This window comes from Myotis nattereri (genome assembly GCF_964212035.1).
Source record: "Myotis nattereri genome assembly, chromosome: X".
Lineage (NCBI taxonomy): Eukaryota > Metazoa > Chordata > Mammalia > Chiroptera > Vespertilionidae > Myotis > Myotis nattereri.
In genome coordinates, this window is record NC_138078.1 from 118,973,176 (window position 1) to 119,041,692 (window position 68,517).

General features: G+C 44.9%; 1 protein-coding gene and 1 pseudogene across 2 annotated transcripts; both read left to right on the plus strand.

The window, feature by feature from the left end:
- Nucleotides 1-628: 628 nt before the first annotated feature.
- On the plus strand, nucleotides 629-3,512 carry LOC308535982 (mitotic checkpoint protein BUB3-like; annotated as a pseudogene). Its single transcript has 2 exons — nucleotides 629-1,034; nucleotides 2,916-3,512. The product of its transcript is annotated as a mitotic checkpoint protein BUB3-like (transcript).
- A 28,899-nt stretch (nucleotides 3,513-32,411) lies between these two features.
- On the plus strand, nucleotides 32,412-60,594 carry XPNPEP2 (X-prolyl aminopeptidase 2; the record flags this gene model as incomplete). The annotated part of the gene is made up of 21 exons (XM_081115126.1): nucleotides 32,412-32,460; nucleotides 35,375-35,448; nucleotides 36,847-36,957; nucleotides 38,090-38,153; nucleotides 38,758-38,862; nucleotides 39,122-39,208; nucleotides 40,101-40,247; nucleotides 43,730-43,831; nucleotides 44,483-44,564; nucleotides 44,817-45,012; nucleotides 45,764-45,853; nucleotides 48,979-49,088; nucleotides 49,804-49,881; nucleotides 50,975-51,046; nucleotides 53,532-53,592; nucleotides 55,679-55,748; nucleotides 56,236-56,340; nucleotides 56,771-56,830; nucleotides 57,358-57,434; nucleotides 59,631-59,720; nucleotides 60,400-60,594. 21 exons carry the CDS (start codon nucleotides 32,412-32,414, stop codon nucleotides 60,592-60,594), a joined length of 2,025 nt encoding a protein of 674 aa, XP_080971252.1.
- Nucleotides 60,595-68,517: the final 7,923 nt, after the last annotated feature.

A 68,517-nucleotide genomic window follows, 5' to 3' on the forward strand; every position in this document is an offset into this window, starting at 1 on the left:
AGGAGGAATCTGAGGAGATATGATGACAAATTGAAATGTGATATCCTGGATGGGATCCTGGAACAGAAAAAGTCATTAATGGGAAAATCCAAATGAAGTCATTAGTGTAGTTAATTGTATTATACCAATGTGAATGTCTTAGTTTTGGTAAATATGTTACCATGTTTATGTAAGGTGTTAACATTAAAGGAAGTTGGATAAAAATGTCTGGGAACACTCTTACTATCTTTGCAACTCTTCTGTAAATCTCAAATTATTTCAAAGTAAAAAAAAATTAAATTAAATACTCAATGTAAGAAAGGGCAGAAAAAGGGAAAAGTTGGTGAAGTATAGCTGGAAATAATAAAAAACAATTAGAGAAATGATGACCTGAACCCAACCATATCAATAGCTATATTAAATATAAATTTACTCTACTAGTAAGCAATAAAATTAAATACCATTCCACTGTTAACAAAACAATATTGGCCTCAACTTTTTTGCTGTCTCTAAGATTGTTTTTAAATTTAAAGGCACAGATATGTTAAAACTAAAATGATGGATATGGCTATATTAATTTCAAAGTAAGGTTTAAGACACGAACTATTACCAAGTGTAAAGATATTTAGGATTCTGGGAGGAACTCAAGATGACCGGTTATAATGAGTTCAAGCTGAATGAGCCACCTGAGGATGGCATCTTCTCAGTGAAGTTCAACCCCAACACCTTCCAGTTCCTGCTGGTTTCCTCCTGAGATGCGTCAGTATGCCTCTATGATGTACCAGTCAACTCCATTTGGTTCAAGTACCAGCAGATCGGCACCATGCTGGACTGTGCCTTCTAGATTCCAACACATGCCTGGAGTGGAGGATTAGATCATCAATTGAAAATGTATGATTTGAACACTGACCAAGAAAATCTTGTTGGAACCCATGATACCCCTATCAAATGTGTTAAATCCTGTCCAGAAGTAAATGTGATGGTTACTAGGAGTTAGGATAAGACAGTTAAATTGTGGGATCGCAAATCAACAAACAACAAATGCTGGCGAGGATGTGGAGAAAAAGGAACCCTCATGAACTGCTGGTGGGAATGCAGACTGGTGCAGCCACTGTGGAAGACAGTATGGAGTTTCCTCAAAAAGTTAAAAATGGAACTCCCATTAGACCCAGTAATTCCACTTCTAGGAATATATCCCAAGAAACCAGAAACACCAATCAGAAAGGATATATGCACCCCTATGTTCATAGCAGCACAATTTACAGTAGCTAAGATTTGGAAACAACCTAAGTGCCCATCAGTAGATGAGTGGATTAAAAAACTATAGTACATCTATATATATATAAAGAGCCAGGGTCCGTAAGGACCAAAGGCTTGATGAAACACGGGAAGCCAGTGCTGGGTTGCCATGGTGACTCAGCACTGACTGTCGAGGGGGCTGCAGATCAGGCCTGGAGAGAGGCTGGCAGAGAGAGAGGCAGGGTCTGATCCGCAGCCTCTGTGGCAGCTGTTGATCAACTGTTGCCTCTCTCTTTCTCTCTAGGCTTCCCCATCAGCCTTGCCTCTCTTTCTCTCCAGGCTTCTGGGGGGCTGCTAATCAGCCCCGCCTCTTTGATCAGGCCCAGAGATAGGCTCGAAGACGCTGACTGGCATAGAACCTGACCAATCAGAACCTAATCTGGGTGAAGTGCCAGGAGCCAATGGCTGCCTAGGACGCGGAGCTTTTGACGCTGACTGGCATCAAAACCGACCAATCAGAACCTAATCTGGGTGAACTGGGAAGGCAGAGCCTAAGGTGGGGGCTGAGGAGGGGTTTTAAAGGCAACAGCTGTTTGGTGTAAGGTGTAAGAAAGCAGTTCAAATTTTTAATGACTGCTTTGGCAGTATAATGCATATGGCTGGCTATCAGTCCAGATATAGGGATTATGTGTTTTTGTCTGCCAAGAGCATCTCCTCCTGCTGAAAAAGGCTCCCCCCCATTTAAGCAATCCTATCCTATATCATCTATCTATACTAACAAAAGGGTAATATGCTAATTAGACCAGGTCGACCAGCCATCTTCCGCATGTCCGACTTCCTTCTGGACAAAGCCGTGGTGGGGACTGAGGCAGAGGCTGTTAGGGGTGATCAGGCAGACAGGGGAGGGCAGTTTGGGGCAAGATCAGGCCAGCAGGGGAGGGCCTTTGGGGGCAAGATCAGGCCGGCAGGGGAGGGCAGTTAGGGGCAATCAGACCAGCAGGGGAGCAGTTAGGTGTCGATCAGGCTAGCAAGGGAGTGGCTACGGGGTGATCAGGCAGGCAGGCAGAAGTGGTTAGGGGCAATCAGGCAGGCAGGCAGGTGAGTGTTTGGGAGCCAGCAGTCCCGGATTTTGAGAGGGATGTCTGACTGCCAGTTTAGGCCAGATCCCACAGGGCCATTGTGTAGATGTACCTGAGGGGTCCCAGATTGGAGAGGTTTCAGGCTGGGCTGAGGGACCCCCCCCCAGTGCACGAATTTTGTGCACCGGGCCTCTAGTGCCACTATAAAAAAGAAGGAACGTTTACCATTTGCAACAGCATGGATGGAACTGGAGAGCATTGTGCTAAGCAAAATAAGCCAGTCAGAGAAAGATAAATATCACATGATCTCACTAATATGTGGGATATAATGATCAACATAATTTGATGAACAAAAATAGATCCAGAGACAAATGGCAGGGGAGGTAGGGGGTTAGAGAGCAACCAAAGGACTTATACGCATGCATATTAGCATAACCAATGGACACAGACACTGGGGTAGTGGGGACTTGCCCAGGGTGGGAATGGTTAGGGCAGGTCAATTGGGGAAAAAGGAGACATATGTAAAACTTAAGATAATTAAATATATATATATATATATATATATATATATATATATATATACCACTTTAGACAATAAAAAAAATTATGAGATCACAGACCTTGCTGGGACCTTCTGTCAGCCTGAAAAGGTGTATACCCTCTCAGTGTCTGGAGACAGGCTAACTGTGGACACTGAAGGCCACAGAGCATTGGTGTGGGACCTACGGAACATAGGCTACACATAGTAGCACCGTGAGTCCAGCCTGAAGTACCAGACTCGCTACATGTGAGCATTTCCAAACAAGCAGGGTTATGTATTGAGCTCTACTGAAGGCCAAGTGGCAGTTGAGGATTTAGACCCAAGCCCTGGGGTATAGAAGAAAACATATGCCTTCAAGTGTCACAGACTAAAAGAAAATAATAGTGAGCAGATTTACCCAGTCAATGCTATTTCTTTTCACAACATCCACAATGCATTTGCAATAGGTGGTTCTGAAGGATTTGTAAATATTTGGGATCCACTTTTTTAAAAAGTGACTATGCCAGTTCCATCAGTATCCCACCAGTATTGCATCACTTGCCTTCAATAATGATGGGACTACACTTGTGATAGCATCATCATATATGTATGAAATGGATGACATGGACCATCCAGAAGATGGTATCTTCATTCACCAAGTGACAGATGCAGAAACAGAACTCAGGTCCACCTAATCATCTCATGAAAGTGGTTTCTCTATGGAAAGCTTTGTTTTCCATTCTACAAATACATGTTTATCCCCCCTAGGAATGCATTATAGTCATTGTGGACATGTTACTTAATATGCGGATTTCTCTCTTTTCTGTCTGACACAAAACCTGTCTGCACCCTTTCATGCTGACTTTGTGTAGTAGATGAGATATCTTAGTGTCCTTGTGCAGTACTGGGAAGAATTGTTTTGACACCAGCAAGCCCAGTTGATTTTTCTAAGCATCTTGAGCTCTTCTTGTAAAATAACCTGAACCTATTATTCCCTTTAAAAAAGGCATTTATAGTGATAAAAAGGTCACTCCCTCAAGACAATATAACAATCTTAAATGTGTAAGTACCTATTAACAAGCCCCAAAATACTTAAAGCCAAAACTGACAGAACTGAAACAAGAAATAAACAAAATTACAATTATAGTTGGAGAGTTTAACAGTTCTCTCTCAGTAACTGAAAAAACAAGTAAACAAAATTATTAAGGATGTAGAAGACTTGAACAGCCCTATCAATCAACTTGACCTAACTATCATGAATAGAACACTACACCCAACATCTGCAGAATAAACGTTCTTCTCAAGCACACATGGAACATTCTCCACGATAGACCATATGCTGGGCCATAAAACGAGTCTCAATAAATTTTAAAGGACTGAAATCATAGAAAGCATGTTTTCTGACCTCAACAGAATTAAATTAGAAAGCAATAACAAAAAGATGTCAGAAAATTCTTAAATATTTGGAAATTAAATGACACACTTTTACATAACCTATGGGTCAAAGAATAATCAAAAGGGAATTAAAACGTATTTTTAAATGGAAGAAAATGAAAACAGCATATAAAAATTTGTGAGATGCCGCTACAGCAGTACTTACGGGGATATTTATAGCCCTCAATACCTGTGTTAAGAAAGAAGAAAGGTCTCGGATCAATGACTTCAACTTCAAATTTAAGAAGCTAGAAAAAGAAGAGCAAATTGAGCCCAAAGTAAGTAAAAGGAAGGAAATAGTAGAAGAAAGAGCAGAAATAGGAGAGAGAGAGAGAGAGAGAGAGAGAGAGAGAGAGAGAGAGAGAGAGAAAGAAAATCAATGAAACCAAAAGCTGGTGTTTTCAAGCAAGTAGTAATATTGATAAACTTCTATGTAGGTAGTGCTCATTACATGGTTTTATTCATTTGTCAAAAATCTTTGAACACTTTGCACATTTTTTATGAGTACATTATACAGTCTGTGGCAAAAGTAGGTTTAGAGTTGTTTGTATGGAAAATAATATAATAATAAATAATAACATAAGAATAAACTCTGTTTTTTGTGTACTCACACTGCAAACCTACTTTTGCCCCACACTGTATAGTCTATAAATTATACCCAAAGAATGGACACTTCACAAAGAATGACATACAAATGACCAATAAACATATAAAAAGATGCTCAACATCATTAGTCATCAGTGAAATGCAAATTAAAGCCACCATGAGATATTAGTACACACCACTAGAATAGATTTTTTAAAAATGAAAATACCAAGTGGATGCAAAGCAGTGAGAACTCTCTTTGTTGATTGCAGTATAAAATGGTACAACCATTGTGGAAATCAGTCCAGTAGTTTCTCATAAAATTAAATATAAGCCAATACTTTGGGCTGGCAATTCCATTTTTAGGTATTTATCCAAGAGAAAGTATAACATGCACACAAAAAGCCTCGTACAAAAAATGTTCAAAGAAGACAAACCTTTAACCAGTCTCGTAAAAAAAGAGAAGGGACCCAAGTAAATAAAAGCAGAAATGAAAGAGGACAAGTAACAAATGACACCAAAGAAATGCAAAGGATTGTAAAAAACAAACAAACAAACATACTACAAACAACTATATGCCAACAAATTGGACAATCTGAATGAAATGAATAAATTCCTAGAAACGGACAATCTTCCAAAACTGAATCAGGAAGAATCAGAGAATCTGGACAGGTTACAACTAGTGAAATTAAAGCAGTAATAAAAATCTCACAACAAAAAAAGTCCTGAACTAGATGGCCTCACAGGTGAGTTTTACCAAATAGTCAAAGAACTAACAGCTATCCTTCCAAAATATTTCAAAAAGTAAAGAGGGAGGTCCCAAGCTCATTTTAGAAGGCCAGCATTATCCTAATTCCAAAACCAGATAAAAACACTAAAAAAAAAGAAAGAAAATTATAGGCCAATATCCCTGATGAACATAGATGCTAAAATCCTCAACAAAATATTAGAAAACCGGATCCAGCAATACATTAAAAATATCATACACCATGATCAAATGGAATTTATTCCAAGGATGCAAGGTTGCTACAATATCCACAAATCAATAAATGTGATACACCACATAAACAAAATGAAGGATAAAAACCACATGATCGTGATCATATCAATAGATGCAGAAAAACATTTTGTGAAATCCAGCACCCATTTATGATAAAAGCTGTCAGCAAAGTGGGAATAGAGGGAATATACCTCAATGTAATAAAGGCTATATATATATATATGACTACACCACAACCAACATCATACTCAACGGGCAAAAACTGCAAGTGTTTCCCTTAAGATCAGGAATAAGACAGGGAGACCGAGGTTCAAGGAGGTGGAGAATAATTACTAACAATGAAAAAACACACACATATATCTCAGATCCCCAGTGCCCACTCCAGAAAAAAAAACAAAAACAGGTGTGTGTTTTTCTGCTTGGACATTCTGGGAAACCCTTATCTGTTGGTTGTCAATTACCTGCAATATCATACCCCAGCCCTTTAGGTTGGCATTCAATGCACTTCCTAACTCAGTCCTGACCTATCCCTTCATCCTCAACTCCTGCCACTTCCTTCCTCACACTATGCTGCAGACACACTGGACTTTGAACCAATCCAAATCACTCCCCTTTGCAGTCTGGTGTCTCTACATGTTATGTTTCTCCTGCTTGAAATGTTCTTCTACAACTGCACCTTCTCCATCCAAGAAATTCCTACAGATCTTTCATGGTCCATCTTTGTCTGTGTAGCCTTCCCCAGCCTCTAGAGTTGGATGATCCCTCCTCAGTACCCCTATGAGTCTCTGGATATACTTTTTATGACTATGACACTTGTCAGCAGTGGACTGTTGGTACCTGTCCTGGGGTTTTCTACCTTACCAAATTGCAGATTCCTCCAGGACAGGGACCATACCTTCTTCAACCAGCACCTAACACAGTGCCTGGCACATAATAGGCTCTCAATGCAAGCTGTTGAATGTATGACTGGATCAATGAGTCAATAGGTTAATGTTTCCCTTTTGTGGCTCTTTAATGGGACCCTTCGTTGGTCAGTGGCTTCACCACAAAGCAAGAAATTTTAAGAGCTGTCCCAGACCAGAGAGGAGAGATATTTGGCCAAGGGTCTACTTTAGCTCCTCAGATTGTGTTGCTGATGCTGATGTATTTCAGTTTATCCAGGACCTGTGTTTGTGATATAGTCAAGGCTGGGCCTCAATCTGTGGCCAATGTTAGGTGTTAGATACCCACTGTCATCACCATCATCACCACTATCCTTTAGTAGGCACTTATTATGTGCCAGGTACTGGCATAATCACTTTTGTAGATTATCTAATTTAATCTGCACAATAATCCTACGAGGAAGGTGCTATTGGGTTGAACCAATATGAAAATGGCAATTTTTAACCTTACTTAACTAACAAAATAGCATTTTCATATGGTTCAACCTCATATTTCCATCACTTTTTTTTTGGAGCTGAGGAGTCTGAGGTTCAAGGAAGTGGAGTCCCTCGCATAAGACAGATCGTCTAGCTCTAGCCAGTTTGGCTCAGTGGATAGAGTGTCAGCCTGTGGACCAAAGGGTCCCAAGTTCGATCTGGTCAAGGGCACATATCTCAGTTGCAGGCTCCTCCCTCACCCAGGCCCTGGTCAGGGAACATGCAGGAGGCAACCAATCAATGTGTTTCTCTCACATTGATATTTCTCTCTGTCTTTCCCCCTTTCTCCCACTCTCTCTAAGAATCAATGGAAAAATATCCTCGGGTGAGGATTAAATTTTTTAAAAAAGATTAATCACCTAGTGAGTGGCTGAGCCCAGATTTGAATGTTTATCCATCCAACTCCAGAGCCCAAGCTATTTCCTTCACACTGTCCAGCTTCCATCAGCTGTGAAATTCCTGCTATAAACCACTCCACAGAGGCTAAGAGGTCGGACAGGGGTGGGCCTGGCTAGGGTTTCAAATGTCTTTGCAGGGGGGATGTGCTGGCTTGGTCTGTGAATGTTAGCCTTTTAGTGGTCATGTTTCCAAGGTCTCTTCATTCTCTCCTCCAGAATCCACCTCCCCCACCTCTCTCTCTCTCTCTCTCTCTCTCTCTCTCTCTCTCTCTCTCTCTCACACACACACACACACACACACACACACACACAAGAGAAGAGCCAGCTGACACACACCACATTGCAGTTACCTTGACTTTGTTCACATAGGCCCAGCAGCTCTAGATTTTGCCCTAGCCTCAGGCCTGTTCTTAATTGGCACCCAGAGGGGCCGCTACATTCTCTCTTGCACTGTGGGGATGGCTGACCTGAGGGCTCTTGCCCTGGGAAAAAGAGCCGTAAGTGGTTGGCAGAAGCTCAAGTCTGAAGTCAAAAGCAATGCCCGGCACCTGAAAGGGCACAGACAACAGTGGGGATGTCCTGCCAGCTAGGTCTTCGGGTCTTGGGGAGAACCAGCAGCAGGTAGTGCAGACCTCAGTGCCATCAACATCACTACCTATTTATCAAGCCCCACAAGCTACGTGCTGGGATAATAGGCCTGGCAATGTTGGCGGCTAGGAAGGGAGGAGACATGGTACAGAATGCAATGACTCCCTAGGAGAGACTCACAGTGACCCCAGTTCATAGTATGATGGCAATGATGAAGCATTGGATTGGGGTGGGCAAGGCAAAGAGGGCAGGAAAATTTAGCCTTGGGTAAAGCCTTAGACATCATGTGGGCTTGAGAGGACTGGCACGTGCTTGGAGGGAGAGGCTAGAAGTTCAGGCAGACCCTCCCATGATGTTCCACCTTGAGATGGGGGCTACAGGGGGAGAGTCCAGCTGGTTGGGAGGCAGTGTGGGGATATAGGCTCTGGGCCTCAGGAGAAGAGAGGAAACCAGAAGAGCCCCAGAAACCTCTGGCCTTTCCTGCCATAGCTAGAAAGAGAAGCAGGCAGCTCCCAGAATCTTAATAAAAGACAGCTCAAAGGCTCGTCTTCCTGTTTCCTCTTTATTGTGGGGGGGGTCACCTGAGAGGCCCCTGGGCTGAAAGTTAGGAGCTCGCTGCTAGTCCCATCCCTGCTTCCTGGAGCCTTTCCCTTTCGGAGCCTCGGTATCCCCATCTGTACAGAGGATGAGGTAGGACGGGTAGAGTGGAATCGTGGTTTTCAAACTTCTTCAGTTAGAAGCACTTTCTTTAAACAAAATCTGATGTAGCAGCTCAACATGTAAGACAGATGAAAATAGAGCAGCTCCAGCCCCATTCCTCTCCTTAGAAGTTCCCCGCAAATGCCTGGGGCAGCGTTGATCCCCCTTTAAAGAACACTAGGTTAGAGGGGTGGGTTGCAAGCTTGACTGTGCATCAGCATTCCCTGGAGGGCTTGTTTAAATACAGATTGTTGCCCTAACTGGTTTGGCTCAGTGGCTAGAGCTTCGGCCTGGAGACTGAAGGGTCCCAGGTTCGATTCTGGTCAAGGGCATGTACCTTGGTTGCGGGCACATCCCCAGTAGGGGGTGTGCAGGAGGCAGCTGATCGATGTTTCTCTCTCATCGATGTTTCTAACTCTCTATCCCTCTCCCTCCCTCTCTGTAAAAAATCAATAAAATATATTTAAAAAAAATAAAAAATAAATAAAATACAGATTGTTGAGCCACACCCCCAAATTTCTGAGTGGGTACATATAGGATAAGGCCCAGAATTTGCATTTCAAACAAGTCCCCAGGAAATGCTTGTCAGGGACCACACTTTGAGAATTACTGGCTTATGTTATACCTATGGACGTTTCTGTAATTCATGCCCAGTCACTCAATATTTCCATTAATCCACCTCAAATAGATTATCTAAGATATTCAAATAATGGGAGAGCAGCTGGCATTGTGCCTGGCACATAGTAGGCACTCAATCAAAGCTGGTAATATCTAATTATAAATGCCCTGACTGTAAGTCTGTTTAGGTGTAAAGCCCTGCTAGCGACTAGTCAAGGGATTGACAGAGGCATAAGCCTTTCTTTTAATGAGTTTACAATCTGCCGTGGCCCCTCCACCCCCCAGGAAATCACACCCCCACTAATTCCACCAATAAAGATTATTCCATGTTAAGCATTAATCCTTTCCAGACACTCTCCTTTTTCCTGGTCAATTCCTTTTGGTCCCTGACCACTCAGTGTTTCTCAGATGCTTTCCCCATGTGTAGGGAACACATCCCCATGTGTAGGCCATGACCTTACTTATATCATTCTCACCAGCATCTCTCACAGCTTCTAGCCCAGTGCCCGGCACAGAGTGAGCACTTGAGTACAAGTTTGCTGAATAGACTAAAGAAAGCATGATACTCCCAGTTCACCTAGCCCATGCAAGTCGCCAACCCATCTATCCTGGCTCAGAGACCCCAACCCCACCCTCTGGTCAAGACTGCTCCCTTGGGGACTTTGAAAGGGATTGTGGGGAGGGGAGGTTCCACCTATATTCACCTGAGACTGCTGCCGTGGGGGTCTTGTGAGCCGGCTTCAGGAATGTATGGAGCCTCCCATTGCCCACATCCTCCTTTTCGGCCTCGCCACTTTCTTAAATAAATTGGCACTGACCCTGGTGACAGACTTGATCATTTCCCTTTGCTTCGTGATTGTATTAAGTGACTGCCAAAGGCCTGTTCCTGAATAGTCAGCACATTCCTCAGGACTGTGAGTGGGAGCCCATCTGCTCTGGGAGTGCTTCCTTTCCTTTACTGTGCTATTTTGGTTTCAACTTCCTATTTGGACAGGAGCATCTTCCAGCCAGTGGGGAAAGGGAGAGGATGGAGAAGAGGGCCACAGTCTTTCTTCATTTCTCACTCATCTCTCTGGTCTCTCTGGAAATACAGCAACAATAATCAGATTATGTGCCATGCACCGCTCTAAGCTCTCTATACATGTTCATGCATTTAATCTTTATAACACTCCTCTGAGGAAGGTACACATACTACCTCCATTTTCCAGATGGCAAAATAGGTGCAGAGAGGTGAAATGACTTGCCCAAAGTCACACAAGTGTGATAGAACTGGGATTGAACCCAGGCAGGTCTGACTCTGGAAGCTAAGTTCTTCCCTACTGGCTCTACCACTTTTCAGGGACTGGATTCCTGAAGCTCTAGATCTGGACCCATTGGATATCTGAGGCCATGGCCTCTTCTGCCCTCCCTTCCCCCCTCTCACTGTCTATCAGCAGGACCTAAAGTCACTTGCATTAAAAATGAAAGGGGTGCTCTCTAACCCCCCCTCCCCTGCCATTTGTCTCTGGATCTATTCTTGTTCATCAAATTATGTATGCATGCATATTAGCATAATCAATGGACACAGACACTGGGGGGTGGGGGCTTGCTCAGGGTGGGAATGGCTGGGGGAGTGGGGGTCAATCGGGGAAAAAGGAGACATATGTAAAACTTTAGACAATAAATACATACATACATACATACATACATACATACATACATACATACATAAATAAATGAAGGGTGTTCCCCATCATTTACCAATCACCCACTCATTTAATATTTGAACTCCCAGATCCTAGGCCAGCAGGAGAATGTGGACTCTACCCTAGAGTTAGTTTCAAGGGGCTGATGTAATAATAATGCAAAACAGCTGTTGGGAATTGAGTACTCACTGTATGCTCTTCTCTTAATGCATTGCTTCATTTAATCACAGGAACTCTCAAGTACCTTGCAGGGAGAAAATGAGGCTCAAAGAGCTCTCAGCCAACCAAAGGCCTAGCAGTTGTGCACTTCATTGCTACACTAGATGTTAAATAGCTAGGTAGCCTTCATTGGATGTCAGGCACTGTCTGTCTCCTGTATTGATTCATTCAATCACACTAACCCCATGAAGTAGGTACTATTAATAGCCCTATTTCCTTATTTCACATATTAAGAAGCTGAGATATGGAGAGATCAAAGTAACTTGCCCAAGTTCACACAGCCAGGAAGCAGTAGATCTGGGATTTGAACACAGACTGTTGACTTAGACTGGTAGGTTCCCTAGTGTATGCTCTTAACCACTGTACTATTACCTCTTGGCATTGAGGCCACCTCAATACCCTTGAGGTGCCATGTTACCATAAACCCCTCTACCTTTTCTTCTCCATATCTCCCTGCTATTCCAAGTGGATTTCCCAATAACCATAACTGAAGCCTCTGGAGTCAGACAGTCCTGGGTTCAAATTATAACTCTGTAACACACTAGCCATGTGACCTCTGTTTGTCTCTGTGACTCAATTTCATGACCTATAAAGTGGGGATAGTAATGGAAATTATTGAGGGACAGAGAGAAACAGAGGGTGGCTGTGAGCATTTAGATCAAGCAGGACACATTCCACCATCACTACCACCACCTCCTCTTCTCTAAACCAACCTCAGCATCCTGCAGGGGGAAATGGTGCTTCACGCCCTTGCACTTAACAGCCTTGCCCTCCGTGTCTGTCTTTTCCTGTCCCAAATGAAAGGCAGTCTTCAGTTACGGACTCCCTAGGCTTTTCAAAACTTCGTGATTGCAATTCCTCCCAAGAGATCAGAGAAGCCCATTTCCCTAGCATTCTAAGCAGGAATTCTATTGTCATTTGGTAACTCAAACATGGCCAAGGTGGCCCAGCCCATCTCCTTTCCTCCCCACCCTTAGTATAAGCAGAGAAGATACAGCTTCACTGAAACATATTCTGGCAGCATCCCATTACCAGTCTCCCAGAGAGAAATTCACAGCAAAGAATCCATTTCAAATAGTATTTATTTGGAACCCAAGAATTCCTTGCTACATCGGTGACTGTGGAAGTGAACCTTTTCTTCTTGCCTCCTTTACAGAAAGTGTTTAAGTACTGGGAAGGAAATATACAGTATCTTTCCCTACCTTCCTAAATGTCTTTGTCAAATAATTCCAGTCTCTTCTAGTTGTTGTGTGACACAACAACTAGAAGAGACTGGAATTATGGGACAAAGCTCAGTAGGGAAGAGCATAGTGCTACTTATAAGCAGGCAGTCAGGATTAGAAAAGGAAGGCCCTTCACTTAGTTCTTCATCCACAGGTTGAGCCCTAACCCTGGCCACTGACTTCCCTTAATCTTGTTCATAGGCTGAGTATAAAAATGTAGAATGAGGTAACTCGAACTTAGAGAAGTAAAGTACTTAGACTGCATCACACAGAACCGATTTTTCATCACAGCCATCTACTGACCATAGACTTCAACCCATGTTGTTAGCCACAAAAGTTAAGACAACAAGCATGTGGATGCATCAGTGCAAAGGGGCCTCTATTGCTAGGGTCCCAGTTGAAGGACAGGAAAGCACATCTTTGTCTCTGAGGGAGAGTCCGCTGTTCCATTTTTCTGGAAGTGCTGCTGGGGCTGTTAAAAAGAATTCTTAGCATATATTCCTAGGAGTGGGATCACTGGATCAAATGGCAGTTCCATATTTAATTTTTTAAGGAAACTCTATACTGTTTTCCACAATGGCTGCAGTAGTCTGAAGCACCAGTCAGAAAGAATGTATACCCCTATGTTCATAGCAGCACAATTTATAATAGCTAAGATCTGGAAACAGTCCAAGTGCCCATCAGCAGATGAGTGGATAAAAATGCTGTGGTACATTTATACCATTGAATACTATGTGACAGTAAAAAAGAGAGGTCTCTTACACTTTGAGACAGCATGGAGGGACCTGGAGAGTATCATGCTAAGTGAAATAAGTCAGTCAGAAAAAAACAAGTATCACATGATCTCACTCAACTGTGGACTCTAAATAACAAAATAAACTGATGAACATAGTGAATCCAGAGACATGGAAGCATGGGATAAAGTGGAGAATCTCAGAGGGAAGGCAGGTGAGGGTGGGTGGGTGGGAGGTGATCAACCAAAGAACTTGTATGCATATATGTATAACCCATGGACACAGACAATAGGGTGGTGAAGGCTTGGGGTCAGGGCAGGGCAGGATGGTGGGGGTCAGTGGGGGAAATAGAGGGGCATAAGTAATACTTTCAACAATAAAGATTTTTTAAAGGAATTCTTGCCTAGGAAGAATGATTTGAATGATTAAAGGAGTCAATAAATTGCCATTGAATGCAGTCCAACCCCACTTAGTTAAACTAATTGGAGGTAGCCCTTCAAATTAGTGAACCATTTGTATTGAAAGTTACTTATAAAGAAATAAAGCTTTATTGCTTTGAATAATTCACAGTAACACCTAGTAGGCTAACAAATTGTAGCCTAATCGAGGGCTTAGGAGACTTGACTTAATGAAATGAAAAGAATCCCCAACATCAACCATTTGTTTACAAATGGTGAGGCCAGAGGAGTGACATTTGCTGCCTTAAAGTATGGACACTCAGCACATGGAGCCCATTTTTATTCAGAAGACTCTTTCTACCCAGAATGGGCAAAGTAAGGCCAGATAGGGCCTTCCATAGTCATTTGGTACTCATGGAGTGTCTTCTCATGAAGTTTTACTGTAAAAGGAAACAATTGAAGTGACCTGAGAAATAGCAGGTGCAATCCTTCCACTGATAGAATGAAGGATGGTTTTGGAATACTGTCATTTCCTTTTATTTATTTTTCCTAAGTAGACATTGGGGAAAAATGTAACTAACACAAGTCAAGTACCTCAGTGCTTTATCAAAACCCGGAACAAACATTAAGGAGAAAAAAATCTGAAGGTCGAGGAAGGGAAATAAACAAGAGTAAGTAAAGCATGAATCATTCATTACCACCTGATGACTCTTTAAAAATAAAAAATAAAATGTGGAAGGAAATAGAGTCCTTGCCACAGTTTGACATTTTTCTAGAAGACCTGGCACAGATTCTTTGTCCTTTTATTTCATAGAAGGAATTGACCTTTGGCTTCTGACTTGTATTGCCTTTTCCTCAAGCCTTCACAAAGTACAGGATCAGACGATGATGATAACCCTGCACCAGGTCCCACTTCTGTTCTGGACACTGGGAGTAGAGACAGGAGAAATGCATTTTATTTGCATGAATTTAACTACTTACATCTTGTTTCCCAAACACTTTGAGGTGGCTTACAACAATAACAATAAAATAATAATAAAATAGAAACAGAGAGCCGACCAGGGATGATATCAATAGAATTTTTAAAAACCCAGTGCAAAAAAAAAAATCCCCTCAAAGGTCATATGGAGTTAATTACAGGGGATTTAAAAGAGAAGAATTAAGATTCAAACAAGCTCAGACCAATGGATCAGCTCTTAAAAGAGGAAAGGCTTCCCAGATAGACCTCCTTAGAAGTGTGATCTTGAGCCCAATATCTAACTTCTCTGAGCCTCGGTTTCCTCATCTGGATGATGAGTCTGATAAATGTTATCTATTTTGTATAGAGTGTTATAAGGATTCAATGAGATGATTCTATGAACCACTGAGCCCTTCTGTCTCTCAGAAGACACATGTTCAATAAATGGTAGATATGAGAACCAATATGAAGACAGCCTCACATTATGCAATACAAAGCATTTTCCCATGATGGGTTCTCATTTGATTCTCACACCTGCCAGGACTTGTGCTCAGGGACACAGAGAAGGGAGAACAGAGAATGGAAGGGGTGGGGGTTCTTTAGGGAAAGTTTTCTGCAGGAAGTGGTACTCTTCTGAAGATTGGATCTTCTAAAGGCCATGTAGGATTTGCAGACATAGAACTGAAGTACAGATGAGGAATGAGATGGCAGTGTATAGAAGTAGTAAGAAGACCCTCCCTACTAGAGCAGAGGGACAGGTAGGAAATAAAAGAGGGAGGGAAGGGTAGAGCAGGATCAACTCATGGAATTGCTTGACTCTGGCCAGATTGGGAAGGAATTTGGACTCCATTTGACAGGAAATGGGGAGTCATTGAAGAATTTTGAGCAGGTTGAGCAAGGGAAGGATGTGACATGTTGAAAGGGATGTTTTCAAAGGTGGAGTCTGTCTGCTGCTGTCTGCTATGTGCAGGCTGGAATAGGGGTGGGGGATTAGGAGGAGGCATAGACTGGCAGGCCAGCTGCAGTGACCAAGGAAGAAACAGATGGTGAGAGTTCAAACTAAGGAAATGGGAATGGAGAAGATGGGGGGTTCCCAATTCCAGTTAGAGGCACCTGAGAGGGAATGATTTGCAATCAACATACTTCCCTTCTAGACTCAAAATCCCATGAGGGTGGGGACTGTGCATTCATCATTGTACCCCCAGGATCTGGCATAATGTTTGGCATGTAGTAGGTGCTTAGCAAGTGTTGAATGAGTGAATGAATGAATGAATGAATATCATGCATGCCTCCATGCAGAAAGACACTCAATAAGAGTAAGAATTGTTAACAATAAGCAATAGTAAAGGAAAACAAAATAGAGAATCATCCAAAAGATCCCATTATTTTAACTGATTTTCTTTTACTGACCCTGGACCCACTCTGACAATCTGTGTAAGATGGTAGCCCAGGAGACAGCTAGAGCAGGCTGGTAAAGAAGCCACCTAAAGCCCTGACTGGTTTGGCTCAGTGGACAGAGCATCGGCCCGTGGACTGAAAGGTCCCAGGTTTGATTCCGGTCAAGGGTACATGCCTGGCTTGTGGGCACATCCCCAGTGGAAGGTGTGCAGGAGGCAGCTGATTGATGTTTCTCATCGATGTTTCTAACTCTCTATCCCTCTCCCTTCCTCTCTGTAAAAAAATCAATAAAATATATATATATATATTTTTTAAAAAGAAGCCACCTAAAGCAGAACATATGAGTGCTCTGTAGGAAGCACACCAACCACACATTCCCCAGAGTTCACACAATATAGGAACATTACAAAGCAGGTAAATTATGGATGAGAGGAGATATTTTTAATGGGGTATTTACCTTCCAAAAGAATTAGCTGAGAATCCATATAAAGTAGCAAACTGCCTTGCTATTACACTTAATTCAAGACCAGGATATAACTTACTGGTGTTTCCATCCAAGACACTGTAGATTGATTATAATAGCCCTGACACGGGAGTCTAGAAACCCAACCCTCGGTCTGGGGGGAATAGCAGAATGTAGTGGTTAATAGAACAGGCACTGGAGTCAGGCTTCCTGGATTTACATCCTGGCTGCACCATGGGCAAATGGCTTAGCTTTTCGGAGCTACAGTTTCCTCATCTATAAATTTGTGATAATAAAGCATCTGATTCTTCCTGATAAAGTATTGTGAGGGTTATGTGAGGTAATGTATGCAATTTGTTCAACAGTGCCTATAGAGTCTCAGTCAGTGTTGACTTTTACTTTAAATCTTAACTATATGACCTTAAGCAAGTCATTTCCCTTCTCTTGGTTTCCTCATGAACCTGAGGCTTCTTCCAGCTATACCTTAGGGATGTGGTCTCTACCTGTACTCTGAATTCATCATTGAACACACACAATGGTATCTCTATCCTCCTCCTCTAGGGTCCCCAGTTGATAACTCTGCCCTGACAGGGATCATTGGGACTTTGGGAAATGTGAGAAGGCCCAAATACACACACGACTAGGATAAATGCATTTTCCTTAATATACTTCATAAACATCCCAACTCACACAGCTCCCACCATTAAGTTCTAGCCCTTTGGCCCCTCACAAGCTGCCCTACTTCCTCAACTATGTTCATCCCAGGCCCTAATGGAGAGCGATCCCAAGAACACTTCTCCCCTTTGGACAGCGTCCCCAGCCCAACCCGCATTTGGAATCAGAACCCCAAGTTCCTTAGGTTTCTTTTCCCCACCCTACTCCCACCCACGGAACTGCGATTGCACCAACCTCTGCTGCCCTCTGCTGTCTGGCTCCAGACATGCTGGCTCCAGTTGGGCAGGTTAAGTCAGCTTCCAAGCACCTTTCAGTTTCTCCAGTCCCTAGCTGTCAGCCTGACCTCAGAACACAACACAAGATGGGGGTTGGGAGTACTGGAAGAGAACAACCAAAGAACATATATGCATATATGCAAAGCCCATAGGCACAGACAATAATGTGGTGAAGGACTGGGCGGTGGTGGGGACAGGGGCTGGGTAGAGGCAAGCAAAGGGCGGGGGAGATATGGGAGAACTCTGTAATAGTGTCAACAATAAAAAAAATGAGGATATCTCCTGAAACATTCATGTTCATCCCTAGTCAACATAAATACATGCACAGTCTTTTCTACTTAGAACCAACATACCCAAGCCATAGCTGGTGTGGTCCATGAGTTTGGAGCTGTTGTCTTCAGCAAAGAAGACAAACTGCTAGAGTCACCCATGTTTTCATATAAGCCTCCTTCTTGAAAATTCAATAATCATTTATTGAGCACTCTCTGTGTGCAGGGCATTATGCCAAATATTGCATATGCATTATCTTATTATATCCGGACAACTACCTTACAAGTAGGTAAAATTATTATCCCCATTTAACAGATGAAGGAACTGAGACTCAGAGAAGTAGAAGTCTTGCCAATGGTCACAGAACCAGTGAGTGGCAGAGATGGGGCAACTGCCACACACCTTAACTGATTTGTCTGCCTCCACTCTCTTTCCTTCAAACTAGCCTCCATGCCATAGTCACTGGTTGAGAACACAGACTTTGGAGTTATATCTGGATGGGTATAGCAGCTCACCTTTTTTTGCTGAAGAAAATAGCTCTAAATTCATGGACCACACCAGCTGTGGCTTGGGTATGTCAGGTCTGAATATAGAAGACTGTGTGTGTGTGTTTGTGATAAGGGAGAGCACAAATGTTGCAGAAGATAATTATGATGACCGTTAGATGTATTTAGGAAGTGAATTTGACAAAATATGGTGACTGACTATGAAGGCAGTGAAGAGGGAAGAGTCTGAAATGATTCTAAGTATTCTGGCTTGGGCAACTGGGTGTAAAGGACTGCTAATCATTAAAATAGGAACATTGAACATTACTTGGATGAGGAATGTGAAGGAAATAAAGAGACTCATTTTGGACATGGTGAATATGGGATAGCCAGGTGGAGATGGTCAGTGAGCAGTTGGTTTTTTGAGTCCAGAGCTCAGGAAAGAGGCCTGGACTGGCATCAACTTATGGTTGAAATTTTTTCAAGGACAGTGGTATGCAAGAGAAAAGACAAGGACTGAAGCCAGAGCATCAATATTTAAGGGGAAGGTAGAATCAAAGGAGTGTAGGTAGATGACACGGATAGAGGAAGAAAACCAGACAAATTGTCAAGGAAATCAAAGAAAGGGAAAAGTTCTACTAGATCAGCTATCACAGAAAGGTCAGTGCCCTTTAAATTGGTCCTTTAGCCCGGCCAGTGTAGCTCAGTGGTTGAGCATCAACCTATGAACCAGGAGGTCGTGGTTCGATTCCCGGTCAGAGAACATGCCCTGGTTGCAGGCTTGATCCTCACTGTAGGGCATGCAGGAGGCAGCTGATCAATGATTCTCTCTCATCATTGATGTTTCTATCTCCCTCTCCCTTCCTCTCTGAAATCAATAAAAATATGTATGTTAAAAATAAATAAAATGGTCCTTTAGATTTTTACATTAGAAGGCTCTGTTATCTATTACTATGTTGTTTTTTGTTGTTGTTTTAATTATCTTTGTTGTTGAAAGTATTACAGATGTCCCCTTTCCCCCTTCCCCATTGACTCCCTTCACTCCACACCCTCCTCCCAGGCCTTCACCACACTATTGTCTATGTCCATGGGTTATACATATAAACATATAAATTATTTGGTTAATCTCTTCCCTCCCCACCTCCCCCCTTCCCTCTGTGATTCATCAAACTGCTATGTTTTTTTAAAAGTCACCCTAAAACTTAGTGGCTTAAAACAACGTAAACCATTGTATTATCTTATTATCTTTCATGATTTCTGTGAGTTGGGAATTTGGGGAGCTGAGTAGTCTGGCTCAAAGTCTCTCATAGGGTTTCAGTCAGAGAGTGGCTAGAGCTGGAGCACTGTAGGGAGGAGGTGGCTGGAGCATTTGAGGCTGGCCAGGCATCTCTCTCTCTCTCTCTTCATATGGTCTCAGGGCCTTGCCAAACCACCTCTCTGCATGGGATACTTTGAGCTTCCTCACAGCATGAGGTCTCAGGGTATTTTTATTGATTTCAGAGAGGAAGGGAGAGAGAGTGAGATAAAAACATCAATGAGAAAGAATCATTGATCAGCTGCTTCCTGCATGCCCCCCACCAGAGATGGAGTCTGTAACCCAGGCATGAGCCCTGACCAGGACTTGAACCTGTGACCTTCTAGTTCATAGGTTGACGCTCAACCACTGAGCCACACCAGCCTGGCTAGGTGAACTGTTTACATGGCAGGTGAGGATCTCATGCTTTTATACATAACAACAAACAATCCAAGAAGAACGTAAGAAAACAGTTTCATTAATAATAGCAAGCAAAAGAATAAAATATCTATCAATAAATATAACCAAAGAAGAGAAATACTTATATACTGAAAAGTGCATAACATTGCTTACACAAACTAAAGACCTAATAAATGGAAAAATCTGTGTTCATAGATTAGAAGACTTAATATTGTTAAGTGGCAATACTGCCTAAAGTAATCTAAAAATTGAATGCAATCCCTATCAAAATTCCAGTGGTATTTTTTTTTTTTTTTGCAAAAGTGGAAAAGCTGAGCATCAAACTCATGTGGAATTACAAAGGGACCTCGATAGTCAAAATAATCTTGAAGAAGAAGACTGTAGTTGAAAGACTCACGCTTCCAGTTTCAAAACTTACTACAAAGCAACAGTAACCAAAATAGTGTGGTACCAACATAAAGACAGATATATAAGCCAATTGAATAGCATGGAGACTCTAGAAAAAAAAACCCTTACATCTATGGCCTTGACCAGGGTGCCAAGATCATTATACAAAAATTAACTCAAAATGAATTACTGACCTAAATGTGAAACAAAAATTATAAAACCCTTAGAAGAAAACATAGAGGAAAATCTTTATGACCTTAGATTTGTCAATGCATTCTTAGATATGACACCAAAAACACAAGCAAAAAAAGAAAAATAAATAAATAATTTAATTTTATCAAAATTTGTTCATCAAAAGGCATTATCAAAAAAATGAAAAGAGCCCTAGAACATTGGCCTGCAGACTGAAAGATCCCCAGTTTGATTCCGGTCAAGTGCACATGCCCGGGTTGTGGGCTCAATCCCCAGTAGGGAGCGTGCAGGAGGCAGCCGACCAATGGTTCTCATCAGTGATGTTCCTATCTCTCTCCCTCTCCTTTCCTCTCTGAAATCAGTAAAAATATTTTTTAAAAAGGAAAGTAACAAGATAACCTACAAAATGGGAGAAAATATTTGCAAACCCTATATCTGATAAGGGCCTACTGTCCAGAATATATATTTTTTTAAAACTCTCACAACTCAACAACAAACCAATTTTAAAATGGGCAAGGGACTTGAATAGGCATGTCTCCAAAGAAGATATACAAGTGGCCAACAAGCACATGAAAGATGATTAGCATTACTAGTCATTAGGAAAACACAAATCAAAACCATGAGATACCTTTTCACAACCATTAGGTTGGCTATAATTTTTAATAATCAGAGAATAACGTGTTGGTGAGGCTATGAAGAAATTGAAACACTCATATATTGCTAGTAGTAATGTAAAATGATGTGAAAACAGTTTGCTGATTCCTTGAAAAGTCAAACAGAATTACCACATGACCCAGCAATTTCACTCTTAGGTATATACCCAAAAGAATTGAAAACAGGTGTTGAAACAAAAACTTGCACATAAATGTTGATAGCTGCAGTCTTCACAATGGCCAAAAGGTTGAAACAACCCAAATTTCTGTCAACAGATGAATGGATGAACAAATTGTAATACAGCCATACAATGGATTATTCAGCCATAAGAAGAATGAAGTACTGATATGTGTTACAACTTAAATGAGCCTTGAAGACATTACGCTAAGTGAAAGCAGCCATACACAAAAGGTCACATAGTAAATGAGTCTATTTATATGAAATGTCAAGAGTAGGCATATCTACAGAGACAGAAAGCAGATTAGTGGTTGCCAGAGGCAGAAAGACAAGAAGAAAGAATAGGGTGTAACTGTTTAATAGGTATGGAGTTTCATTTTGGAGTGGTGGAAATGTTTTGAAACTACTAGAAATGGTGGTTTCACAATGTTGTGATTGTACTAAATTCTATTGTTCTCTGTAAAATGATTACTTTTGTTATGTTAATTTCACCTCAATTTTAAAATAAGGAATGTTGCATCAAATAAAGCAGTATCACCTCTTCTGATCTAGCTGCAGAAACCACGTGGTATCATATTCAGCATATGCTATTGTCAAAACAGTCACAGAACCCTCCCAACTTCAAAGGGAGTAAATATAGCCCCTACTCTCAATGGGAGAACATCCCAATGGGAGAACACGAGCACAGTGGAGTGGTAGGGGCTAAAATCAGGCCACCCACAGTGGGTGATTGTGAGGATGGAAAATTGACCGAAGGGCACAAAATACCCGAATCAATGAAAAGATATGGTATGTTCCAGGATAAAAGGCTCAGTTTTATAAAGATAGATACTCTCACCAGATGAATACATACATTAAGCAATCTCAACTTGAATCATAACATATATTTTATAGGACTTGAAGAGCTGATCTTGAAATCATCTAGAGAAGAAAATATATAATTATGACAAAGAAGTTTTTGAAAAGGGGGGAGGAAAGGTATACTACAAGGCTATAGTAATCAAAACAGCATGTTACTAGCATAGAAACAGACACAGATCACTGGAACAGAATAGAAAGCCTAGAAATAAACCATGCCTATATGGTAAATTAATACATAACAAAAGAGGCAAAAACATACAATGGGGTAAAGACAGTTCAGTCAGTAAATGGTGTTGGGAAACTGGACAGATGCACGCAAAAAAATGAAACTAGACTACCTTCCATAAACCAAAAATATAGGAGAATAAACTCAAAATGGATTAAAGAGTTAAATGTAAAACCCAAAACCATAAAACTCTTAGAAGAAAACATAGGCAGTAAATTCTCTGACATTTCTCTTAGCAATATTTTTTCTGATATATCTCCTCAGGCAAGGACAACAAAAGAAAAATATAAACAAATGAAACTGCATCAAACAAAAGTTTTTGCACAGCAAAGAAAGTCATTAACAAAACAAAAAGGCAACCAGCTGAATGGAAGAACATATTTACCAATGATTCATCTGATAAGAGGTTAATATCCAAAATTTATAAAGAAATCATACAACTCAACACAAAAAAAAACCCCAAACAAACAAAAACAAACCACAATCCAATTAAAAAATGGGCAAAGGACCTGAATAGACACTTCTTGAAAGAGGACATACTGATGGCCAATAGACATGAAAAGATGCTAACTTGGCCATAAAAAAGAATGAAATCTTACCATTTGCGACAGCCTGGATGAACCTTGAGGGCATTATGTTAAGTGAAATAAGCCAGTCAAAGAAAGACAAATACCATGTGATTACACTTCTATGTGGAAATGTAAAGAATAATATATAACAAACAAACAAAACAGAAATAGACTCATAGATATAGAAAAATTGATGGTTGCCAGTGGGTAAGGAGGAAAAAGGTGAATAGATTAAGAAGTACAATTGGTAGTTACAAAATAGTCAGTGTGATGTAAAGTGGAGCACAGGGAATATAGTCAATAATATTATAACAACTATGTATGGTGCCAGGTGAGTACTTGAAATATCAGGGGGAACACTTTGTAAAGTATGATTGTCTATTCACTATGCTGTACACCTGAAACTAATATAAAATAATACTGAATGTCAACTGTAATTAAAAAGAAAATTATAAAAAGAAAATTGTAAATATTGGCTCTGAGGCTCACACCTAGGGACACTTCTGAAAAATATAAGTGAAACCAAGGAATACACTGTTATCATGAGTTTTCCATCCTTCTCAATGCAGGAATTGGAAACATTTAAGAAACAAGGCAATTGTCAATATCTAAAAACACATCCTTTTATTTAATTTTTATTTATTTATTTGTTTTTAAAAACACATCTTTTTATTTTATTACTTAAGGCCTGGTGCATGAAATTTCATGCACTTGGGGCGGGGGGGGGGGGGGCGGGGGGGAGCGAACCCTCAGCCCGACCTGCACCCTCTCGCAATCCGGGACCCCTTGCTCCTTACCACCCACCTGTGGGAGCACATTGACCACCAGGGGGCAGCTCCTGCATTGAGCGTCTGCCCCCTGGTGGTCAGTGCGCATTATAGTGACTGATCATTCTGCATTCGGTAGATTTGCATATTAGGGTTTTATTATATAGGATTATTATTTATTATTTTTTTAATCCTCACCTGAGGATATTTTTTCATTGATTTTTATAGTGGAAGAGAGAGGAAAAGTCAGAGAAATACCAATGTGAGAGAAATACATTGACCCCCACTGGGCATGGCTCAGTGGTTGAACATTGACCTATGAATCAGGAGGTCACAGTTTGATTCCCAATCAGGGCACATGCCCGGGTTTTAGGCTCGATCCCGAGTGTGGGCCGTGCAGGAGGTAGCCTATCAATGATCCTCTCTCATCATTGATGTTTCTATCTTCCTCTCCTCTCCCTCCCTCTCTGAAATCAATAAAAATATTTTTTTAAAAAAAATAATAATTCTTATCTTTAAAAAAAGAAAAAGAAATACATTGATTGGTTGCCTTCTGTATGGGCCAGGGAGAAACCTTCAACCAAGGTACATGCCCTTGACAGGAATCGAACCTGGGATACTTTGGTCCACAGGCCAACACTTCATCCACTGAGCCAAACTGGCTAGGGCTGAAAACACACCCTTTTAGATCCTGCAGAGTATCTTTGGAACCCTGTTTTCCAGGAATAGCCAGCAACATAGCCTTTGCACAGTACAGGGTGAGGGACTGAGTATATGGAGCCTCTGTGCTGATAAATGTTAGAAGGTATTAAAAAAACCTGGAGTGTTTAAACAAGGACGAAAATGAGAGCAAAGCACTACCCCTGCATTTTCCAGGCAAAGGACAGGTGATAAATATTCCCCAACTTTTGGAACTACAAAGCATCGCATGTTGGAGGAACATGTTTCAGTAGCACAAGATTCAGTAGCACATTGCCAGGACAGAAAACACTTCCAGCCATTGGTATGATTCCCCATCAATTAGGCCTACTTAGATAATTCATTACTCTTCCCTGAGGTTCTTTTCTTTTCTTTTCTTTTCTTTTCTTTTCTTTTCTTTTCTTTTCTTTTCTTTTCTTTTCTTTCCTTTCTTCCTTCCTTCCTTCCTTCCTTCCTTCCTTCCTTCCTTCCTTTCTTCTTTTTTTTATGTTGAAACTCTTTTTTTATATTAAAATTTTATTGTTCAGATTATTACAGTTGTTCCTCTTTTTCCCCCCATAGCTCTCCTCCACCCAGTTCCCACCCCACCCTCTGCCCTTACCCCTCCCACTGTCCTCATCCATAGGTGTATGATTTTTGTCCAGTCTCTTCCTGCACCCCCACACCCCTTTCCCCCCAAGAATTGTCACTCCACTCCCTTTCCATGTCCCTGATTCTATTATATTCACCAGTTTACTCTGTACATCAGATTTTTTATTCACTTGATTTTTAGATTCACTTGTTGATAGATATGTATTTGCTGTTCATAATTTTTATCTTTACCTTTTTCTTCTTCCTCTTCTTAAAGAATACCTTTTAGCATTTCATATAATGCTGATTTGGTGGTGGTGAACTCCTTTAGCTTTTTCTTATCTGTGAAGCTCTTTATCTGACCTTCAATTCTGAATGATAGCTTTGCTGGATAAAGTAATCTTGGTTGCAGGTTTTTGCTATTCATCACTTTGAATATTTCTTGCCACTCCCTCCTGGCCTGCATAGTTTCTGTTGAGAAATCAGCTGACAGTCGTATGGGTACTCCCTTGTAGGTAACTGACTGTATTTCTCTTGCTGCTTTTAAAATTCTCTTTTTGTCTTTTGCTCTTGGCATTTTAATTATGATGTGTCTTGGTGTGGTCCTCTTTGGATTCCTTTTGTTTGGGGTTCTCTGCACTTCCTGGACTTGTAAGTCTATTTCTTTTACCAGGTAGGGGAAGTTTTCTGTCATTATTTCTTCAAATAGGTTTTCAATATCTTGCCCTCTCTCTTCTTCTGGCACCCCTATAATTTGGATGTTGGTACGCTTGAAGTTGTCCCAGAGGCTCTATACACTATCTTCATATTTTTGGATTTTTTTTTCTTTTTGCTTTTCCGGTTTGGTGTTTTTTGCTTCTTTGTATTTCAAATCTTTGACTTGATTCTTGGGATCCTCTTGTCTGCTGTTGGATCTCTGTATATTATTCTTTATTTCAGTCAGTGTATGCTTAATTTCTAGTTGGTCTTTTTTCATATCCTCCAGGGCCTCACTAAATTTATTGGCAGTTTCCAGAAAATTCTTGAAAAACCTTATAACCGTGGTTTTGAACTCTATATCCAGTTGTTTGCTTTCCTCCATTTCTGTCATTTGTGACCTGTTTCTTTGTCTCCACATTTTTTATGCTTCCCTGTGTTGGTAGAGTGGCTTTGTGTGCTAGGTATCCTATAGGGCCCAGTGGCTCAGCCTCTCCAATTACCTGAGGTGGACACTCTTGCTGCACCCTTTTGTGGACTTTGTGCACAGTCTTGTTGTAGTCTTGTTGTAGTTAAGCCTCGATTGTTGTAGTTATCACTGGGAGGAATTGACCTCCAGGCCAATTGGCTGTGAGAATCTGCTGTGTCTGCAGTGGGAGAACTTCTGTGCTGGAGACACCCTTCTGGGGCAAGACTTGCTTCAGTGGGGCTTTGGTGCTCACTGAGTCTGCCCCCTGAGTGTGTCCCTTATGGACCTGAGGAGTTGTAATCTGGATGGTCCCACTCTGACCACTGGGTACACTGGCTCTTGGATTTAAGGAGGTGCTAATTTAGCCTCTGCCTGAGGCTACCCTGCAGGAGCTAGGAAGAGATCTGCAGATTCCCCTTCCTTTTGGGGGGTTTTGAGGTGCCCAGATGAGGCCCAACTGTGAAGCAATGCAAGCTGCTGTGGGGCCTTGGGCCTTCTCTTGGAAGTTCTGGGTCTGTCTTGCCCAGCTGCAGTTTTTTAGGTAACTTTCAGATTGCAAAGGGCCAGGGCATTCATATACAAAAACCTCTGCCTCAGCCTGGGTGGGGCGGGGTATCAGGGAATCAACAGGGTGGAGAAAGCAGCTATGGCTGATCCTCAGCCCTGCCCTAAGGGGCCCCGCGTCTCAGTGTCCAGGTAATTGCTGCAAGCACCTCTGAGGGAAAGCCACCCTCAAGTTCCGAGTTCTGCCCGCTGCCAGACAGTCCAGTTTCTCCCCTTACGAGTCTGGGTCCCCAGAGATGTCCCGGAACTGGAATTCAGAGCAGTTGGGAGCTTGTGACTCCCTCCTGATTCAAAAAGACAGCTGTGTCCTCAGTTGCCAGTCCTTTCCATGTGCTCGAGCCTCCGTACCTCTGCACTTTACTTCCGCAACTCCTCTGAGTCTCAGTGTGCTTTTCTCTTTCCTTCTAGTTGTAGAATTTCCACTCAGCCAGCCTTCCTGTAGTTCTGGATGATGTCCGTTTTGTCTTTTCATTGTATTTTTGAAGTTGTTGTGGGAGGCAGCAATTTCAGGTGTTTACCTATGCCGCCATCTTGGTTTCTCTCTCCTTTCTTTTTTTGTAAGAGAACATTTATTTGGTAAATCACAGTGGTAGAAAAAGTAATCCCTAGAAGAAATGGGCTTAGACAACAAATTATAAAGGTAAAGAAAGGGTCCTTGGAGCTTGAGATTGAGGAAGCTAAGGGTAACATGCCTAGACGAGAGGGAGGGAGGGAAGGAGAGAGGGAGGGGAGGTTAAAGGGAAAGGCATGGGAAGGAGAGTCCCCTGAGGTATTTTCTTGCTAACTGGCTTATTTCATTCTTGTGATGGAGTTAATTTAAAAGATCTCTGTATTATGATGGGCTTTTGTCTTCAGTAGTCCTTATACAAAAGTAAAGATTAGGCTTCTCTAAAAACAAAATAAAACACTCATAATCTATTTTTTAAATTACCAGGGGGGCCACTTTTGCCTGAGATCCCGTTTGCTCAATTTTTCAGAAGGTGAAATTAAGGATCTTCTCATTACTAACCTGGTTTGGGAAGCAAACAAAATTAAATCCACCTCCAAATAAAGCCACGTCCATTTTTCCAAGTTTATAGCTCCCTCTTCCCACCCCTACTTTGACTTCAGGAGAAACACAGGCATGCCTTAGCATGTGAAGGAGGTTGGCAAAGGAGAGTTTAAGGATAAGCTTTAGTGGAGATGCTCAGTAAACATTTGGATGGCTAACAAGGAGTATAGTGTGGGCAATCCGCTGATCGGAACTCAAGGTTTGAGTTTCCGAATCCAGTAGTAGGGGGCATGTAGGAGGCAGCCAATCAATGTTCTATCTCACTGATGTTTCTATCTCTCTCTCCCTCTCCCTTCTCTGAAATCAATAAAAACATATTTAAAAAAAGAAAAACACATGCAGACTGAAAGTAAAGGGATAGAAAAACATATTACATGCAAATGAAAACAAACAACAAAAAAGCTAGGGTAGCAATACTTACGTCAGACCAAATAGGCCACAGCACTGCCTGCCTGTGTACTCTCAGGCTGTTGTTTGCATCCTTGCCTTCAATCTGCCCCCTGACCCTCCCCATGACCACCGCCTGAGGTGCCATTTCTGTGCCTCTCCTGGCAATGCTTGTCCACTTGCTGCTCCCCAAGACTGCCAAGATGTCCTCTGCCATTCTGGCCTGCTGGCTCTCACTTCACTTCTCAGGCCTCCCTTGGGTTCTACTCTTTCAGAGGGTCCCACAGCATAACTGCTTAAAAGCTGGTTGCTTTACGTGCATTTTCTATCAAACAAATGAAATTCCCTGTTATTATGATCTGAACTATGACTCAGGACACCTACTGTCACTGAGTAGGAGAAAAATGCAAATCAGGTGGATGCATTCTGATGGAAGTTAGTCAGGCATTGGTGCCCAGAGAGGGCATACCTAGATCAGAAGGCAAGATGACAAGTCTGGGGAGAGAGCAGGGTGCAAAAAAGAGGCATGAACAGGAAAAACCCTGAAGAACTTCTCCAACTTCAGAATTTAGCTTTAAGGTGAGACTTGGACCAAAAAATGAGACAAGCAGAGATGGGCTGCCTGCAGAGGCCAAGCAAGACTTCAGGAGTCTTTGGTACAAGGACTCATGGTCATTCACTCTCCCCACCCTGAATCATTGTTTTCCACTTCAGGCCTGTTGCCAACTTGAGTTCAAGTCCCCAAACTGATGACTAAAGACATTAGTTTTGAGATAAGGAGATAAGGGAGGAGCTAGGTGGGAAGGCAGGTGAGATCATCATTGCCACCAGGGTAAAGACAGGGACCCTGATGACAGAAGCAGAGGGCTGAGTACTATGTGGATCCTTGGTAGCCTCTGAGATCATCCCCAGGGCAGAGTCCAGAAGATGGGGAGGGGCACCAATAGTTTTATTTGCTTCCAGAGTTGGCACTTCAGCCTAGCTGATCTTTGGTATAATATTAACTGCCATTTCAGCAGTGTTGGATGCCAGGGGCAGAAAGAACAAGGTATAGATGAGACAGGTATGACTTCTAGTTATGTATTTGGCTCAATAGACACTTATGTAGCATTGACTCCTATGGCAAATACATTCTGAGAGCTTCACAGACATTAATCCACTTAATCCTCATCATACCCCTAAAGAAGTTAGTGCTATTATTACCCCATTTCATAGGGCAAGGAAACTGGGGGCTCACAGAAGTGAAGTGACTGGCGCAGTACCATGCAGTTAGTGAGTGGGAGTTAGGATTGAAACCCTGGCAGTCTGGCTCGTAGGCTCACTGATGAAGGCAGGGCCATTTGTCCTAGACCAGTGATGGCGAACCTTTTGAGCTCGGCATGTCAGCATTTTGAAAAACCCTAACTTAACTCTGGTGCCGTGTCACATACAGAAATTTTTTGATATTTGCAACCATAGTAAAACAAAGACTTATATTTTTGATATTTATTTTATATATTTAAATGCCATTTAACAAAGAAAAATCAACCGAAAAAATGAGTTCGCATGTCACCTCTGACACGCGTGTCATAGGTTCGCCATCACTGTCCTAGACAGCTGTCTTCAGGGTTGTCTCACCCTGCCCTTTGCCACAACACTCCCTCCCCTCCTGTATGATTCCATCAAATTGCCCTGCTTGCCCTTCAGGATAGCTATTATGATGCAGGTGGGAGGGAAGGGCCTTTGAGGGGGTGTTCCCCAACCCTCTGGTCTCTGGGAATAACTTTATTCTCAGTCCTGGAATGGTGGAGGCTAGGGGGTAGAGAAAAGATAGTAAGCGTGTCAGCAGGACCAGACCACACAGGGTTCTCGAAGTCCTTGTCCTCAGTCAATCCTCTGAGGTTGAGGGCTCTGCCTCAGCTTTTGTTCCTAGAGGTAGAGTTCACTGAATCTTCTCACTCATTTATTTTTTTTCATAGGTGAAGGGAGAGGGAGAGAGAGAAACATCAATGATGAGAGAGAATCATTGATTGGCTGCCTCCTGCACACTCCCTACTGGGGATCGAGCCCACAACCCTGGCATATGTCTTTGACCGGAATCGAACCTGGGACCTTTCAGTCTGCAAGTCAATGCTCTATCCACTGAGCAAAACTGGCTAGGGCCTTCTCACTTATTTAGACTCCCCTCCTTCAGAGAGTCCCAGGAAGACCCCTTTTCCCTCTTCAAGATGGTCTATTCTATTTTATTTGGATGGATTCTCTTAAAGCTGCCTTAAACTTGTGCATGTAAGCAGAGTATAAATACATTAAAAATAAAAGTGGGGCCTTCCAGGCTAGGTGAGCACCTGCTCATTGGGTCTGTGTCTCTCAGAAGTATTCCTTTCCATGCCCGGCTGACGTGGTTCAGTGGTTGAACGTCAACCCATGAACCAGAAGGTCACAGGTCAACTCCTGGGTTGCAGTATCGATCCCCAGTAGGAGACATGCAGGAGGCAGCCGATCAATGATTTTCATCATTGCTGTTTCTATCTCTCTCTTCCTCTCCATTCCTCTTTGAAATCAATAAAAATATATGTATTTTTTAAAAAAGAGGTATTCCTTCCGGGCTAAGGGTTCTAAAGGACATTTACTCGGAGCTGCTTTGGCACTGGTGCAGCAAGCTGTCAACTAATGCAGTGGCTGTGGAGACAAAGCTGGCCTCAGTTTCATCACTTCCATCATAGGGAGTCATGCTGGTTAGGATAACCAAAGTCATGTTCCAGAATCTATAGCAGAAACTCCACGTCCAGTTAGCCAAATTTGTCTTCTGGGAACCCCCAAATTCCCTTCTCTCAGTCTTCTTTCCCCTTCAGTGGCATCCCCTAATCCAGTGGTTCCCAACCTTTATTTGGCCATGCCCCACCTAAGCATCTCTAAAATCCTGATGCCCCCCCACCATGACATATAATTCTTATTATTCAAAAAGTGAACTCCTATTCAGGTGGTAGAAGCCTAAAAGACCATTAACTTGGTCTAAACAAGCTTCCAAAGAACATGGCATCCAGGAAAGAGAAAAATAAAAGAACGAAAGGGCAGTTGAAGTATTGAGGAAGAAATCACTAAAAAATTGCTTTAAAAAATAATATGAACTGATATGAAAAAATAGAAAATAAAGTTTCAAAACATATAATAGAGAACTGAAATGCATAAATATGTCACAATATATATACTTACATGCTGTCTATGAAGCCCCGAAATGCAAAAAAAATCACTGTTAATAACTCATTCTCGAATAGCTCCCCTTAAAAATCAAATTGCCACCCCCCCTGCCATGGAGTGTGTGCCCCACATTGGGAATCACTGCCCTAATCCCTCCAAACAGGCCTTTGGGCCTTTCCCTTCTCAGGTGTGAATGGTATTAACAGTCCCAAGAGAAGGGCAGTCTTACCCTCTGCCAGTGACTGGCAGCACTTTTGCAAAGCGGGCTCTCTTGAGGGGACTCGCTGCAGCTCACAAAAGTAACTGTCCAGCTATAAACAACTTCCCTGAGGGGTGCAGTGGGGTTTCCCAGGTTCTAGGGAGAGAGATCACTGGCTTCTTCTGACACAGGCTACCTTAAAAAAGGAGGAAGGATAAACATCCATCTGGAAGCAAAAGTGGGATTGTAGCCAGAGCCTGGGGTGGGAAGCTAATGGGAAACAGCTTGCCGGAGGGAGGGGGACAGAATTCAGGAATGGCCAGAGGCTGGCTGCTGTAGATAAAGGGGGCTGGGAGAAGCAGGTTGATTGAGACTAGCTGCGGCTCCTCTGTCTCGATCTTTGGACTCTGCCCCGGGGCCGGCTCACACCTTATTCCAGGAGACTCATAGCAAGCAGAGGCTTCTCACACCTTATTCCAGGAGACTCATAGCAAGCAGAGGTTTCTCTGCCCACCCTGAGTCCTGGATCCTTCATAAACAACAGACCAGAAGGGGATTCTTCATCAACCAGCTGGACACCTCCATATCACCAGCCCCTGCCCTGTGGCTGCTCCTGCCCTGGGAAAGGCCTGGAGGAAGAGGCCAGGAAAGGAAAAGACCTGCCCCTCTCCTCTGTCCCTCCATTGACCCAGCACCAGCATCTGGAGACTCCATGGCCTGGGCTTCCTGGGGCTGCTGCCCCTGGCTTGTCCTCCTCTCTGGTATGTGCATCCCGATCTCTCCATCCCCTCCCACGCGGGGCGGGAAGGTCCAGCTGGAGAGTAGCTCTGGCCTCCCCTTCTGGGTTCAGAAATGGTTAGAGTGAGGGCTGGGCCCGGTTGTCTCTTTTTCTCTTGGTCCCCCTCTGTCTTGAGGAAGAACACCAGGGCCAGTCCTTGAGACCCTCAAGACTCAGGTCTAGTCTGGTTTGACACCTTTCCATTCTCACCTGTTAAAGGGGAAAAAATGATTCTGGCACTTTTTTTTTTTAAAGTAAGGAAGAGCCCTGGCCTGTGTGGCTCAGTTGGTTGTGGAGTGTCATCCTATACACCAGAAGGTTGTGGGTTTGATTCCCGGTCAAGGCATATGCCCAGATTATGGGTTCTATCCTTGGTTGGGGCACATGTGGGAGGTGACTGATCAATGTTCTATCTATCTATCTATCTATCTATCTATCTATCTATCTATCTAATCTCCCTTCCCCTCTCAATTAAAAACAAAACTAAGGAAGATTTTATTCAAGACTATTGCAATAGGGACACTGCAATAGAGGAGAAAGATCAGGCTTAACTCTAAATACAACAAAGATGGCCAATGATCAGAGAAAGGAGGTCAGTGGATGGAAAATTCCTAAGAGGAGAGAGACATTAAGGGTAGGGAGATTCTTTTTTTAAAAAAAAAAAATATTTTCATTGATTTCAGAGAGGAAGGGAGAAGAAAAGAGATATAGAAACATCAATGATGAGCAAGAATCATTGACCGGCTGCCTTCTGCATGCTCCACACTGGGGATCGAGCCCACAACATGGGCATGTGCCCTGACCAGGAATTGAACTGTGACCTCTTGGTTCATAGGTTGACGCTCAACCGCTGAGCCATGCTGGCTAGGCAAGGGTAGGGAGATTCTTGCTAAATCGACTTAATAGGATACTTGTGGAAGGCAGGCCATGGTGATCAGATACCAAGGGTAGGAGTGAGGAATTTGATCAGATATCAAGAGATAATTAGATATTAAGGGTGAGGGAGTCTCTCTAAACTCACTTAGGAATATTCTTTCTAAGACTGGGAGATTCAAGACCATCAAGGGCAGGATGGGCATGGCAGGCCAAAGTCAAAGCCTAGTTGTGAAGAGGGCTTGGAGGAGCATAACTAAAGCTTGGTCTTTGTCACCCTTTATTTGTCCTCTTTGGTCACAACGAACTGCCCATCTCAGCATCACCCATACCCACTCCACTTCCAGCTTTAGAGAGGCCTTCCTTCCCTTTGCTCTCTGTCAACAGGACTTTGCCCAGTTCCTGAGTACCTCTCCAGAGCCAGGACCACAGAATGATTTGGCTGCAGAGCCTACCCTTGGGAGCCATAGCCTGGGCCTCAGAGAACAGGACATAGGTTGGCTGAATCTTGCTTTTTATGTTGGCATCTTAGCACCACCATTTTGTCAGAGATCTGCTCCTGCAGAAATGAGGATTCGTTTTCTTAAATCAATAAGATTTAATCTCCCTCTTGAGTTTATAAGACCAAGACAACAAGGCAGAGCATTCATGATGTTAAACCCCAGTCACCTTCCTTCTATCTATAGTTCAACCCACTCAGAAAGTAAAAGTACAGTGGGAACGTCCATACTCAGGCCCCCATTATCCTCTGGGGAGATCTTTCTCAAAAGGCGAGGTGCTATCCCAGCCAGTGTGGCTCTGTGGTTGAGCGTCGACCTATGAACCAGAAGGTCATGGTTCCATTCCCAGTCAAGGTACATGCCCAGGTTGCGGGCTCAATCCCCAGTAGGGGGCATGTAGGAGGTAGCCGATCAATGATTCTCTCCCATCATTGGTGTTTCTATCTCTCTCTCCCTCTCCCTTCCTCTCTGAAATCAGTGAAAATATTTTTTAAAAGGTGAGGTGCTAGAGGGACAGACTATCGGAGACCACTGGATTTTTAGGGCCCAGAGCCTGTAGGATTTAGCCCAGCGCCTGGTATACAGTAGGCACTTAGGAAATGTTCACTCTGAATACTTGGCAATCCTTACTGGATCACACTAAATTTGGGGCACAGCCCAAGTTGGAAACTAAGTCTCCGTGCACTCTGTCCCTTCTGTGGCACTATTCTTCCATGGTTGGATTTTTGTACTCCAATGGCCCAGATTCAAACCACTGACCTACCCCTGACTTACTGTGGCAAAACTTGGGCAAGTTACTAAACCGACCTGGGACTCAGCTTCCTCCTCTATAGCAAGTAAAGAGTAATACTCACCTCACAGAATTGCTACAGTTATCAAATGATATGCTATAAATAAATTGTTGACTTCAGTGTCTGGCACAAAGTAGAAGCTCTTTCATGCTAACCCACCTTTTCCCACCAGGTGATGATGTCAGATTGAGTGAAATTGCCTGTCTTACATACTTCAAACTAGCTTGGAATGATAGGCAGAGATTTGGATTATATGAAATGATACAAGTGAGCCTTGAGTTTAAGTAAACCCAATGTATATGAAATTAGATTTATAGAAGGGTAAAATGAAGGTAGGGTGATTATTTAGTGAGATCCTTTAGAGCATTTCAAAGAAAATTTGATTACAAAAATTTAATTTACACACAACTTTTCCAGTTCAGTAGACCCTGAAGAGACCCAATTAGATTAGAAGGAAAAATTTGATTTAATGAGCACTAAAATCTTTCCCAAAGTGACAATCACTTGTCAATGGATCAGGTTTCTTTTATTGTGACCCAGGTTGCCAACCAATTCATTCTGATTTCTTAGAAATGTGGTTATTTTTATCCTCAAGGAGAGTTGGACAGCATCGTGTGTTTTCAAATGATAGAGGGTTGCAGGGACACGAAGGAGAGTTGGGAGAACATGTCCCTGTGTGCTCTCGAAATTATCTGATTACCACGTGACCCTGGATTTTTCTCTTGTTTTCTAGTTTGTGCCTGGGGCCATGCAAAGCCAGTGGACCTGAGAAGAGAGAACGTGAGAAACTGTTCAACGAGCCCTCATGTGAGGCACTGGCTTAGCCCACCCAACAGGTCCCATCGTCCTCCCCATCCCACATTGGCTCAGTTGCTAGCCTCTCCCTCTACCAGACTGTCTTCTGATTTCTGGACTTTGGGGCCACTGTTTCTGATTAACATCCCTCAGGAAGGGCAGCACATTGTCAGGTGTCTGATATTCACCCCTCGTCCTTCCCTCCCACCCATTCCTAAAGGCTTGGACCTGAACAGCCCTACCAGAGGGAGGGATAAGGGGAAAGAAAGTGGATAGGAGACCTGCAGCTAACCTTTGATTGAGTCTACGCAGAGGCCAAGAGGAAGCTGGGAGGACAGAAAACAAGAATTCTAGAGGAACAGCAAAAGGGAAGGCAAAGAAGGGAGGAAGGAAGAAGACAGAAGGTTAGAAGAGACAATGGAAGAGCAAGAGAGGGGGGCCTAGGTTGTGAAGACTTACAGAAGGCCCAATAGATTAGAGCAGAAAAATCATCAACTTCTTGGCTGGACACCAAAGTGATTCTTTCCAAAACCAAAATAGGTAAAGGCACTTGCCCAGGCAGGGGTAGGCAAAAAGGTGAGAGCTGGTGGGCCTGCCAGTATCCGCTAAGTCTCAGGAGTACATCGGCTTGCATTGTCAACTTTATGAGACCACTGGCACTGACAGGTGGGTGGGCCAGCCACATTACTTTTCCTTAAAAGCAAACATGGATATATTGTGGAGTAGAATGCAAAACAAACCAAAATAAACAAATAAAAAACCCACACTTTGTTTTAAAGTTAAGGCAGCCTTTAAAAACTGTCTTGACTTGGAGGGGATCTTTCTGGACAATGTCCCAAACTCCTCGGGTTACTCATTCACTCTCCTTTGCCATTTGAAACTAGTGAATGGAAACCTGAAAAAGTCCCTGAGGTAGGGTTGCCAGATGAAATACAGAATGCCAAGTTATATTTGAATTTAAAATAATGCATAATATTTTACATAAGTATGCCCTAAATAGTGCAAGGGACATACTTACACTAAAACATTATTTGTTTATCTGCAATTCAAATGTGACTGAATTGGCATCCTGTATTTACATTTGTTAAATTGGTAGTGCTACCTCTAAGATATCCAAAGAAAGACTGTCCCCTGCAACTTCACCCACAATCCTAGACTAAGGTCCCATTATTGTCACAAAGGGTCCCTCTCCAAGCTCTTCAACACCTCCCTCTCTGCTCAGCCCATGCACTTTAATCTAGACTAACCCATAATATCAGTTGCTGCCCCAACCCTCTCCGGGCCAGCCCAGCCTACCCACCCTACCAGCCCCGAAGCCCTGCCTAAGAAGATGATGGGGGCACAGGCATCATTTTCTCTAAACAATATGTGTCTCTGTGTGTGTCTTGGTGTCTTTCTGTCCCACGACAGTACCTTCCAGTTACTGTGGTCAATACCACGGTGCAGCTCACAGCCCTTCGCCAGCAGATGCAAACCCAGAATCTCTCTGCCTACATCATCCCAAACACGGATGCCCACATGGTAAGGGATGGCCCCCACCCCCCATCCTTGCCCTTTCTGCTACCCCAGGTCAGCTTATGAGAATAGGCCACAAACAGGAGATTGTTATGACTCAGAAGATGTAGGAAGAGGAAGGATTTGACAGGCAAAGGAAGAAAATGGGGAGCTTGGACATGGGAGTTTAAAGAGCTGAAAGAACGCAATCCTTTACATAGGAGAGAAGACACTGCCAAATCTTGACCTCAGGCAATGAAACTATAAATAACTTCAGAATGGATTTTGATCACTTCCTGGATGACAGATCCACAATGAATGTTTAGGAGGATAGGATGTAGTCTTGGAATAGGACTGGAAGAATGCTAAGCTCCCTTCCTGCTCAGCCTTTTTCATAACCTAATGGACGGAGCACTGAAATCATCTAGTGCCCCGGACTACACAAGTTTGGGGTGTATGTAGGCTAGGGGAGGGGGAACAGACATGAAACAATATAGTCTAAAGAACTGCTTTTCCCAAAGAAGAGCCCTGCCCACCCTTTCCCACTACTGTTTCCCCCCTTCACCCCATCCACCTTTCCAGCACAAACCCACTTGGAAGAGGAGGAATTTTAGTGTCAATAAGATTACTTGAATTAGTTTGCCTACCTGCTGGGAAAGACTAAGAACCTTGGCTAAGTGTCTGAACTTCTGAGCCTGTTTCCTCTTCTGCAAGATAGGAATAATGAACTCTGTGTCTGAGGATTACAAGGATCAAAATACTATAATGTATAAAGCCCTCTGCAGAAATGATTTATGATGGGCTCAGTGTACTATGCTAGACTGGGGAATAGGGTGACAGCTGGAGGGAAGAACCCAGAAGAACCAAAAGACATGATCCCAGACTGCACAGAATTTGCATTCTGTCCAGGGATTTAAGACTCCTTTGTAGAACATTCTAGTATTAGATTGTGAAGCTTAGATTCTAAGAGATATAGTTGTTCAAGGGAAGAGATTCTAAGAGCTAGGGGAATTCCAGAGTGCTTCCTGGAAGGGGTGCCCAGTATGCCTGGCTTTTAGGACTGGATCAATCTGACCAAAAAGAACTGGGATATGGTTGGGAGCTTTTCGTGTGAGGTCTGACTTCATGAGGAAGGCTAACGATAATGTTGATTTCCTAGAGTGAGTACATTGGTGAACATGACAAGAGGCTTACATGGATGACAGGCTTTACGGGGTCTTCAGGTAACAACTATTATCCTGCCCTCATTGCTTCTATTGGTCGTCTCAGAGGTGGTCACAGGTACCCTGGTGTGGCTAGCTCTCTGCACCCAAGACCCCAGGACCTGGTGTCCAGAAGCTCCTTACTACTCTGCCTCCCCTCCACCACTCCAAAAAGGGTCACCAGGGCAGATGTCCCATCAGGTTCCCCAGGGCACACATCTCACAGTCCACCAGCCACACTTCTGCATGAGGCAGAGAGCCCTCCTGGCTTCCTTCCAGTGCTCATTGCCTCTGCCACAGCCAGGCCCAGCCTAGCACTACCTGAGCTCCTTCTCTGGGACAGTCCCTACTCCTATGTCTAGCCACTAGGAACCTGCTGATTCCCTTGGGTCACTTGGGAACAAAATATTGCTTTTCTGGTCCTTTTAGGAAAAACATCACATGGCCTAATGAGGCACAAATGTAGAGGCCTTATATGAGGTCCCAGTTTTTGAAGGGGCCTCCCATCCTGATCCTGGCCCCTTGAGTGAACTCCAAGCTTCTCTTGCTGATTATTGCACATGCACTAATAAAACCACATCCTTCGCTTTCACCCTCACCTCCAAGTTCCTTTGTTCTGCCCCAGGAACTGCAGTGGTGACCATGGGGAAAGCAGGTCTCTGGACTGACAGCCGCTACTGGACCCAGGCTGAGCAAGAGATGGACTGCAATTGGGAGCTCCATAAGGAAGGTAAAGGGGCTGCATGGATTTGTTCCCTAAGTCCTGGAACCCAGGCTACGGTAAGTTCGGGGATGTACTAGGTGAGGGGGTACATTCAAGGCCAAGTTCGGTCCCTATAGAAAGCTGGGGAAATTCGAGGCCATTCTTAAACTTTGAGGCTGCTATCAAGGAGGACACACATGGCAGCACTATCACGGGCAGAAGCCGGGTTAGAGGGTCTGGGGCTGGCCCTGGAGGTGACCTCTGTTCCTTCCTGTCTTCCTCTAAGTTGGCAGTACTCCCATTGTCAACTGGCTCTTCAATGAGATTCCTGCTGGAGGGCGTGTGGGCTTTGACCCCCTCCTCTTCTCCATTGGTAAGTTCTTCCTTCAGTCCCTGTATTTGTCTACACCAATGAGGATGACTCAGCTTCCCTGGGATGTAAAGAAGCATAGTTTTGGTAGAAGGAGGGGCAGGGAGACTAAAGACATAGTGTTTGAACTTGTGCTTGCAGAATATTTTGCAACAAGAATGTATTCATGAATTTTGTAATGAAAATATATTTAAAAGAATGAATACAGACTTTTTAAAGTCATGAGGGCGGAGACCCAATCTAGAAGACTCAGTGAACTATTAAGATCTAGCAAATGAATAGTCTAAGATGTCTTTGAACCCAGAACAATCCTCTGGGACCTGGAACTCTACTAATTAGGGCACTAGAATCACTTACTTGGTAGCCCTCTTCTGGAAAGCAGCTTAGAAGGGTCAAAGGAGTTGAGAGGGCTTCTGAGTAAAGAAGCACAGTCTTCCCTCTCCCCAGGAATGCAGCTCCCTGGTTCTGGGGCCCCAACTGACTGGCCAGCCTGACCCCAAAGATAGAGACCTCGTGAATATGTACTAAAGGCTCACACTTCAGAAATGGCTTCTTTGACAGCCTTTCCAGTGGCCTAAACATCATCATTCCTTTGGGCTATGACATTGAAGCTCAGTCAAAATGGATAGTACCGAAAGAGGGCCCCACATCCATTGGTACTTAATAAGATGAGCTTAGCCAATTGGCTATGGAAAGTATTGGAGTGGACTCAGGGAAATTAGTCTTTGAAAGTGGAAAGAAGAAGGTGAGAAGACAGGACTCAGGAGGGGCAGGCTGCTTGGACAGGCTCTGGGCAGCTAGGGCTACAGGAGCAGAACAGGAGACAGACTGGATAAAGACTAACTGTGCCTGAGTCAGTGGGCAGGGGACAAGTGACTCCTTCCTGTCTCTGCAGGCACCTGGAAGAGTTATGACACGGCCCTCCAAGGCTCTGACAGAGAGCTGGTGTCAATCACAACCAACCTTGTGGACCTGGTGTGGGGTTCAAAGAGGCCTCCAGTTCCAAGCCAGCCCATTTATGTCCTGCAGGAGGCATTCACAGGTGAATCCCCAAGCCAGCTCTCCTTCCCAACATGTAGCAACACGGGCCCCTGCTGCTGCTACTCTGGCTGAAAAAAAAATTGTCCTGAGAGGTACCAAAGCAGTGGTTCTCAAAACTTCCTGTCCACCCCAATTGCCTTGGGTGTTTGTTTAAAATGCAGATTTCTGAACCCTCTCAAACGTGACTCAGAATCAAAAGGTCCCCAGATCATATTTAGAAAATGCTGGAATAAAGAGTGTTAGTATTTGAAGCAATAGGAAGCAGGGAGAGAGAAAACAAGGGAATCAGAGAAAGATGAAAAATAACATACCCTTTTGAAGAGAGAAAAGACACAATATGAGTTGCTGATGTGGTATTGGAGACAACTCCCATTGACTCATTCAAACCTTGACTTCCAGCGCTCTTATGATGAGGAATTTAGATTTAAGGTGGCTGGAGTTGGGTGGGCCAGGGTGGACAAAGGCAGTAAATAAGCTCAGGGTCAGCGTGTGGCACAGATTAGGATTAAAGTTTCAGCTGGACTACAAAGCAAAGTTAAGTGACCCCCAAAACTCTAACATCAGTAACCTTAACCCTGCTGACACTATCTAAATACATCATAAAAGAACAGTATGCTCTATGATTCTTATAAGTAGTAACTAAAATCCTGGCAGGATCAGGCTACTTACTGACTGTGAATCAGTTTTGGCCACCACTACTGTTCTACCTTCCCAGGAATTCTGAACGGGCCAATGGACCTGGATTCCTAGGAATATTGGGCAATCTGAGAGGCCCCTTTTCACTTGCAGGTCCGTGCACATTTGTTGTTTGGAGAGGAGACAAAAAAGCAGGAGGGGAATTTCAAAATAGCAGCTCTGATGAAACAAGTTAAAATTGTGTCCAATTTTCTTTATTCATTCTGATGTAATTTATAGAATCATTCTTTCTGCATCTTGGCAGGTTTTAAAGAAACTTGATATCCATGGCTGTTCCATCAAACATAAAACTTATCTGGTTCAGATAAAGAAGGGCATGGTTATGTCAGGAAGGGGAGGGGATAAAGAGGAAAACTTCCCAGAAACTGGGAGACAATTTGCATGAGTTTTGTCACGTCCCACAAGTGAGGGGAAACCGAGCCATCGCTGGCTACTTGTCTCAAGAATAGCCATCAGGTGCCAGAATTGGGCCTGGAAGCCCGAAAATGAAGTTCTTGAGTCTCTAAGGTTATAGAGATGAGAGATTGTTTTTCCAGCAACTCATGGGTTTTGAAGGGCCAAGGGAGCAAGGAAAGAACTTGAAAAGTTAGTTACTCAAAGATACCTATATGTACCAGATTATTTTTGTTTTTGGTTTTGTTAATCCTCACCTGAGGATATTTTTCCGTTGATTTTTAGAAAGAGTGGAAGGGAGAGGGAGAGACAGAGAGAAACATCAATGTGAGAGAGACACATTGATTGGTTGCCTCCTGCGCGCACCCCGACCAGAGCCAAGGAACCTACAACCAAGGTATGTGCCCTTGACTGGAATCGAACCCGAGTCCCTTCAGTCCTCGGGCTGACACTCTATCCACTGAGCCAAATCAGCTAGGGCTGTATTGGACAATTTAAATTTGCTTTCATTATTTGTCTCAAAAATTATCACATTCATAAACCTTGAAAGCATAATTCTAGGTGAAAGAAGCCAGTTAAAGAAGGCCCCATATTGTATGGTTCCATTTGTATGAAATATCCAGCAGAGGCAAATCCATTGAGACAGAAAGCAGAGTAGTGTTTTCCACAGGCTGAAAGAAGGTGGAATAGGGAGAGACTGCATAAGGGCTACAGGGTTTCCTTTGGGGACGATGAAAATGTTCTGGAATTAGATAGTGGTGGTGGTTGCACAATCTTTTGATTGTTCTTAAAGCCACCGAATTGTACACTTTAAAACTGTTATAATGATACATTTTATGGTATGTGTATTTTGCCACAGTAAAATAAAATAAACCTTAAGAAAAGTATCATACCCAAGTGGGGGAAAACTAAAAGGAAAAAAAAAAGTGTGATACCCAAAGCTTTGATTCTTGTTGAATTGTTTTAGCTGTTTGCATACAGTTTTTTTTTTAATGGCATTCAGTTATTTATGCTAATCTCTGAGCCCAACTAGGACCCTATTAACGGGTTATGACCTGCGGGTAAATTCCTAGCCCTGTGTAGAGGTATGTTCTTTATAGGGAGCAGGAATAAAAGATGAAAACTCAAGTCCTAAGACCAGGATACAGCATCCCAGAAAGGACAGCTCTGTGACACTGAATTTAAGGACAGGTTTGGAGACTGACAATGTTAGCAAGATAGTCCAGGGTCTGTACAGATTAAGAGTGTGAGCCATATAGTCAAATCAACTGAGTTCAAATCTCAGCTCCACCCCTTGCCAGCTATGAGACCCTAGATAAGTCACTTTGACTCCTCTAAGACTCTGTAAAATGGGCCAAGTAAGAATTAAAACAATGTATACAAAGTGCTTAGACCAGATCTGTGGTGTATTAAGCACCAGGGTTACTGCAGGGAAGACACTTAAACATGGCCCAGTCCTATTCTTTTGCCCTTCAACTAGGGCTGCTCTCCTGCTCTCTGTTCTGCATGCATATTTATTGATCAGAAAGTTGTATCCGACTCACTATTCCCCAGTACACCATTCTATGCGCATTACAAATATGTATTCAGGGTAAAGGGAGATAAATGGTGACAGAAGGAGACTTTATTTAGGGTGGTGAACACACAATACAATATACACTTGAAACCCGTATAATTTTACTAACAAATGTCATCACAATAAATCCAATAAAATTTTTAAATACAGGGAATCCCCAAAAATGTATACACACTTTAGCAGCTGATAGCTCAATTTTGAAAATGAAATGTATTTTAATAAACACTGCCTTTGTAATTATTCAATGTGTGTGTACACATTTTGGGGGGACACCCTGTATATGAATTCATTTGATCCCCATAACGATCCTAATGATACTATCATTATGATCTGTTCTCATTTTACACATGTGCAAAATATAACTAATTTGCCCAAGGTCACCCAGCTAGAAATGGCAGAGCTAGGATTTAAACCCAGATAGCGTAGGTCCAGAGCCCATATCCCAGGGGTGGGCAAACTTTTTGACTCGAGGGCCACAATGGGTTCTTAAACTGAACCGGAGGGCCGGAACCAAAGCATGGATGGAGTGTTTGTGTGAACTAATATAAATTCAAAGTAAACATCATTACATAAAAGGGTACGGTCTTTTTTTTTTTTTTTTTTAGTTTTATTCATTTCAAACCGGCCGGATCCGGCCAGCGGGCCGTAGTTTGCCCACGGCTGCCATATCTCTAAGGACTGCAAGAGTAGAAGTTTATTTAAAGAAAGAATTCCACTGCTTTTAGGGAAATGAAAAACTATTGCCCTAAGGGAGTCCCCTCAGAGTGTCAAAGAGAAGGTATATTACTCATGCTTTCTTTGGGCTCCTTTGCTTCTAGGGAGCACCTGGCAGGAGAAAGTATCTAACATTCGCAGCCAGATGCAGAAGCATCGCAAGGCCCCAACTGCTGTGCTTCTGTCAATGCTTGATGAGACAGCCTGTGAGTACACATGTGGGAGACTGGCTTCCTCCAACCCCCAAGCCTCCTGGACCCTGCAGCGTAGGACTCCTCCCCCAGCCACCAGGTGCCCACCACTTCTGTGGCCATGGCCTATGGGAACTAAGGGGAGAGGGAAGGAGATCATATCTGCTGAATAAAGCAACAAGGAAGCCCAGGGCAATCTGGGGCCAGCCCCCAGGCCACTGGAGGAATGGCCTGAACACAGCAGCAAAGGTTTCTGTCTCATGAAGGGGAAGAGGCTCAGAAATCACCTCCCAGCAGCCCAGCCCCCATCCCATGGCACTCACACATCCAGCTTTAGCACCCAGTGAAGCTCTGTTCTGTCCCTGTGTGGCCCAAGGGCTTCTTACCTGACCCCAGCTCTAGGCTTCAGATAATCTGGGAACCCCCTGAAACTGTGTGCTTACTGCTGACTGGGCATCTGCATTTTTCTGAGAGAAGGGTCCATAAGTCTCATCCCCGCCTCAAAGACACCCCCACCCCCAAAGACTGAGAAATATGCAAAGGTAGATGAAGCAGGGGTGGTGCTGGCAATCTTTGGGGGTGCCAAAGCAAATAGTGCGGCATAGGCGTCAAATGTGCTGGCTTCAAGCAGTACAGCCTTATACATAGTCCCTTCCTCCTCCCCAGGGCTCTTCAACCTGCGCAGTAGTGACATCCCTTATAACCCCTTCTTCTATTCCTACACGCTGCTCACGGACTCGTCCATCAGGTATGGCTTTTCTTTGCCTTGCTGTGCTGGACTTTCTCCCATTTCTACCCTTCACTGCTCCATCACTCACCCTACCACCATATGCAGCCTTCCCGTGAGCTTGGAGTTTTCCCTACCCCTTTGACCGTTGGTCCCACCTATTCCAAATCTGGTCTGCTCCCGCTCCCTGGCCTCCAGCAACAAAGGGCCTCAGGTCCTTTGCGTTGTCCTTAAATATTCTCAGGACTTTCCTGATCTTGCCTTCCTACTCAGGTTATTTGTAAACAAGAGTCGCTTTAACTCCGAGACCCTGCAGTATCTGAACTCCAGCTGCACAGGACCCATGTGTGTGCAACTTGAAGATTATAGCCAAGTCTATGACAGCATCCAAGCCTACGCCTCAGGAGCTGTGAGGATCTGGATTGGGACCAGCAATACTATGTATGCATTTTACAACGTGATACCCCAGGTGGGTTTGCCAGGCCCCAGCCTGGGCCAGACACTGCCCCACTCCAGCCCTGAGAAGCCCCTCAGCCATTCTGGCAGTTGGTCAGTCAGAAATGATGCAGTGAGCCCCCTTCTAGGCCTCCCTGGGAAGAGAAGGAAAAGAAGAACCAGTTGTCTGTCCACAGAAAACTCAGAGATTGTCAAGGAGGCTAGAGGGAGTATAGCTTGGTAGAGCAGAGGCTTTGAGGATGCCAAGCCTGAGACTGAGTCCTGGCTTTGCCCCAACTGGTTGTGCAATAACCTTGGACAACTGACTTATCCAAGCTGGACCTCTGTTCCCTCACCTGTTAAATGGCAATAAGAGTCCCAGCCTCAGAGGAGTTGCTCTGAGGAGCTATAGAGGAAATAGTGCATGTAAAACACAGTGCCTGGCACAAAGTAGGTGCTCAATAAGTGATATATATTGGGGTATTATGGGCAAGAAACTCACTGTCAGAACAGCTCATTGACTGGTGGGGGCCAGGCTCTGATCTGTCCCAGAGCGCTGGTGGGATCCAGAGGCAGGGAGTGATAGAAGGGCAGGAAGGAGGGAAGGTTAAGCTGGCCATGGGAGACTAGGAAAGACCTGAATAGCCAGAAAGGACACAAGGAAAAGTCATTGCCACCATAGGGATAGGCAAGTCTCCCTTCAGCCAGGATTTCTTGTCAATCCATTTCAAACATACTGTCCCTTGGAAAAGGTTCTCAGACCTCTTCTTCTCTGCACATAACAGGATAAAATCATAGCAGAAACCTACTCCCCAGTGATGGTAACCAAGGCGGTGAAAAACAGCAAGGAGCAGACTCTCCTCAAGGCCAGCCACGTAAGTCCATGGGCAGGCAGAACAGCCTTTTTGAAGCTCCCGATCTGAGGGGTTACAAAGGGGACCCTGCAGGAGGAGCCTGAAGAAGCCCCTTCAATGAAACAGAAGTGGACACAGAATTCCTAGGCATAAACCAGTGCTTTACTACCTTACTCCTGGCATGGTATAGTAGTTTAGAACACAGGCCCTGGAGCTAAGGTATCAGAGTTCAAACCCCAGCTCACCTCCTAGATGGGTAACCTTGGGAAAGTGGCTTCACCTCTCTGGGCCTCAGTTACATCATCTGTAAAGTGAGGATTAAAATAGTAATCTGCAGCATAGGGTTGTTTTGAAGATTAAATAAATATATAATATATATTATACTATATATGATATATGTGTACATAAAACTCATATATTATCTACACTAATAAAAGACAAACATGCAAATTGACCATACCTTTGCTACACCTTAAACCACGCCCACCAGCCAATCAGAGCAACTATATGCAAATTAACCCAACCAAGATGGCGGCCAGCAGCCACAGAGCTGGAGCAAGCAGGAGGCTTGGTTGCCCCAGTGATGGAGGAAGCCAAGCTTCCCGCCCCACCCTGGCTGGCTCTGAGCTCCACTCAAGGCTACAAAGTTTCAATTATAGAAGGTAAATAAAGCCCAAAATAAAAAAAAAGAAAGAAAAAAAGGAGAGGCTGGGAGCTTCTGTCACCAGGGGGCTTGGCCAGCCTGAAAATAACCCTCAGCCCCTCACCCAGACTGGCCAGGCACCCAAGGGGGACCCTCAACCCTAAAGGGTGTGTGGCCAGCCTGAAAACAGCCATCAGCCCCTCAGCCAGGCTGGCCAAACCTTCATGGGGTGAGGGTCCCCACTGGGGGGAGGGGACTTGACCAGCCTTCAAACAGCCATCAGCCCTTCACCCAGGCTGGCCAGGCACCCCAATGGGGACCCACACCCTGAAGGGGGTGTGACCAGCTACAAACAGCCATCAGCCCTTCACCCAGGCTGGCCAAGCACCCCAATGGGGACCCACACCCTAAAGGGGGTGTGACCAGCTACAAACAGCCATCAGCCCCTCACCCAGGCTGGCCAGGCACCCCAGAAGGACCCCCATCCTGATCCGGACACCCTTCAGGGCAAACCAGCCAGCCCCCACCCATGCACCAGGCCTCTATCCTCCTATATAATAAAAGGGTAATATGCAAATTGACCCTAACAGCAGAACGACTGTGAATGACTGGTCACTATGACACACACTGACCACCAGGGGGCAGATGCTCAATGCAGGAACTGTCCCCTGGTGGTCAGTGCACTCCCACAGGGGGAGCTCTGCTCAGCCACAAGCCAGGCTGATGGCTGCCAGCACAGCGGTGGTGGCGGGAGCTTCTCCCACCTCCTCAGCAGCACTAAGGATGTCCAACTGCAGCTTAGGTCTGCTCCCTGCTGGTAAGTGGACATCCCCCAAGGGCTGCTGGGCTGCCAGAGGGATGTCTGACTGCCAGCTTGGGCCCGATCTCCCAGGGAGCAGGCCTAAGCCAGCAGGTGGACATCCTCTGAGATGTCCAGACTGCAAGAGGGCATAGGCCAAGTTGAGGGACACCCCCCCCCCCGAGTGCACAAATTTTTGTGCACTGGGCCTCTGGTAATATCAATAATAGTCATCTTTCGATATCCACAGAAGATTGGTTCCAGGACCCCCTCAAATACCAAAATCTGCAGATGCTCAAGTCCCTTATGTAAAATGTTCTAGTATTTGCATACAACCTACACACATCCTCCCATATACTTTATTTATTTATTTATTTATCCTCACTCGAGGATATTTTTCCATTGATTTTTAGAGAGAGTGGAAGAGAGGGAAAGACAGAGAGAAATATTGATGTAAGTGAAACACATTGATTGGTTGCCTCCTGCACGCACCCTTAACCAGGGCCAGGGAGGAACCTGCAACAGAGGTATGTGCCCTTGACTGGAATTGAACCCAGGACCCTTCAGTCTGCAGGCTGATGCTCTATCCACTGAGCCAAACTGACTAGGGCTCCTTCCACATACTTTAAATCACCTCTAGATTATTTATAATACCTAATGTAATGCAAATGTGGAGTAAATAGAGAGTGGGGCAAAAGTAGGTTTATAGTTGTGAGTACATGAAATGAAGTTTATTCTTGTACTATTTACTAATTATTGTATTATTTTACATATGAACAACTGTAAACCTACTTTTGCCCCACCCTGTAGTTGTTATACTGTATTGTTTAGGAATTGACTTTCTGAATACTTTTTCAAATATTTTTGATCCATGATTGGTTGAATCTGTGGATACAGAGCCTGTGGCTACAGAGGCTGGCTATATATAATAAATATTAATAAATTATATGTTTAAGTATTTTCATTATAATATATAATCAATATATAATATATAACTGCATATTATATAAATGTATGTACATGCATTTATATACATATAATGTGTATATACATGTAAATATATAATTATATAAATATGTAAGAATCATATGAATTATATAAATTTGTAATTATATATAATTACATACATATAATTATTATATTAAATGATATATGTATTGCTTTGAGCACCGTCAGGCACATTCCAAGTGTTCGCTGTAATTATTTTCTCACCCTGGCAAGAGGATGGCTCACTCTTTTGGATATTCCCAATAAAATAAGGATAAAACACATTTTAAAAAACGTTTTCTTATGGAAAATCTTAAACATATGTGAAAGTCGAGAAAATGGCATAATGATTCCCATACACCATCACTGAGTTTCAACTGTCATCAATATGGGCAATTCCATATTGTCTGCAAACCCACATTCATCTCCTCCATTCCCCACCCTCTGCTGCTGGGTGACCTTAAAGCAAATCCCATATATTATATCCTTTCTTCTGTCAACATGTCAGTAAGTATCTCTAAAAGACAAGGACTCTTCAAAACATCACTACCCTGTAATTACATACATAAACACTAACAAGAATCCCTTCATATTATCAAATAGCCGGTGAAACCCTCATGTTCTTAAAATTCAGCCAGACCAGCCACCTGGTCTCATCATCCTGGAGCCTTGATTGAGACTATTCCTCAGCCTGTTTCTCTGCTTGCCCCACTCCAGGTGCAGGATGCTGTGGCATTGATCTGCTACTTGGTCTGGCTGGAGAAGAACGTGCCCAAAGGCACAGTGGACGAGTTCTCAGGGGCACAGCTACTGGACACATTCCGAGGGTGAAGGACCACGGCTGTCCTTTTTGGCTGATTATGTTCTAATGTGGGGGTGGGGGAAGGGAAGGGGACTTGGTCTCCATACTTTGGGGGAAAGAAAGACCCTCCTTGTGTTTGGGGGCCTCTCTGGAACTAGGAGTGACTGGTTCTTGGGTGGTCCTGGAGCTGGGCAGGGAGTGTTTGGGTAACATTCTCCAGCCCCAGCTGACAGTAGAACAACTTCAAGGGCCACAACCCAATATCACCCCCTAGTGTCTGCTTCAGGCATAGCTCGTTCTCCCTGGGGGTAGCTGGTTCAGATCTATTGACCCCTGGACCACTTGACAATATAAAGTTGAAGATGGAGGTTTCCTGAGGGCACTAGGTCATAGGCAGGCTGTAGGTTTGAGGTGAAGGATGCTGCTCCCGGGTTAGGGACGTTTTTAAATACAGGAAACTAAGTTTCTTCACTCTTGCTTTACCACGAACATACTGTGGGTCATATAGGCCTTGGTTTCCCCATCTGTAAAATGGAGGTGGAGGAGGAATAATTAGTGTATACAGTCCCTCCTTCTCTGACCTTGAGTGCTCTATAAGTGGCAGGTCGGGACTTGGGAAGATGGAACCAAGAAGTGGAACTGGGAGAGTGTGGCTGAGGTAGAAGCAGGTGTGACCTTTATTTGCCCTTGTTCGATATCCTGGGCCCATTCATTGACCATTCCTGCCTTGTACTTTGCAGAAAAGAAAAGTTTTCCTCCGGACCCAGTTTCCAAACCATCTCTGCTAGTGGTCTGAACGCTGCCCTGGCCCACTACAGGTACTTCAGGAAAAAGAATTTTCTGGTGATCCCAGTGTATGAACAGGGGGAGTGGGGGTGGAGGAAGTAATGCTCTGGGACCCGAGTCCATATTTAAACTTTGAGGCCTTTAGCACTGTGGGGGCTGAGGGTGGGGAGTGGGGCCCAGTGGGTAGGTTGAGGTGTCTCCTTAGAATTAAAAGGCCCGAGCAATTTTCCCCCAAGAGGCTGTGACTTTGTGAGCACTCAGGGCTAAGGGATCTGGAATAGAAGCAGGGCTGATGCTGGATGCTTTGCCTTGATGTCCTGTGAGTTATTTATGTGAGTTAATTCTTAAAGCTCACAAGCACATGGGAGAAAGGCCTGTTCATTCAACCTGAATCAACTAAGGTGGGCCCAAGATGTAGGCTGGCTAAATGTTTGGCTCCATAGGACACAAACATCTGTAGGCCTGCCTGATGAAATTTGGGAGGTCAAGCTGACCAAATGCCTCAGGCTAGCATGGGCACAACAAGGCTAGGTCAAACATCCTCCAAGGGCCAGCCTAGCCTATCCCAGAATTCCCTCCTGTGGCATCTCCCAAGTCCTCATCTGCCTTGGCCTAGGTAGGAACTCCTCGGCCCTACCAAACCTTGCTCTCCAGCCCCGTCCTTGAGTACTTGCACCTTGGCTCCTCAGGGCCCTCTGCTCTAGGAGGCAGCAGGAAGTTAGAGAAAGAGTCCAGGCCCAGCTCCCTTCCCACTTTACCCCATGGCTTTTGCAACTCCCTTGGCCTCTGCAGACTGGTTTCTCCTTATGTAAAAGGTGATAACTGCAGTGGTGCTCTCTGCGGTTCTCCCAGCCCCCACATTCTGGGATCTTTCCTTCTCTTATCCCTGGAGACTGGGGCCTTGCTTGTGAAGTGCAGGATAAACAGATACATGCTGAGGACATTAGTGGCAGAAGCTGAAGACTTTCCTAGGGCCCTTTGGGAGATAATGACTTCACCAAAGGAGTGAACCTAAAAGTCCAGCCCCCAGGGGTGAGGGGGGTTCCTCTGCTTTCATAGAGGACCCCCACCCCACCCAGCACAGGGATTGGCTGCTGCTTTTCTCAGCATCTCTCCCCTTCACAGCCCATCAAAGGAGGTACACCGCAAGCTGACTTCAGATGAGATGTACCTGGTGGATTCTGGGGGACAATACTGGTATGTAGCCTCTACCACACTCTGGCCTGGCTATCTCAGCCCAGACACCTTGGGTGGCCAATAGCTGGCCAAAGCTTTCCCATCCTGATCATGGATTCTTCATCTGAGAAAGGGAAAGCCTGCATTGAATGAGCCTTCCCATTTTTACACTTGGCAGCGGGGGGTGGGGGTAGGGGTGGGGATGGGGGTGGGAGGGTGTTTCTGCACAGTGGGAAACACACGGAGACCAAAACAGTAAGGTTGCCCATGCAGCACCTCAGTGAGAATCAGGATGATTCCTCTGGCTCAAATAAAATGTTTTTAAGCCCACATATTATTACCCAGTCTGAACAGGCATGCTTAGCAGCCCTGCCTTGCTGCACAATCAATGTACCCATACTCTCACCCACTCATGCACACACCGCCAAGCCATGCATCCTCCTCAGCCCCCTCCCCTCCCACCTGCATGGGTGAGGTGACCATGTCAGGTTGGGGGTATGGGCAGAATCCAAAAGCAACAGGCCTGCAAGAGAAGCAATCTCAAGGGACACCCAGATCATGGGTATGTGTCTGTGTGTGCTCCCCTGAGTGCATGCACAACCACATGTAGGGCACTGTCCTATGTTTTTCAAAGATTTTTTTCATTGATTTTTAGAGAGAGGGGAAGGGAGAGGAAGAGAGAGAAACATTGATGCGAGAGTTAAACGATGCAAGAACGAAACACTGATCAGCTGCCTCCTGCACCACCACCCCCCCCCCACCCCACGGGGATGGAGCCCACAACCTGGGCATGCGCAAGCATCTAAGAATCAAACCAGCAACCTTTCGGTGCACGGGACAACGCCCAACCAACTAAGCCACACTGGCAAGGTTGTGGGCTCAGTTTCCAGTGGGGGCCATGCAGGAGGCAGCAGATCAATGTTTTGCTGTAAGATGTTTTGATGTAAGAGGTTGCTGTAACCCCTGCACCAAGACTTCGCAATCTGTGTGTCCACCTGTGTGCTCTCATTAAAATTAGTACAGAACCATGAAGTGAATGGCATTCCTTTAGATGTGTTACCCTTACACAGTGCACAACCTGAACACCCGGATGTGCCAGCCATGCAGAACAGGCTAACCCCATTCCTTCCAAATATGTAACCAATCATTCACACAGGAGCTGAGCTGAGAGGAGCTGGAAGAGTTTCCCTTCTCATCTAGGAAGCAAGTGGACTGAGGGAAAGAAGTGGTGCTGGGACTGATGGAGGAGTAGCTTCGAACAGTTTGTCATCCTCTATCTTGTAGAAATGGTGAATGTGCTAATGACAAAGGCATTTCGCATATTCTGAGCATAGCCCTGAGAGCCAGAAGAGCAGGCACGCAGCCCAGAAGCCTTTCCTAGTGACCAGTGTGGCTCTTTGTGTACTGGGCACAGCCAGTGTGCAAAGGGGAAGTGAATTTGTGGGGCATTGCTGGATTGGGGCATGCTCAGAGCAGAGTGAGGCCAGGGAAATGGTCACCTCACTTCTCTCCTTCTGAAGAAGTCTGCCACGCCCTGTGAGCTGCTCCCAAGGAGGAGTCCCCAGGGCCCTGGGACCATTTCTCCCCTCCCCCCTCCCAGGGTGGCCACATGGGCCATCCTGGGGGAACAGCTGCAGCTGGTAGTCAGACTTTTTGGCTTCTGGCTTGAGTTCACTGGGACTCTGAGCAAATTCCTGGGTCAGATCCATGTTTACAGTAGAGCAACTGTGTGGAGAGTGAGTTCTTGATGCAGGGCTGGCTTCACTGAGGCTCAGAGAAGGACAGGGCCTCCCAGCCTTAATCGCCTCATCTGTGAAATGGAGATAATGAAACCTGCTCTCTCTCCCTTCCCAGGGAGCTGCCAAAAGTGTTCTATGGATAGTAAATAACTATCTGGATGTGTGTGTGTTATGATGTCTCTGGATCTGTTTCCCAGTCTGTAAAAATGGGACAATCCCCTCGCACCTCTCACAAAGCCTGGAAGAAGCATTGCTTTTATTTTTGTTTTTAATATATTTTTATTGATTGCAAAGAGGGAGAGTGGGAGAGAGATAGAAACATTGATCAGCAGCCTCCTGCATGTCCCCCACTGGGGATAGAGCCCACAACCCGGGCATGTGTCCTGACTGGGAATCAAACCACGACCTCCTGGTTCATAGGTCAACACTCAACCACTGAGCCACCACTGGCCAGGCATGGAAGAAACCTTGCTTTTAGAGTGAGCTTGACCCAAGCAAAGCCAAGTTTACAAACAGCCAAAATGGGGAGCTGTTTGTGAAAAATCAGGATTGCCTGACAATATAGTAATTTTTGATAGCTTTGCAGATCCTTCACCCATAAATGCTGAAGATGGGCATTTGCTGATGGCATTCATCTTCCTCCCACCCACCCCTGTCCCAGCCCTGCCACTCAAACCCTCCTTGAGAGCACACAGGAAGCACACAGGCACGATCCCTACCCCCAGGTGTTCAGCAGAGCTGGACATGTTGATTTTCCTTCTACACAGGGGCGGAACCACAGACATCACCAGAACAGTCCACTGGGGCACCCCGTCTGCTTTCCAAAAGGTAAGCATTACCAGCCGTGGGCAGACTACGGCCCACGGGCCGGATCCGGCCTGTTTAAAATGAATAAAACTAAAAAAAAAAAAAAAAAGACCGTACCCTTTTATGTAATGATGTTTACTTTGAATTTATATTAGTTCACACAAACACTCCATCCATGCTTTTGTTCCGGCCCTCCGGTCCAGTTTAAGAACCCACTGTGGCCCTCGAGTCAAAAAGTTTGCCCACCCCTGCATTAGACCTAGATTTCCTCTACCCATCCTCATTCCAGGGACACCCAAGAGATCACTCTATTAAGAGCCCTTTCATGTTACCGAATCTGAGGTTAAGTAGTTTGCCCATGTTCACACAGCAAGTTAGTACCATAAAACCCAGTGTTCCCGGGCTCTTCCCCAGAGATGTTTCAGGCCACCAACAGAACTTCACAAGCTGTGTGGCTGCCTGTGTGCTCTCATTGGAAGTAGTCATAACCATGATGTGAATGGCATTCGTTTAGATGTGCCCAAGCTTATCATCACCTCATTTTCAGGAAATCAATGAACAAATATTTACTTGGTGCTGTCTGTGTGCCTAGCTCTGTGCTCAGCAGAAAGGAGGAAGAAAGGCATTCCAGGAGGAAAGTCGCAGAGGTGGAAAGGAGCTGGGGCTTTTCAGGAAGCAGTGAGGGCTGGTCTGCTTGATGCAGAGGCTGGGAACTCATCTATGTTCACTAGGGGGCCTCTGGGGAAAGTGGGGAACAGGGGGCTGCATTCATGCATTCAGCAAGCAGACTGTGGTTCAGGCATTGCACTGAAAATGTCAGCACTGGTTAGGCCTCAAGGAGCTCACAGTTTAGCGGGTTGAGTCTGCTGCCTAGGTTGTCCTGCCCGAGATGAAAAACGTGTGTGTGTGTGTGTGTGTGTGTGTGTGTGTGTGTGAGAGAGAGAGAGAGAGAGAGAGAGAGAGAGAGAGAGAGAGAGAGACATTGCTATAGGGCAGTGATGGCAAACCTTTTGAGCTCGGCGTGTCAGCATTTTGAAAAACCCTAACTTAACTCTGGTGCCGTGTCACATATAGAAATTTTTTGATATTTGCAACCATAGTAAAACAAAGACATATTTTTGATATTTATTTTATATATTTAAATGCCATTTAACAAAGAAAAATCAACCAAAAAAATGAGTTCACGTGTCACCTCTGACACGCGTGTCATAGGTTCGCCATCACTGCTATAGGACCTGACCAGGAAAAGAGGCTGCTGTCAGCCCAATTTCCTTTCTTTTTTTCTTTTTTTAACATATTTTTATTGATTTCAGAGAGGAAGGGAGAGGGAGAGAGAAATAGAAACATCAATGATGAGAGAGAACCATTGATTGACTGCCTCCTGTGTGTCCCCTATTGAGGATCAAGCCCGCAATCTGGGCATGTGCCCTTGACTAGAATCGAATCTGGAACCCCTCAGTCCACAGGCCGACGCTCTATCCACTGAGCCAAATCGGCTAGGACCACTTTCCTTTCTTTTTCCACAAGGTCACAGCCCTGACCAAACGAGGCTGATCTGGCACACTATCAGATCCCAACCCAAATTTTAAACCTTAAAAAAAGGATGATCATGATAATGGTAATAAGGGCTCTGGCCTCAATTTGAGCATTTACTCTGTCAGGAGCACCTTACGTGCATGAGTCTCCCTACTCATCCCAGCAACATTATGAGCTAGTATTGTGGTCATCATAAAAGAGGAAAGTGAGACCCAGCGAGGTTAAAGGTGCTTGCTTAAGGTTCAGAGTTTGTGAGTGGCCAAGTCAGGGTTCCAGCCCAGGGAGTTTGCCTCCCAAGCCCCTGCTGTCACTGTCTCAGCTCACCATCATCTACAAGCATCCCATGCACCAAGCTTTGGGCAGGTCCCCCTCTGCCACCTCTGGGCATGTTCTAGAACCTGGGTGACCACACATGAACATTCACCTCCCTCCCAACACCCTCCCCCCCTCCCCCCCACCACACACACACAGGCCTGGGCCCACACACCTACATACACATAGGCCAAACAGCTGGAAACTCGGGTTCCCCTTCTTATGTGCCACCTTATTTCTCCCTCTTCCCCCCCATCAGGAGGCATATACCCGCGTGTTGATAGGAAATATCGATCTTTCCAGACTCATCTTTCCTGCTGGTACATCAGGTAGGTTTCAGAGACCAGGATGGACCCAGAGTCTTAGACACTGATTTCACTAGACTCAGACCACCACCCTGGAGGAGTTACTGGGGGTTGGGGGCAGGGATTATATCATCACCCATATGTTGTATAGATAAGAAAACCCGGCCTAGAGAGAGAAAGTGATTTGCCCAAGGTTACACAGAGTCACTAGGCCTCCTGCCTCTTGATCTAAGCTTAGGTTGGGGAGGTTAGAGTGGGCTGCAGGAGTCATGGGAGGATTCCTGGAGGAAGTAGGTGTCTTGGCAGATGTGGAGAAATTGTAATAGAGTCATCAGTCCAGATAATGGGTACGATGTAAGGTGTGCTAGAGATAGTACAACTTACCTGCCTCTCAGCAGCCCCTCTCCACAGGCACCATCCTGGTAGTAGGCTCTATAACAAGAGAGCAAGAAAGGAGCAAGGTGAACAGTTTGGGGTTCAGAAGACTGACTGGGTGCCATCTCTCTTCCAGGACCAATGTTGGAAGCCTTTGCCCGCAAAGCCTTGTGGGAGGTTGGGCTCAATTATGGCCACGGGACAGGCCATGGCATTGGCAACTTCCTGTGTGTGCACGAGTGTAGGTATCTCCTCAACACTCCCTCAGGGTTCTCCTTCTTCTGAACATGGTAGATCCTTTCATAGTTATGGAAATGACCAAACCCTCAGAGATGCAGTGACCCATCCAAGGTTACCCAGCTGGTGGGAAGTGATGCTCCGTGGGGTAAGTGAGAAATGCTGGGAGTTTGGCCACTCCAGTGGCCTGCCTGGCATCTGGGAGGGCCCCAGAGAGAGGAGTAACAGGCCAATACCTAGTAGCTGACTGGAAGAGACCCTGCAGAAAGAAAAGCTAGAGTCAATCTGGTCTGTAAGGTAGACAATAACATGGTGGACAAGTGCTGCTAGAGGTACCCAGGAATCCCCAGTTACCTACTGTTCCAGAGAGCCTGCTACTTTCCAAGCTGGTGAGTCCAGGAGCACTGAAACTTTACCTATATCTCCCTTTCCAGGGCCAGTGGGATTCCATTCCAGCGGCCTTACTATGGGCAAGGGCATGTTCACTTCCATCGGTATGACTCTTGGGCTCCTTCAACCCCCACCCTGCACACCAAAACTAGCCCAGGACTGCAGTAGAGATCATGGCAGGCACAGGCACAACTGGGATCAACTGCTGCCCTCCTTCTACTCGCCACTCTCAGTCCCAAATGGGTTGCTCAACCCTAACCATAGGCCTCTTCAGCCCATACCTTCATTTTGCTTTTGGGAGTTGGTTCCCAGCTGTACATCCAACTATAGAGTCTCCAATTAACTATTGGGGTAACAAAACAGTTGAACACAGGGAGATGGAAGTACCTCCAGGACCCAAGTGGGCCCTGACATCTTCCCCACTAGGCTACAAGGGAGGTTAGAGTGAGCTGAGGCCCGGCAGGTTGCCTCAGGATAGCCAATGAACATCTAACAAGCAGTGGGTCTGCCCTGGTCACCAGGCAAGGGCAGCTAGGCAGCCATACTCTGTAGCCACTCCTCAATTGGTACAGGAAGTCTGGGCTCAGGTTTTCCCCCTGCTTAATGCAACCAGCATCTCTGTGTCTCCCAGAACCTGGTTACTATCAGGATGGCGAATTTGGGATCCGTATTGAAGATGTGGCCCTCGTGGTAGAAGCAAAGACCAAGGTAAAGTGCCACTGAGATGGGCTGGAAGCTTAAACAGCATGGCAGTGACTTTGGGCTGTGTGTGTGTGTGTGTGTGTGTGTGTGTGTGTAGAAGGGTCTACAGAAGGTCACAGGAAAGGGCATCTGAATGTGTGGACATGAATTTATTTGGAGTCTTCCTTAGCTCCAGAAAAATTTTATAAATCAGAGTTTCTCAAACCTGTTTGCATATTAGAATATTAGAACCATATATAGAGAGCTTTTTTAAAAAAAATAAAAACAAACACCAATGCCCAGGTCCCAATCCAGACCAAATGAGTCAGTATTCCTGCCCTAAATCATTGGTTCTCAATGTATATAACGATCACCAGGGGAGCTTCTGAGAAGTAACAATTCCGTATAATAGCAACCAACAAGATAAACCACCTAGGTACAAACTTTCAAAAACTTACATGGAAAAAAATCTCTACTCAGCGATATAAAAAAGATTTAAGTAAATGGTGCTCTCCAGAAAGAAGCCTCAATATTATGAAGATGACATTTCTACCTAAATTAATCTGTAAATTCAAGCCAATCTCAATTTCAGCACTAGTACCTGAATGCCCTTGTAATTTCACAAAATGGTAGTAAGTTTATTTGTAAAAATGAACATTTAAAAAACAGCTATGACCCTGGCTAGTGTGGCTCAGTTGGTTGGAGCATCATACCATACACTGAAAGGTTAAGGGTTTGATTCCTGGTCAGGGCACATACCCAGGTTGTAAGTTCAATCCCCAGTCAGAGTGCCTAAGGGAGGCAACCAATCGATGTGTCTTCCTCACATTGATGTCTCTTTCTCTCTGTCTCTTCCACTTCTTTAAAAAGCAATAAAGAAAAATATCCTTGGGTGAGGATTAACAAAACAAAACAAAACAAAATGCCTGTACTATTTTTTTTTTTGCCTGTATTTTTTATCTCAGCATTCCCTCTGCCAGATATATACCTTCTGGATATAGTCACAAAAGATCACCAAGATGTTTATATACAATGATGTTGACTGAGTATCAATAGTCATAGTTTAAGGAATAGAAACAGTCTAAATATCTATCACTGGTTAAATAAATCATGATCCACATACTATGGATCCTCATGCAGCCCTTAAAAAGAATGAGCTGCTTCTCCCTCTGCTAACATGGAGTGCTCTCCTAGGTTTACTATTGAGGTGAGGTGGGGAAGAGAATGTGCAGAATAGTGTATGATTTTGCATGAATTTTAAAAATATAGACATATATACTGTATATGTCTAAAATGTTTTCAGGAAAGAAAGCAGGCAGGGAGGAGACTTTCAAATATTGGGTATCTTTTTGTAGTTTGAATTTTCTTTTTTCCCCCTTTTTTTGTTTCTTTATTAAGTTATTACATATGTGTCCTTACCCCCCCCCACGCACACACTCATGCCCTCACCCCCCTGTTGTCTGTGTCCATTGGTTAGGCCTATATACACGCATATAAGTCCTTTGCTTGATCTCTCCCCTTTGCCCCCACCCTCCCCTACCTTCCCTCTGAGGTTTGATGGTCTGATCGATGTTTCTCTGTCTCTGGATCTGTTTTTGTTCATCAGTTTATATTGTTCATATATTCCATAAATGAGTGAGATCATGTGATATTTACTTTCTCTGACTGGCTTATTTCACTTAGCATAATGCTCTCCAGTTCCTAAGCATATACATGCAAGACCTCTATGAGAGATGGGAATTATGGGCTATTTTTTCTTCATACTTATCTCTATAGATTCATCAATAGATACATAGATAGAAATATGGAGATAGACAGACATAAAATTCTAATACTTATCTTTAAATTATTTGATTGTAGGTTCCCAGCCCCACCCTAGAGTTTCTCACTCCAGTGTCTGGGGGGATGGGCCTCAGAATCTACACATTTAACAAGCTCCCTAGATGCTGTGTGGATGCACAAATTTTGAGAAATACAGACCTAAGTCTAAATTCACGAATTAGGAGGGAACCACCAAAGGTGGGGTGCTAAGTGGTAGAAAGGGGGGTAGCCAAGGGCATTGTGGGAGACTCAAGCCTCCTCTGAGTCTTGGGTTTGATAAGGGTCAGTTCCCTGTGCCTATAGCTTCTGGGTGGAGTGTTCCAGCACTTCCTTCAGCCTAGCTTTTCCTCTTCACTCACTTCCTGCTTTTCCTGCTTTTCCACCTTCCCTGTGGCCTTTCAGTACCCAGGGACCTACCTGACCTTTGAAGTGGTGTCATTGGTACCCTATGACCGGAATCTCATTGATGTCAGACTGCTGTCCCCAGAGCAGGTGAGTGCCCTTCAGCACTGTCAACCCTTCAGACCCTGAACCAGTTCCTGCCTCCTCCACCCTGGGCCTCTCTCGCCTCTGCTCTCCCCACCCCAAGACTCCATGCCCCTTCCATTCCACTGGGAGGGTTCACACTGGTGGCATCTGTAGGCACACACTGTGGTATGCCTTCTTCCCTCACCAGAGACCCCAGGAGTTCTTGAAAGCTCCAGTCAGACCAGGTAGTAACTTCCTGGGGAGTCTGAGACTAGGTCTCTGAACTCTGCCAACTCAAGTCCTAGAACTAAAATCAATCCCTCCCCCACTCTGGACCACAGAACCGTTTTCGGTAAAATGGGATAAGGCCTGCCCTACTTACTGTCATTGCCAGGCCTGAAATCCACTCCCCCTGACTCACACCCCAAGGAAGTCACTATGACTTTAAACAGCCACTGTGTCAAACTGCCTCTGAAAAGCCCTGGAGAATGCCTGAGCCTGATGATGGCTGGGGAATCAGAAGGGAAGGACCAGAGATTGGGTACTAAGTGCATAAATCCCCTATGGGCACCTATGGGGTATCTATGGGTACTTGGGCCAAGGTGAGCAGCTGGACTACCACAGCAGGGAACTAGATGGCACCAAGATCTCAGCTCTTGGCAGCTCACCCTAAGGAACACCTCATCCCTCCTACCCTTTGCAGCTCCAATACCTGAATCGCTACTACCAGACCATCCGAGAGAAGGTGGGCCCAGAGCTGGAGAAGCGCCAACTACTGGAGGAACTCAAGTGGTTGCAGCAGCACACAGAGCCCTTGTCTGCGAAGGCTCCACGCACCACCTTTTTGGCCTCTCTGTTGGCAGCCTCCACTCTTGCCATCCTTGGCTGGAGTGTCTAGAGGCCCAGGACTCCCCTGCTAACCCTGTCACTCAGCTCCCTTCACCCTGCACCACCCATGCCCTAAGAGCTTCTGCTGGCCCATTGCCTGGAAACCTTTGTCCTCAGCTTCCTTCTCCAGGACCAAGCCCCAGCCACTCAGGGCTTCTTGGGCTTATACACCTCACCCTCGGTTCCCAACCCCAGGATAGGAGAGCCAGCTAGTTCCTTTCTTCCAGTGAGCCCAGGAGGCCTAACCTATAACCTGGCAGAGCCTGTTGCTGCTGCGCCCAAAGGCCAATATAGGGCAGTGCCTTACCCCCAGGGGCCCCATGGCCCTGGGAGAGCCCCACCCTAAAACCACCAGAGCTGTTCCCTCACACTGGCTCCTAACTCCATGCCCTTAAGGTTGCCTCTATTCACCCCCACCTGTACCTGGCCCTACAGTGACCTCCTGGCTGCTTGCCCATAGATTGAAGGAACAAGGGTGGCTTCCAAGCTTCCTGCTGTGCCTATAAAGGGAGAGGAAGGGAGGGTGGTTGAGTCCTCTGATGCCATACTGCCACCCCAGGGTCAGGGAGACCAGCCAGGTAATGGGCATGTACAGCAGCTCTCCACCCAACGTGTGAGCCCACCACTTCCAAACCCTGGATGGGCTCCATGCCAAGTGACAGGATAGGAACTTAAGCCATAGGAATTTGGCCATGGGGTAGGAGGGAATGCGGGAAGCGCTCTGGAATATGGCCCTACCCAAAGCTGGGAAAAGCCTGAACAGTGATGCTGAATCATTCTCTCAGATTTCCTGGCATGTGGGAGCCCATTTAACTTTCCATAGTACAGCCACAGTGACGATGCTATTAAATCCTTCAGCATCCTTGGATGACCATTAACCTGTGAGGCCAGTGTCTGGTTTCCCCATTTTATAGATAAGAGAACTGAGTCCAGACAGAGTGGGATCTGCCCAAGATACACAGTGTTTGGTTGGGACATGGTGGGACCAGAATGGGCCAGCAGTCCAACTCTTGACTTTTGGCACCATGGAGAATCCCTTAGCCTACCTCCCAGCCCTCTCTGGCTCTCTGAGCCACTGTTGTTGGTGGGTGGGGAAGGGTAGTTTTCTCTGGCCAGCCCAGCCGTTAGCCACCTGGGCGCACATCCTGCTAGATACTTAAAACAACCTGGCAACAAGCCTGCATTTAGGTTTTGCATTGTCTGCTGTGTTGCTGGGGACTTCTATTACCTGTGGCTTTTGTGGTGGGGGAGGCAGGGTGGGGGTGGGGATGTGAGGCTCCCAGAAGCTCGGTTGGGGAGCACATGTGCTTGAGAATGTGCCTGTGAGCATGCGTGCAGTGTTCCTGTATTCCCATGCATGCCACGCCCAGCCAACTACTTCCTGCGCTAAAGGTCTTGGAGCCTTATGGAAGGAACAGAGGGGAGCGTCACACTGCGGTATTTGTCAAATGTGGTCCAGGAAAGTTGGGGCCACTATCTTTGCTCAGAGGAGCATAGTCTGGGGAGAGAACCAAGCCTTTGAGGCAGGGTGCTGGGCAAACGCACCAGGCAGAGGAGTCCCCCAGCTTGGGACCACCAGGCCTAGTTTGCCTGTGACAATTATCACCAGTGTTGCTTGCATCCAAAGGCCCCAGCTCTGAGCCAGCCTCACTGAGGCCTCTAGCACCCAACAGTGGGCCTCTGTTGGCTGAGTCATTTGCTCCTTCACATGCTCACCCCACAAAGGCAACTACTAATAATAAAATTACAGGTTCCACCAACACCGTCGTCATCAGTGCTACCATCTACGGAGTGTTTAGTATGTACCAGGATCTGTGCTTTACATGCATTCTTTTAGATTTTTTTTTTATTTTACTGTGGTAGGAACACTAAATGTGAGATCTACCTTCGTAAGAAGTGTTTAAGGGTACACTATTGTATTTTCTCATTTAATTCCCACGGCCTATGAGAAGGTTCTTTTATTGTCCCCATTTTACAAGAGAGGCTCATAGAAATTAACCAACTCACTCAAGGTCACTCATCCAGGAAATGAAAAAAGCAGGATTCAAACCAGTCAGATGACTCTAGAACTCTCAGAAAAGGGCAAGGAGTATGGCTCACACCATTTCACAGATGAGAAAACAGGCTCAACCAGGATCAAATAGCTGGTGAACTGGGACTCAGGCCCAACCAGTGTTCCCCACACTATCCTGCTTCTCCAGTGCCTGCCTGCCCAGGCCTTTACCTTTGGCCTCTGACCCTTGCTCCTGCTGTTCTGGCAAGCTCCGGGCAGCAGGAGGGTCCTGGGTATCTGACCAAGACCCACTGGCAGGCCTTTCAGTGCAAGGTGGCTTACACGGTCCTCTTTTCCCCTCTTCAGTGCAAGACCTAGGGTTCCACCTCATCTCCTCCCTGTAACTTAACTGCCCTCTCCAACCCAAAATCTTGGGGTTGGGAAGCCCCACCCTAGAAGCATAGCTACAGAGGGGGCTGCTTCCACCCTAGATCCTCCTTTCCAGTGTCCCTCCAGGCATACTTACCATCCTGCTTTAAGGCTTGCACTTTGGATCAGGCAGGGAAACATTCAGAGTCCACACAGCAAGGCTAGCATAAGCAGAGGCACTTGACACATCCATCCTTATGAACTGAAGATAAATAAATGCCCTTTGGGCTTTGGTCCGTTGTCTTTACGTATGCTGGAGGATGGGCTTACCAAACCCCTCGTTGCCCCTTATTGCCACCGTGGAGCAGGCCATGTGGAAAAGCCCTTTTTCCTAAGTGTTAGGATTCTTTTCCAAAGAGCTGTGCCGACAATGTGACCTTGAGCAAGGCCCTTCACCTTTCTGGTCTTCAGTTATCCCTCCTGTAAACACCTGCCTCAGGAGGTTACACTGAGAGCCCATAAATTCCGGATGTGACAGGACCCTATAAGCCAGGAAGAGATGATAATGCTATTATTTGTCCAGTATGACTTCAACTCTTGCCTCACCTTTGGAGCTAGGTAAGGAAAAGGTTTGGGACCCAAATGTTATTTATTTATTTATTTATTTATTTATTTATTTATTTATTTGTTAATCCTCACCCAAGGATTGATTTTTTATATTTTTAGAGAAAATGGAAAGGAGGAAGGGAGAGAAGGAGGGAGGGAGAGGGGGGAGAGAGAGAGAGAGAGAGAGAGAGAGAGAGAGAGAGAGACATCAATATGAGAGACACATCAACTGGCTGCCTATCCACACAGGCCAGGGATGGAACCTGTCCTTGGCAGGGAATCAAACCCATGACCCTTCAGTGCTCAGGCCAATGCTCTATCCACTGAGCACACCGGCTAGGGCTGGGACCCAAATTTAAAATATAAATCATAAAAACTAGACAGGCTTTTGAGCAATTATCTAATTTGTGTTGTCCCAGCTCTGCTCCTTAGAGCCCGGGCTTCCTCAGAAATGTCACCAGGGCTGCCACAGAAAGAGCTCCAGCCAAAGGCAGCCTATATACGCTTCCTATCAAATTGTATTGGAAGTAGTCACCAGGCCAGCTTCATGGGCCATCCCCCGCGCAGCAGTGCAGTAAGCACAAGACCCTGCACTTGATTTAATGCTCTGCTGCCACCATCATGAAGTTTTTAATAATTTTTGAACAAGGGTCCTGCGTTTTTATTTTGCACCAGGCTCCACAAACTTCATAGCCAGTACTGGCTAGCAACTCTGTGACCAAGCAAACAAACAAACAAAAAGTGGGTTCAATCCCTTTCACTGGACAGATAGGCAATTGCAAACAGCAGCCCAGAAACAGAAAGGGACTTGCCCAAGGTAACACCACCCATTGGGGCCAGAGCTAAGACTAAACCCCAGTGTCCTGACTCAGCTTTGTGCTGGCTCCTTGCTGGCTTTCAGTGGATGCTTGGCCCTCCTTTACTGCCTCTGATGAGCAAATTAGGACCCAAGGAGAGCTGTTTTAGGTCACATATTTGTGACAACAGTGGTTATGATGGCACTGAGATACATTTCTTGATGCTTTAAATCCTTTTTGGAATAGGAAAGCGCATGGGTAAGATGATAGATAGATAGATACATACATACAGACTTTGAATGGTTCATCTAAGAAATAGCCCGGCCAGCGTGGCTCAGTGTTTGAGCATTGACCTATGAACCAGAAGGTCACTATTTGATTCCCAGTCAGAGCACATGCCCAGGTTACGGGCTCAGTCCCCAGTGTGGGGCATGCAGGAGGCAGCCAATTGATGATTCTCTCTCATCATTGATGTTTCTATGTCTTCCTCCCCATCCCTTTCTCTCTAAAAAAAAATAAATAAATAACATATTAACAAAAAATAAAATAAAAATTAACTGAGTGGGTCCTCACTCACTCGCCATCCAGCTGGCTCCAGATCTTCATGGACTGGGACCGTGCAAGGGAGCAGGGGGCTGGCTAATTTTCACCCAGCTAAACCAAGTCAGCAGTGAATTTTACCAACTCACTGGTCACTTCCTCAAATCAGTGGTTGGGCACTCTTGGTGCCAAAAAAAAAAAAAGAAATATGAAAGATTTAATAGCAACTGTTTCCTCCCTGTTTATCCATCCCTGTCCTCCAAGACTGTCTCAGCTGGGAGTGGGCGGTGCTCCTCAACCCCGCCCAGCCAGCCAACCCTTGCCCTGAGGCCACCCATCTTTTCACTTCCTTGTTTCTTTGTGAAACAGGAACTGAGCAAGTAGAGTAAAATGGGTAGTTGAGAAAGCCCCAGTCGTCCATGTCAAGGCCCTGAAGCTGAAAAGCTCATTTCCCTCCCAGCAGTCCCATGTAAGTAGTTCTAGGTCCTCTTACTTGTCACACCTCCTGTGAATAGCTTGGACTGGGGGACCCTGCCCTTGACAAAGTGGAGATACAAGGATATGAGCCACAGAATCATGGAGCAGTGATTCCTATGGGGCCCCAGATGGGATGTAAAAGCAAGTGCCAAGGCAAGAGAAGAAACACTGGGTTGAGTCTGGAGTAAACAGATATAGAGTCACCTACTGAGTACCAAGAGCTTTCCATGAGATGGGAACTGGGCTGAGACAGGTCATCTTGGTAACTCTGGTTACTTACACACACACACACACCATTCCCCTTCCCCAAGCAAGGCTCACATGATCACTGTTACTGTCTTCACTAGAGCTCATTGCCCGAGATCATATAGCCAGTACGTGATGTACTAAGATTTGAATGGAGTTCAACCTGACTCCATTTCTGCCAGGTCTTATCCTGCTCCTTCTCTTTGTTAAAACCTTAGACAAGTGTCCCCTAGAGACTTCTCAGCGACCTTTGTCACTATAACCTTGGGACAGAGGTCTAAACAGAACAGCCAGTCTCCCATAGAAAGGACCTCCAGTGAGTTTTCTTCTGAGCCCTAAAACCCAGCCTCCTCTTCTAGTAGTAACCACCACAGCTGCCTGCAGGTGTTTTCTTGTTTCTAAACCAAGAACTTATTCAGAGATGACTGTCTCTCCCTCCCATCAGCCCCTGCTACCAGGGGCTCCCCAGTGTCCCCAGAGCTGCAAGTTCTGGGTGTACTGTTCGTGTGCATGAGGAATGGATGTTTCTCACCTGACTCTCCTCTGCCCTCCTTCTCCCATCTGCACTTTTGCTCTTCTCGCCCTTCCTGCCTAAGATTATCACCATGAAATCTGCTAACAGGTTGGGCTACCAAGTGGACTTCACCTTGGAAATGTCCAGGTGTTTTCAAGGAACTATGTGGTTTCTGAGCATTTCTAGAGATGGGAAGATTACTACTTGCCAGGGCTCAGGTGGTATCATTTTTCTTAAAAAAAAAAATATGTTTTTATTGATTTTTAGAGAGAGAGGAAGGGAGAGGGAGAGAGAGATAAGAACATCAATGATGAGAGAGAATCATTGATTGGCTGCCTCCTGCATGCCCCCTACAGGGGATCAAGCCTGCAACCCAGGCATGTGCCCTGACCGGCAATCGAACCAGTGACCTCTTGGTTCTTGGACCGATGCTCAACCACTGAGCCACACCCAGCCAGGCAGGTGGCACTATTTTAATATTGAAAATATCTTCTTTGGAAAGAACGCAGTCTTCCATTTATCTGTTCTCCATCATTCCTAGCCACCCAGAACACATCCCCTACACGTCAGCTGTTTGAAGTTAACTTGGTTTCCCACTCAATCCTCTAGGGCAGGGGTGGGCAAACTTTTTGACTCCAGGGCCACAATGGGTTCTTAAACTGGACCGGAGGGCCGGAACAAAAGCACAGATGGAGTGTTTGTGTGAACTAATATAAATTCAAAGTAAACATCATTACATAAAAGGGTACGGTCTTTTTTTTTTTTTTTAGTTTTATTCATTTCAAACAGGCCGGATCCGGCCCACGGGCCGTAGTTTGCCCAAGGCTGCTCTAGGGCCTATACTACCGGTACTAGAGTCTACTCTAGGCCAAATACTACCGGTGTTAAATACTCCCCAGCTTGACAAAGGCTCCCCTATAGCTCACCCCACTTAATCAGCCCTAAGCTATCCAGCTATTGTGCATATGATGTGATTTCCAGATGCCCACCCCATCCTCTTTACTCCCCTCTGGGACTGCTTCAATGTGGCCCTGTGGCACCTAGTCTGGTCTCCTCACCTCCTTTTTGTGTAACTCTGCATTAGAGTCACTTGAGACTAGCAGTTGGTAGCATGGACTATGGACCAAGAACAATCCTATGTTTAAACTCGGCTTCCACCACTTCCTAGCTGTGTCTTGCACAATTTGCTGAATCCCCTGGAAAATGGGGCTAACAATGGTGCCTCCCTTATAGGGTTGTAGTAAAGTCCACTGTGTGTGTGTGCGTGTGTGTGTGTGTGTGTGTGTGAGAGAGAGAGAGAGAGAGAGAGAGAGAGAGAGAGAGAGGTGAAAATAGGAATAATTTGCCGAAACCGGTTTGGCTCAGTGGATAGAGGCATCGGCCTGCGGACTGAAAGGTCCCAGGTTCGATTCCGGTCAAGGGCATGTACCTGGGTTGCGGGCACATCCCCAGTAGGAGATGTGCAGGAGGCAGCTGATCGATGTTTCTCTCTCATTGAAGTTTCTAACTCTCTATCTCTCTCCCTTCCTCTCTGTAAAAAATCAATAAAATATATTAAAAAAAAAAAAGAAAATAAGAATAATTTGAGTCCCTGACAGGCAGTTCAGTGGTTAGAGCATCAGTGTGCACACTGGAGGATTGCGGGTTCGATTTCTTGCCAAAGGCACATATCTGGGTTTCAGGATCCATTCCCACCCCCAGTCAGGGTTCATGTGGGAGGCAACCAATTGATGTGTCTCTCTCACATCAGTTTCTCTCTCTCCTCTCTCTCCTTCTCCCCACTTCCTTCCACTCTCTAAAAGAAAAAAAATCAATGGAAAAATCCTCAGGTGCGGATTTATAAAAAAAGTCATTTGGGAAATTTTTCCAAATATATGTACCCCTCGCTATCCAAACTCTTACTCAAATCAGCACTGTACCCATAATCTTCTGCTAAATTCGGATCTCTTGGGGGATGCAGGTGGGGTCCTGTTCTATGTGAATGTAGGCTATGAAGACCTTGTGTCTTTGGCAACTCCGTGTCCCCCTTTGAGGGTTCAGATGGCTCTCACTATCAGTGGACCATCCCTCAACACACACACACACACACACACACACACACACACACACACTACAATACTGATGCTAAATTAAGGTTCTCTTGCCCCACATTTATACTGGTCACAGCTTTGCAATAATAATCCCAATTTAAACTAGACAGTGCTCTGTATCCATGTATGCTTGAACCCACGGATATGGAGGGCTCACTAAGGGATTTGAGCATCCTTGGATTTTGGTATCTGCGGAGGGTCCTGGAGCCAATCCCGCCCCTCCCCATACTGAGGGATGACTACTTAGCTCAGGGGCTTCTGTCAGGATTAATGTGGTGCTTGGCAAAGAACAAGTGCTGAG